The sequence below is a fragment of the Phascolarctos cinereus genome, unplaced genomic scaffold (genome assembly GCF_003287225.1).
Source record: "Phascolarctos cinereus isolate Bilbo 61053 unplaced genomic scaffold, phaCin_HiC Scaffold_1;HRSCAF=81, whole genome shotgun sequence".
NCBI lineage: Eukaryota > Metazoa > Chordata > Mammalia > Diprotodontia > Phascolarctidae > Phascolarctos > Phascolarctos cinereus.
In genome coordinates this window covers 186393384-186463367 of record NW_027555514.1, presented here as the reverse complement: position 1 = coordinate 186463367, position 69984 = coordinate 186393384, and the positions used below count along the sequence as shown (strand labels likewise).

The 69984-nt window shown below is 42.5% G+C and overlaps 4 protein-coding genes and 1 non-coding gene across 10 annotated transcripts in view; 3 read left to right on the top strand and 2 right to left on the bottom strand.

Moving 5' to 3' along the window:
• C1S (complement C1s) overlaps positions 1 to 7023 on the bottom strand; it is a 15383-nt gene extending 8360 nt beyond the window's left edge. Inside the window, exons 1-6 of one of the 3 annotated variants that reach the window (XM_020994286.2) lie at positions 6800 to 7023; positions 5709 to 5851; positions 2858 to 3062; positions 2479 to 2656; positions 1653 to 1778; positions 959 to 1158 (exon numbers count right to left, since the gene is read on the bottom strand). In XM_020994286.2, the coding sequence (XP_020849945.1) occupies positions 959 to 1158; positions 1653 to 1778; positions 2479 to 2656; positions 2858 to 3062; positions 5709 to 5749 (750 nt within the window). In that variant the 5' untranslated portion in view covers positions 5750 to 5851; positions 6800 to 7023. The remainder of the gene's footprint in view (positions 1 to 958; positions 1159 to 1652; positions 1779 to 2478; positions 2657 to 2857; positions 3063 to 5708; positions 5852 to 6799) is intronic. The other 2 variants (XM_020994284.2, XM_020994285.2) reach the window with 2 other exon arrangements.
• Positions 7024 to 19296: 12273 nt separating this feature from the next.
• LPCAT3 (lysophosphatidylcholine acyltransferase 3) lies at positions 19297 to 50648 on the top strand. The gene is made up of 13 exons (XM_020994146.2): positions 19297 to 19550; positions 44739 to 44846; positions 45655 to 45761; positions 46208 to 46301; positions 46500 to 46537; positions 46963 to 47141; positions 47942 to 48050; positions 48743 to 48829; positions 48932 to 49098; positions 49520 to 49667; positions 49750 to 49908; positions 50033 to 50161; positions 50269 to 50648. The coding sequence occupies exons 1-12, from the start codon at positions 19397 to 19399 to the stop codon at positions 50147 to 50149; spliced, it is 1467 nt and encodes a 488-aa protein (XP_020849805.1). The 5' UTR covers positions 19297 to 19396; the 3' UTR covers positions 50150 to 50161; positions 50269 to 50648.
• Positions 46125 to 57511, bottom strand: EMG1 (EMG1 N1-specific pseudouridine methyltransferase). Of its 3 annotated transcripts, none has more exons than XM_078155680.1 (6): positions 57137 to 57511; positions 52356 to 52457; positions 52115 to 52256; positions 51698 to 51756; positions 51441 to 51590; positions 46125 to 46752 (listed from the first exon to the last, which is right to left on the bottom strand). In XM_078155680.1, exons 1-6 carry the CDS (start codon positions 57509 to 57511, stop codon positions 46708 to 46710), a joined length of 873 nt encoding a protein of 290 aa, XP_078011806.1. In that variant the 3' UTR covers positions 46125 to 46707. The 3 variants fall into 3 exon arrangements, with proteins under 3 accessions (XP_078011806.1, XP_020849810.2, XP_020849809.1); XM_020994151.2 differs by lacking the exon at positions 46125 to 46752 and adding an exon at positions 50860 to 51134; XM_020994150.1 differs by lacking the exons at positions 46125 to 46752; positions 57137 to 57511 and adding exons at positions 50860 to 51134; positions 56928 to 57130.
• A 39-nt stretch (positions 57512 to 57550) lies between these two features.
• PHB2 (prohibitin 2) lies at positions 57551 to 63361 on the top strand. Of its 2 annotated transcripts, none has more exons than XR_013487132.1 (9): positions 57551 to 57677; positions 58074 to 58158; positions 58590 to 58669; positions 60926 to 61110; positions 61342 to 61471; positions 61570 to 61673; positions 62110 to 62187; positions 62264 to 62797; positions 63014 to 63361. XR_013487132.1 is itself a non-coding variant. In XM_020994149.2 (9 exons), the coding sequence occupies exons 1-9, from the start codon at positions 57551 to 57553 to the stop codon at positions 63039 to 63041; spliced, it is 894 nt and encodes a 297-aa protein (XP_020849808.1). In that variant the 3' UTR covers positions 63042 to 63361. The 2 variants fall into 2 exon arrangements, 1 of the variants encoding a protein (XP_020849808.1); XM_020994149.2 differs by having other exon boundaries at positions 62264 to 62340.
• Positions 61732 to 62023, top strand: LOC144455224 (small nucleolar RNA U89). Its single transcript, XR_013483939.1, has one exon. It is a non-coding gene; the product is annotated as a small nucleolar RNA U89 (small nucleolar RNA).
• Positions 63362 to 69984: the final 6623 nt, after the last annotated feature.

Genomic DNA, 69984 nt, shown 5'->3' with positions numbered 1-69984 from the left:
GTCTTTTGCCTCTTTTTGTACCCCCAGTGCTTAAGCACCTAATAAATATTTGATTGATTAGATAGTTGGAATCTGGAGATCCTCCAAAAAGTACTAGGGAACAGAGGCTCAGGCTCATTTTTCTCTTAGGCTACATTCTCTTCAGCTGTTCTCCCTTGCTTTGAGTCCTTTGCTGACTGCCCAGTGAGAGAAACTGCTGTGAGGAGAGAGGCTTTGGGCCTTCCTCCCACCCCAGGCCTAGATGTGGCCTCCAACTTTTGCTTTAACATTTATACTTTTCTCTTTTAGATGAGGGAACTGGAGATTCCAGTTTTGTGAGAGGTCATAAAAGGGAATATCCTGGCATTCAGGTTTTGCAGCAAGTCCAGTATCAATGTCCCATGGAGCAAGGTGTAAACTTCAAGAGTGACCTTTAGGACCTAACTTAGCAGTAGTTGAGATGAAAACTAATCTAGCAGCAGTGCCTCTTCCTGATGGGAACTCGGTGGGAATGATGAATATCATGTAGAAAATATGCGTGTGAGTCCACTCTCCCCAGATACCAAGGTGGTATGGGAGACAGTATGTCCCTTCGGGGTAGGGGGAACATACTTATTTGTCCCTCGTCTTTTAAATTAATATCCCTTTCAAAAAGCTGATTAGTGTTAAGTGGTTAAATGGAATTGGGGCTATAGTCATGGGCACTTGAGAATTAGGGGAGACATAACTGGTGAGGGATTGAGCCAATGACAGGGGAGAAGAGGTTCCCCAAATCCCTTTAGGGGACCCTCCAAAGTCCTGAGGAGGACATGTAGCTGGCCTGGCTGGTTTTTCAAGCTGGGAGTACATTTGCTATAATGTAAAAGAGGAAAATAATGAAAGAAAAAGATGCAAGAAAGAAACCGAAGGAAGGAAAGATCTGTTTTCAAGGGGGAAATCCTGCATGGAAAGGAAATAAAAGTAATCATCTACCACGCACAAGCAGGCTGTCTGGACAGTCTCCTTCTGAATCAACTGCTTCCACATCAAAATCTTCTTTCTTAATAGTCACCACCACTTGGTAGCCTTTCTCCAAAAATATCCGATAGTCACAGCGGGAGTTCTCAGGGTATAAACTGGGATAGTTAGGGCTGGTAATCTCCCCAGCTAGATCAGTAAACATATTCCCACTGCAATTCACTTCAAAAGAGAGAAGGAAGAAAGGAGAAAATCAGTGGAATGAAAGGAAATCTTGTCATCTTCTATTATTCCTACTCTTATAAATTGATTACCTTTCATTCCAAACAAATCCATGGTCCTAATTAGGATCTATATCCATTAATTTCTTGATGGCATATCATCAATTAGAGTCACAATCCTCATTAAAGATGCCAAGCCATAAGGAGGTTCCTACTAATCTGCCTATGATAAGGGTAGAATCTTTTGAGGACCTGAACCCACCCCATGTTTGAAGGGTCTCCCTTAACTAATATTCTAACTTTCTCCCTTGGCCTTGTTTACCCTAGGGTGTTTCTTCCCTACAAATGCTTAGAAATTAGAATATATATTCATCAAAATCTAGGTTAACTATGAGGGGTAAGCTGGTGGTGACAAACTTCCTCACTCATGCTTCAGGTAATCCTGCATCCCAGGTGACTATCATTGATGGATGGATGGATGGATGAATAGCTCACCTCCACAATTCCTCATGTCATCATGGAGGAAGTACTCTGGAGGGCAGGAGCAGAAGTAACCACCAATGAAGTTGTTGCAGAAATGACTACAAGGGGCATCTTCAAAGTCTGTGCATTCATTTATATCTGAAAACAGGAGGAAGAGAATGGAAGTTGAGAATGGAGATCTATATAAAAGAATGAGGCTTAACTAAAACCTGTAAGATTAGTGTTAGGGTCTAACCCTGCATAGCAAAAAGAGGTATCTTTTAAACCTTTGCAGAAGTACTTTACATGCTCTTTGATGCTGTCATGGGCTTCTCAGTCTGCATACTACTGCCCCTGTCTTAATTCATACTACCAAGTTTCCTAGGCTAGGAATTAATATAGCACAGGGATGAATAAGTTTACCATGTCTGAGGCCTTTAGGTCTCAAATATCTCTCAGGAAGAAGTACAGAACACTAAAGATGACACCTTAAAGACCCTGTTAAAGTCTGTAGTAGGAAAGTACAATTAGCAGATTTATTAGCTTGATAAAATAATAATTTATTCAATTTAATGAAATTTTTTAAATGTCTCAATGGCGAGTTCCTTATATGAAAATATATTAGAGTTTAACAAGTGTGTTTAAATGTAAAACTTGTGTCTTACAGCAGAAAGCCAAGCTAAGTCAAGACTTTCACATACCAAAAGGAGTAACAGAGGTAGAGCTAGCTAATGATTTTCCTTTATAAAAATTATGAATAGAATCCTGATTCATGAACTTGTTATTAGCCCACTCATAATCCAGACACTAAAGTTGGAGCATTATAACAAGACACTGGAGGGAAGATATTTGGCCATACCCACGGCAACGTAGTAAGCAGCAAATCCTGTGAAACGTTCTTCATTTGAGAAGTCTGACTCAAAGATCACTTGGAGGCTGTTATATGGGACATTGTACTCCTTCACTATTGGAGAACCGGGGTTCTTGCTACTCTTCTGCCCACAGAGTATCCCTTCCACAAGGTCTCCTGATATGATCTATGAAGAGAATTTGAAAGAGGTACAGAATTAGGGAACCAAAGAATAGAAAATGTTCTGAGATATAAGGATTTGAAATAAAGGGAAAGAAGAAGAACCAGATTTCTTCTCCCATAAGTTTCCTCCATTTTACAATCCCTCCCTCCCTCTCCTTCCATGTTCCAAGTCCTTAGTCTCGGTACTTTTGTACCTATACAATACCTTCACTGAATCATACTCGCAGTTGGTTGACCATTCTATGTCTAGATGAGTGAAGTAGAGACGGATGCCATATCCATCAGGAACTGTGATGTTCCAGATCTTCTGTGCATTATTGGGATATACTTGGGGGTAGTTAGGGGACAAAATTTCCCCATACATGGAGGTCTCCTCAGCCCATGCCAGGACTGCAAACAAGACAACACACCTAGAAAAAGGCACAAAGGGGTGACCTATCTGCCCAGGGGTTGGCACTGTGAATTTTATCTTGAGAATAATTAGGAAGCGAGTAATGTCACAGGAAACAGGGAAAAAATAAGGATAGCCAGCCTCATGTTAGAAAGGATAAAATATCAGAAAAAATATGTCATAGTCAAGACCCCTTAAATGTCAAATCTCTAAGCATTTCCATTGATTTGTAGCAATATCAGGCTCTCTCGAGTGGATGAAAAGAGTGAAATTCAGACTCTATAGTCAATTCAACAAACATTTAAATGGTCACTATGCACAAGGCACTGAAAATATAAGTACAAAAACAAAACAGTCTTTGCCCTCCAACATCTTACACTTTACTGGAAAAGTATAACATGTACCCAGGTATCGTAAAATGAGTGGGATGAGCTAGATGGCTACTGTCCTCTCTTACAGCTATATATTTATGTGTGATCTTATGATCCTACGATCCTACGATCTTAGATACAAGTACATATATGGTCATTTGAGAGAGGGAAGGCTGTGGTGACTAGGAGGGATACAGAACCATAAGGGTGCACTATATATATCTGAAGGATAAGGTCACCTAAAGTTAGTGTGGCACAATTAATAGAGGGACAGCCTAGGAGTTGGCATGAAGTGAGGTCAAGTCCTGCCTCTGATATGTGCAGACTGTATGATCTTGGATAAGTCACCTGACCACTCGGTGTCCCCAGGAAACTCTCTAACATTATTAATTTCCTTTTTTTTTTTGGAGGCAACTGGGGTCAAGTGAGTTGCCCAGCTAGTAAGTGTCTGAAGCTGGATTTGAACTTAGGCCCTCCTGGCTGTAGGGCTGCTGCTTTATCCATTGTACCACCTAGCTGCCCTTCTAAGATGATAAATTTCATTACAAGCACCACTCAGCATCAGTGGAGTTTCCTTACCAGGAACCCCCTAGATCAATTAAGTCACAGATCCAGACCCTGTTCCAAAAATAAAAGGTCACATAGGTAATTCCTCTGACTCTAAATGAAATGTATCTATTAAGTACTGCATGGTATTTGTTGTTCAGTCATGTCTGATGCTTTGTGACCTCATTTGGGGTTTTCTTGACAAAAATACTGGAGTGGTTTGCCATTTCCTTCTCCAGCTCATTTTACAGGTGAAGAAACTGAGGCAAACAGGGTTAAGTGACTTGACCAGGGTCACACAGTTAATAAGTATCTGAGGCTGGATTTGAACTCACTAAAAGGAGTCTTCCTGACTCCAGGCCCAGCACTGTGCCCTATGGTAAGTGCTAGGGATACAAATACAAAAGCTCCCCCCACCAAAGGAGCTTACACTCTGATTGGAAAGACAACACATAGAGAGTAGTGATGGACAGAGAAGGGAGTTACAGACTGGGGAGCCACAGGATGGTGAATGGGCATCTATCTACAACAGGACTAACCTTTTCAGATCATAGGATCATAGACTGAGAACCGGAAAGGAAATTTAAAGGTCCTTCACATTTTACAGATGAGGAAAGTGAGGCCCAGTGAGGTTAATTAACTTGCCCAAAGTCATATAAGTAGTAATGATAAGCCAGGTATTTAAACCTGCCATCTTACTCCAAATGCAAGATTTTTCTTTCCTGCAGTTTCTGTGGCACAGTTACTAGAATCTATAAAATACAAACTCCTTGAGAGTAGGGAAAAGACATTCATATCACCAGCATCTAGTACAATGTTTGGCAAGAAGTAGTTACTTAACACATCTTATTGAACTGAGCTATTGCAGAGGTTCCCAAACTTATTTGGCTTCCTGCTCCCTTTTAAAAAAAAAAATTACACAGTGCCCCCCTGGAAATCTACTTTCTTTAACTCTTTAATGTTTTTTTTTAAATTTGTGTCATTTCCAAAAAAATGTATTTTTTAAATGACGCATCTTAAATTTAATAATTTATTGTAAATTTGTGGCTCTTTTCCTGCATTGAAATTTTGATGATGCAAAATTGTATCATGTAACTATATAGTTTAGTAAACAAGTCATTACAAGCGTATATTCCTGCTGTTGTATGCTGGATTTCCTGACAATTTGAGACACGCTTGCCTGCCAATACTTGCTTGTTAAGACCCATTGGCAGACTTGACTGTGGATCAGTTATAACTTGTGTTTTGTGTGTTTACTTGGAAAATAATGTAATCACGACAACTTTAACTCTGTTATAAAACAGATGAAATATACTTTCCATGTGAATGTTTTTCCATTCAAATGGTTTTTCAAAATTTTCTTATCTTCTCTTCTTTCCTCATGCTTCTACCACCCCCTTATTTTTATTCAATGCTCCCCAATTGTACCTGAGGCTACTACCACCCCCCTAGATCATTCCAGCACCCCCAGGAGGCAGTATCAACCACTTTGGGAACCTATGAGGGATCCTGGAAGTGTTCCTTCTCCCAGGAAAGGAGAAGATATGGAGAAAATAAAGAGTTGAGGGGGAGGTGAAGAGTAGGAAGAGAGAAGAGAAAGACAAAGGAGGTAGAGAGAGAAGGGTAGCAAAGACAGGGAGGAGAAGAGGAAGGATAGAGAGGGAGGGAGAAAGACAGACAAACAGAATGTGAGACAGGAAGGACACAAGTAGTGGGAAAAACATCTCTCGGGCTTCTTGGCCACTTACCATATGCCTGTTAATTTGATAGGTCCTGAGAAGCTGGACATCTCTCAGCTACGGTTCTCTCCACCTCTGGACTTTGGGGCTCAGAGAAGCAACAGGTTTCACCGTATTTGAGTGAGCAAACCTGCCTTAGGAGTGAGAGTCACCTGGAGTTCAATTACACTTTCATATTGATACCAACATTCAGGTTCTACCAAGCAGTACTACCCATACTTTACCCACCTTCCACATCTTTCCAGCCTTTAACTTTCTAAACTTTGTCCTTCTGTCACCTTCTGTTTCTCTCTTCTCCCAGCTTGATTGCTAAGATTGAGGTAGCTTTCTCCTAAGCAACATCTGTTAATCAGTTCAGCTCTTCTCCCTTTTCTTCAGCTGCTCTGTTACTCTGACTCAAGTTTTATGAGTTTCCTCATCCTTTATGCCCTCACAGCACACAGTACCCCTACCCAAATAATTTTTTTTAAAAAGACCCTTTATCACAAAGCATCTGGAGCACATTCTCCCTGGACTTTTGATTCCTTGATTCATTTTCTCATATCAGACCATCTCTCTTCACTACATCTAATTATGAAATTCTAATGATATGTATCACTGTTGATTCCTTCAGGATTGAAATAAAGTACACCTTAAAATTTACCCCAGCCCTCTCTGCTAATCTGTTGGTAAAAGGCAGCCAAGTGGGATGGTAGCATTAAACAAACAAACAAAAAACAAAAACCTTGCCCCCCCCCATATATTGGATGGAAACAGAGCTGGAAAGGTAGATAGAGAAAGAAAAATGGCAAAGTAATCAAAAGAAATTATGGAAGAAGGAATGAGAATAGGTTCCTCTCTCATTTCTTGCTTTAAATTTTTAGTCTTTCCCTTCTATCTTAAAGTAACAATCTTCTCATAGTTTGTTCAAAATGCACATCATCCTGTCAACAAGGGTCACTGTGCAATGGAATAGGGTTGGGGTTGACCCAAGACAAATGGCCCCAGGTTGAGAAGGAAGAGAAAGCTCCTATCCCTCTTCTTTGCCTAAAGATCAAATCCATTCTATTGAAGGTATTCTCCATATTGGAGTTCATATCACTTGTTTTTAAGATTTTTACCTTCTGGAGCTGATGGGGAAGAGTTGATCAGTTTCCCTTACTTCTGCAAGTAGTCATCTTAGGAGGCATGTGCAGACAAGTACAGGGGACAACCAGGGAGCTTAGTGCTCCCTTTGCCTCTCCCAGCCAGCTCTCTGTCCTTCTGTGTCCTGTTTCTACCATTCCCCCTCAATGTGCCTATTTCTCAAATTCCCTGAGCTACACAAGGAGGGGCTAGGAGATCATGGAGCAGGAAGAAGAGGACTCAGTTTTAATCTTAGAGCTCCCTCTGCTTTTGGAACAGGCACTCCCCACTTCATCCTTGGCCTGAGTTCCTTTATTGAGGTCTGCATGGAGGACAGAGATTTTTTTTAAAAAGGTCAGGGGGAATTTTGTCATTGTGCAATCCTCTCTTCCTAGCCAAAGGGGGTGTAACAAAATGCATTTGCATGTAGTTTTGGAGAAATCACGTGGTTTGTGGGAAAAGGAGGGGAATAGGAGTCAAGCCCAGCCCATAATAAATAGTTTTCTCTCCCATGGTCCAATTCAGTTACATACTAAAAGAAAGGATATTTACCAAAAACCCAGTTCAGAATTTCTTTTTACTTTAATTAAAGCAAGATGGGTTGCTGGGTATCAGAGGGAACAAAGGCCTCACTCTGAGACTTGTGATTGATCAGAAGCTTCAAGTTAAGCAGAAAACACTACAGTCAAGAGAAAGAAAAAAGGGAACCTATGATAATATTTTCCAGGGCTCTTCCTCCCCTATCAGAGCTGCTTATACATGTCAGAAAAGTTAGAGCCTTTCCCTTCTTTCACCTGTACTCATTCTTTTCGTCAGAATGAAAGCACACTGTTTCTCTCTTCACCTCCAGGTTTGAATGGCACCTATGTACCTGCCATATTTCAGCAAGAAACCAGGCCAAGACTTCTTCTAGCATGAAATAAGAGGAAGGAAGAGAAAGGAATAGGTATTTATATATCACCTACTATCTTCCAGGCACTGTGCTAAGCACTTTATAAGTATCTCATTCAATCCTCACGACAACCCCTAAAGAGAAGTGCTATTATTATTACCATTTTACAGTTGAGGAAACTGAGGCAAAGAGAGGTTAAGTAACTTGCTCAAGATCATACAGCTAGCACATGTATGAGGCTGGATTTTAACTCAGGTCTTCCTGACTTTAGGCCCAGTGTTCTATCCACTGAGCCACTAACTGCCTCATGAGATTTGACACCATTGTAAACATGTACATAAATTAACCTTGGCTGCTGTTAGTTATATCAATGGGAGATGTCATTTACACCCCAGCGGGTCTCCTCCTGGAAAGCAGGCCCCTAATCTGGATTTACACAGACCTGAGGTTCATCCTAGAGGCAATCTGACCCTACAGGGAAAGCTAGGCTTTTCTCATGCTCTCAGGATCATTATTCCTCACTCCAGAGTTCTGCAATGGCAGAGAATGTCCAAAAAAACCCCAAAGATCATATCTAAGGCATTTCTAAAGGTATCAATAGAGTCCATTCTCAGGAAAAGATAATCAATGTACAAAATGGATATCAGGGGTAGGACAGTCATGTCTTCTACCACAAGAGACAAAAACTCAAGACACAAAAGACTACTAAACATGCATTAACAGATTCTGAAATCATAAAAAGACAACCCATCATCATCATTATAATTTCCATCAAAAGATAGAGGCTGATTCTGACAAAGATGGTTGAATAGGAGGAAGCAGTACAGCCTCTCTCCACAAAAATCAAGGAAAACTACCAGTCTAAGTGGTGTTGAAGGAAGAGCTACAGTGGATCATTTTTTTCAAGCCCAGATTGGTACAGGAAGAAAGCCAGGGGCCTATAGGCACCAGGGAGATTTCAGGTAGGAAGGCTGGTACAGAACTATCTAGCATGGGAAACAATATTATTATTATGATTACTAATGATGATGATGATGATAGCTAGCATTTATATAGACATTTATATAGTACCTACTATATGCCATATGGGTTGTAGGGTGTTTTCAAGGAAGACTAGTGCCTCTGGTATAAGGGCTGCTGAGCCCTTTTCAGGGCTGCTTTCCACTGCCAATGTCCACCTGATTCATCCATCTCTTACCTATGGCTCCAAGAAGCTGCAGCATGCACAGCAGCCACACCCCAGTAAATTGTTTCAACAGACTAAACCAGGTTGAGGGTAACTGAGGAGCCTCGAACCCTTCAATGAGGTTGGGGGGTGTCTACACCAAGATGTGAAGACATTCTCCAACAGAATGGGTGGATGAGAACAATTTCTCCCAAATGGTCATGAAGTTGGCTCTAGAGTGCTGAGAACTTGGTTAGACATCGAAGATACCAAGGTCAACCACTGCATCCCAAGCCATCATCAGTCACCTTGACTTTCTCTTGCCATTGGACTTTGATGACTCTGGAAAAGAGAGTGAGGTCAATGACTTCACACAACTCTGCCTCATTTAAATCCAATTTATACACAAATCAAAAGACATCAGCCATACCATACTTATCTCAAAGTCTTATGGCGACAGGCAAATGATGAAGCAGCAGGTGTGGATACACAGAGGTGTAATCACAACCATGCACACAGGTGGCCCAGGCCGTAGGGTTGTCTTCTTACTGGAAGCAGCAGTGAGATTCAGCAGCCCCCTGGGTGTCTGAACAGCCTTTTTTAAGGATCTCACTGCTCATCTCCTGGTAGGGTCTAGAAAAAGTGCCCTAAAAATTGTCTGCTTCACTCAACCCTGGTCTGCTTACCGTGGCAGGTGGGGATCCCACCCTGTGGTCAAAATATAAAAAAAAGTACAAAAACTTTTGCAAAGATGGTTTCACTCACCATCAGTACATGGAACATGCACACACTTATGGACAACATGAAACCCAGTAGTCCTGAACAACTCTTGGTGCAAGAGAATTCAGCAGGTATCACATCCAAATAGCAACCCTGAGTGAAACAAAGCTGGCAAGTGAAGGAAAGTCAGAGCTGGATACACTTTTTTTTTTTCCTGGAGTGGCCACTGTGAAGGGGAGCACTGTAAAGCTGGTATGGGTTTTGTAATCAAAACCAACCTAGTCAACAAGCTTGTATGCCTCCCAAAAGAAGTGAACAATAGACTCATGACAACGCGATTGCCACTTGCAGGACAGCATCACCATCATTGGTGCTTGAGCTTCCACCATGATGAACTTCAGTGAGGTAAAAGAAAAACTTTATGAAGACCCAAGACCCTCAATATGAATGTGCTGAAAGAGGACAAGCTTATATTTCTGGGTGACTTTAATGCTAGAGTAAGCACAGACATGACAAGGAGTCCTTGGAAGGAATGGAGTCAGAAACAGCAACAGTAACAGTCACTCACTATTGAAGACTTGTACATCTCATGACTTCTTCATCACCAACACTATCTTTCATTTACCTAAATGCAATAAAACATCACAGATGCACCCTCAAAGCAAACATTGGCATTTAATAGACTATGTCATTGTAAGGAGAAGAGACTGACAGCACAAGAGAGTGACAAAGGCAATGTGTGGTACAGTGTGCTAGATGGATCATAGATGTATCTTATCCAAATATTCACATTCAACAAAAGCAGCAGCCCCAAGGCAAGACAGCCACCAAAAGATGCAATGTCAACAGATTAAAGAGCTGCTCAGAGGGAGAACAGATTGTTGCTAACTTGGAGGAAAAACTGAGCCAACACACTGTTGGTAATACTGGAGTAGAAAAGGAGTGGGAAGTTTTCAATGATTTAGTGTACAGCACCACAGGTTCTCATTTGGGCCAGAACACTCGCAAATATCGACATTGGTTTGATGAAAATGATGGGGAAATTCAGAAGCTGCTAAACAAAATAACGAGAACTCCAAAGGGTTTACCAGCAAGGATGGTTCATCTGTCTCTAAAAAGGCAGCATTTAACTCTATCAAAAGTGCAAGTGAAGTTTAGAGAGATGCAGGATTCTTGACTCAGTAAGAAGGCAGATGAAAATCACTTTTATACTGATAATAACACCTCAAAGCAATTTTATGATGCCCTGAAGGCTAATTCTTGGCCAAACACCTATGGTGCCTCTAAACTACTTAGTGCTGATGGAGCCACATTGATTAGTGATAAGGACATGATCCTGGAGAGATGGGCTGACCACTTCCCTTGACTGTATACCTCAGGTTGAAGTCAATCCCTCTCTACCCAAATTTCCAAACTGAAGAAGAGGTTTTGAATGCCATTAGACTTCTCTTGTGTGGCAAAGTACCTGGTGTAGATTCTATTCTAGCTGAGATTTACAAGACAGGGGGTCCACTGCTCATACAAAAGCTGACTGAAATTTTCTGGGTTATATGACAAGAGGAGGTTATCCCCAAGAGTTCAAGGATGCCTCCATTGTCCATCAAGGATACAGACCATAGATCTGGGCTGGGGCCTGTTGCTGAGTAACCAGGGAAGGGAGTACCAACTAGGCTGAGCCTACAGTTGTGTCACTCCGAATCTGTCGATCCTTCCTCCCAGTTGACAGGCACTGTCTACTGGATCTCCAGTGAGGGACAAGCCTATAGCAATATTGCCCAGAAGCCTGCAAAGTTCAGACCAGGGAGGCAACAATAAGACTATGTCCCTGATCAGACTGCCTAAGGCTTCTGAAAGTTTGCAGCTCCCTGACCTAAGCCAACACTGAGATCCTTGAAGAACACAGAACTCAGTACCCAGAGAAAACAATAGTGAGAGTCCAGATAAAATAGAGCAAGACCATTCAAAACTCCAAACATTACCTTCAGAAGTGTGAAGCACCTGAGAGTCACAAAAAGTCCCAAGTCAGGAATTCAAGCTGGAGGAATTTAATAAATGATAAAAGACAACAACAATAAAGAGCTCTTATGGAGCCAGACACACACAAAGCCAGAAGAAAAGAGTAACTCTATATCTACAAGCAAAGACTTAAAAAAGGAAAAAAGCAAAAAAAAAAAAGCTTAATCAAAAGAGCAACTAGAATTACTAGAAGAAATAAAAAAGAAGTATTCTTAAATGGCACAAATGAAATGAGAATTCTAGAGCAGCAATGTCAAACTTAAATAGAAAGGGATGTGTGTGGGCCACATATTGACTTAAAAAAACCACAAATTAACATTATCTATATTTTATTGTATTTTTATTTATTTTGCTAAACATTTCCCAATTACATTTTAATTTGGTTTGGGCAGCCCTCCAGAGTTTTGTGACTATGGGCCCTTTGACTTTATCACCCTTGTTCTAAAAGAAAAAATTGGAAAAGAAATGGCAAGAGCTTCTTGAAATCTGCACTAGACTCAATAAAGATCAAGAAATCCAGTGAGAAACAACAATAAATAACTTCTTCTATCTCAGTATTACCTCTTGGTGTCTTTGTGTGCATGTATGTGTCTGTGTGCTTGTATCTATGTTCAATCTTCCCTTGTTTGATTCAGGTAAGAGCGAAGTTCATTAGATGCCCAATTCTCCCGCCTCCACTTTTGTATCCTGTTCTTTTATATCCAATTTACACAAAATAAACTTCTTGCCTTTTTCTTTATTTCTTTTCTAGCATGTTCCCTTTTTCCTCCTTTTTCTTTCCTCTCTTAAAATCAACAAAAAGAACAAAGCCACACTCAGACTCTGTGTTTGTCTTAATTTCTCCCTGTGACCCTTGGTATTCTAAAGGGACAATTGTCTCTTTTTCCCCTAAAAGGATGCAATCACCTCATCATCATTTAACCCCTTCCAATTGCTCAAATTTACCTTCTTAACCTTGAGGCAATACTGCTGCACCCACAAGGGTACTACACTATATCTGCCTCCACTTAGGGGCTTACCACTCAGGATACAGGCATGGGGTAGGACCAGGTTTGTTCCTGAGGGAGCCTGGCCTCTAATGACAGTGGTTTTTTCACATTCTTTCATTTGTTAACCCACCCCACCCCACCCCACCCAAGCACCCTGAGAACAGTTTTACTTAGAGTCTAGGTTCTGGATAACATTTAGGGTTTCCCTCAAAAGAAGAAAGTAAAACAAGGTACTCAACATACAATAAAAATCCGTTACGCAGCAGGTAATTTATTCCTTTTGTTGTTGTTCAGTCACATCAAACTCTTCATGACTCTATTTGGGGTTTTCTTGGCAGAAATACTAGAATGATTTGTCATTTCTTCCTCCAGTTCATTTTATAGATGAGTAAAGTGAAGCAAACAGGGTTAAGTGACTTGCCCAGGGTCACACAGGAAGATGAGTCTTCTTGACTTCAGGCCCAGCACTCTATCCACTGAGTCATCTAGTTGCCCAATTTATTCCTACAAACAAAGAAATACTATACATAAAAGACAGTTCTCATTAACAGAATGACTTAAAATGAGATTCAGAAACTTCTAACTACTACTGCAATCTCTTTTGAGTTTCATACACATCATGGAAACCGAAAGCAGTTTGCAGGACTGCTAATTAGGCTTTTTCATTTCACCTCAGCTCTCCACTGTCCAAACACTGTCCAGTATTAGCCTGCTAATAAAAATAGTCAGGCCTTGGCCAATCCTCTTGTCAATGCCCACCCTCTCCAAAAGCACCATTCATCTATGACTTGATGTGAGCCACTGAGTGACCCAATATGTGACCCATGTTTCATCATACATTCTTTGGAATTGTCTTGGATTGTTTTCTTGATCAGAGTAGCTAAATTGATCATTTTTACAATATTGCTGTTACTTCATAAATTGTTCTCCTGGTTCTGCTCACATCACTTTGCATGAGTTTATATAAATCTTCTCAGGTTTTTCTGAGACCATTCTGCTCATCATTTCTTATCACATAATAACATTCCAAAATAATCATATACTATAAATTGTTTAGCCACTCCCCAATTGATAGGCGTCCTTTTGATTTCTAATTCTTTACCACCACAAAAAGAACTGCTATAAATATTTTTGTACAAATAGGCACCCTTTCCTTTTTCCTTTGATCTCTTTGGGATATAGACCCAGCATCAGTATTGCTGGGCCAAAGGGTATGCACAGTTTTATAGCTCTTTGGGCATAGTTCCAAATTGCTCTCCAGAAAGGTTAGACTAGTTTACAACTCCACCAACAATGCATTAGTGCCTCAATTTTTCACATCCTCTCCAGCATTTGTCATTTTCCCTTTCTGTCACATAGGCCAATCTGATAGGTACAAAGTATTACCTCAGATTTGTTTTAATTTGCATTTCTCTAATTAGCAGTGATTTAAAGGATTTTTTTATGTGGCTTTTTAGAGGATTTAGAGGATTTTTTATGATAGCTTTGATTTCTTCTCCTAAAAACTGCCTGTTCATTTCCTTTACCATTTATCAACTGGGGAATGGTTCTTATTTTTATAAATTTGGCTCAGTTCCCTATACATTTGAGAAATGAGGCCTTTATCAGAGAAACTTGCTGAAAAAATTTTCTCATTTCCTGTTTTCCTTCTACTTTTGGCTGTATTAGTTTTGTCTGTACAAAACCTTTTTAATTTCATGGAATTAAAATAATCTATTTTCCATGACCCTCTCTATCTCTTATTTGGTCACAAACTCTTCCCTAATCCATAGATCTGACAGGTATATTTTTCCTTGCTACCCTAATTTACTTATGATATCACCCTTTATGTCTAAATCATTTATCCATTTTGACCTTATCTTGGTATATAAGATGCTAGTCTATGCCTCATTTCTTCCAAACTGCTTTCCAGTTTTCCCAGCAATTTTTGTCAGATGATGAGTTCTCACCCCCAAAGTTTGGATCTTTGGGTTTATCAAACACCAGATCACTATGGTTATTTACTACTGTATATTGTGTATTTAATCTATTCTGCTGATCCACCACTCTTAGAATCAGATTGTTTTGATGATCATACTTTGTAATACAATTTGAAATCTGATACTAATAGAGCAGGACTTTTAATGTCCTTGGGTAACCAGAAAAACAAGTCAATACTACCTGAGGCTAGAGCTATACATATATATAAACAAAATATATAATTATAATTACATATAACATATGTATATGGCTATAAACACATATACACATGTATATATGTGTACGTATACATATACACATATACATACATAAACATACACACACAGGTATACATTTAGTTTTACAAAGCCTTAACGTTGACATTACACATAGCAAAAACAGTTAATCAGGTAAGGCTGCTCAGCCACTTTCCATTGAAAAGTTGAGAAATATGGACAAGATGGCAGGTGATTGGGGTGGGGTGGGGATGTGTTAACCCAGGGGTTTTAGGAGTTGTGAAAGATCAGGTTTGTTCCAGTAGAATGTTTTCTCTGTAATTAATCTTATCACATCCTGGTAGGGAATCTCTAAGATAGTGTAAGCCTACAACATAGAAATTAGTAAGGCTTTTCCTTTCTAGCCTGAGGATCTGTCTTTGTTTATACTCCCCAGTAGCTCTGTATCTTCGACCTTTACAATTTTTTTTTTCTGAGGAGATGTTTCACCCAAACTCACAGTCTATCTTTTCCACAATTCATTGCTGGATCAAACAGGTGATCCTCAGGGTTGCGCTAGATCACCTGACTTGGTTAGTGCACCTATGGCAGGCTCTGTTACTCCTATCATTGATGGACACATGGTAGCTCTTCCAACATTTTGAGGCACACTATCATAATCTGGTCTGCTCTTTTTCTAGATAATTATTTACTTAAGATCAGGGGGAAAAAAATGAAACAAAACAGAAAAGGAAAAAAAAACCATCAGCTCCTAGTTACATGGTAACTAGGTTGAGAGAGAGTGTGCATCAAAGGGGTTTCCCCCATCCAAAAATCCAGAGTAATATTCAAAAATTGACAGAGAAAGAGTCCTCATCTAATTGTGCCTTTAGTATACACACTCAATTCCAGCTCAACAGTCAATTAAAAGATTTTTCATCCCTACACCATAAGATAATAAGAAACAGTTATATAATTGCACATTCAATTATTGGTGGTCAGAGGCTTCCATTATATTTCCAGAAGAAAGCTCACCAAATCCCACTTGGGTTGGCAGCAAGCACAGCATAGCATGCATGCTCTAAGGACTAAGGTCTTGTTAGAGTTAGAAGGACTCAAGTTTTCACAGGTAGAATAATGCAGAGATTTAAAGAACAAAGGTCCCAGGAGGCGGTACACTGTAGGTGGGCTGGGCTTGACCAATAGGAAGTAAGTGGATTGTTCCAAGAAGACCCCAAAATCAAGATAAGGGTCGAGCCAGCTGAGACCAGTTAGGGTCAACCTGAGGACACCTGAAAAATGTTAGTGCGCCTGCTTAATGAACTTCATTACTATTATCTGACACACCCTGCATAAAATTAGAACCTCATTAAGGAGTCACGGGACTTATGACCAAGGGAGGGGGAACATACTTGAGCATATCAAGGGGAAACATGTAAGGAAAGGTATAACCTGGGAAGGGTTGGACCAATCCCGGCCTGGGAGGTTTCCTGCCGAATTCAACTGCATAAAAGCACACTTTCCCTTGCACTCAGGGCCCACCCCTCCTGAAGAGGGGTGGAGCCTGCTTCTGGCCAGAAACGTCTAAATCCTCTGGACTTTCTTTATAATAAATTTTCTTGATACTAAATTTTTGGTGTCAAGCCTATTTCTAACAGTCTCATAAGCCAGTCTGCCAATTATGTACTTGCCTGTATTTTGGGGAAAACAGGTGGCTTGTGGGAAAAGGAAGGGAACGAGCGTCAAGTTGAGTCCATAACACTTTTCCCACCCATGGTCCAAATGAGTTATATACCAAGAGAGATAATATTTACTAATAACACAGGTTAGAGTTTTTCTGTCTTTTAAGGAAAGTTGAGTTGCTGGGTATAAATTAACAAAAGCCTCATTCTGGTGTCTGTGATACAGAGAGCAGAGGCTTCAGATCATGCAGAATAAATTTCAGTGAAGAGGGAGAAAAGGGAGAATTATGGCTATATTTTTCAGGGTTCGTATCTCTCTTCAGAGCTGTCTATCCATGTCTGAAAGAATAGGGGCCTTTTCCTGCTACCCTCACCTGTCCTCATTCTTATCATCAGACTGAGAACAGACTGTTTCTCTCTCTTTTCCTTTGGCCACTACAGGCTGTGATGGCACCTACTAGCCCTGCTTCAGCAAGAACTCAGGCCAAAACTTGTAGCACGAAAGCCCTATGAGACCTGAAATGGTGTCATTAATACATTGTAAGATTCTGGATGAGCTGTGGGAAAACTGGTATATTGTACACAGGTACACTGTTTGTGGAACTTTGAACTAGTTCAGCCACTCTGGAAAGCAATTTGGAACTATGCCCAAAGAGCTATAAAATTGTATGTACCCTATGACTTAGCACTACCACTACTAGGTCTAGACCCCAGAGAGAGCAAAGAAAAGGAAAGAAAACCTATACATACAAAAGTATTTATAGCAGTTCTTTTTGTGGTGGCAAAGAATTGGAAACTAAGGGGATGCCTATTAATTGGAGAATGGTTGAACAAGTTATGGTATATAAATTTGATGGTATACTATTGTGCTGTAATAAACACAGAAGGGGAGAGTTTCGGAGAAACCTGGGAAGACTTGTATGAACTAAAGCAAAGTGGAGTAGGTAGAACCAATAAAACAATTTATAACAATAACAATATTATAAAGATAATGAACTTTGAAAGACTTAGTAACTCTGACCAACATAATAACTAACCACAATCCCAAAGAACTCAGGATGAATTGTTAGCCACCTTCAGAGAGAGAGCCTGATGGACTTAAAAGTACAAATTGAAACATTTTCTTTTCTTTCTTTTCTGAGACAGTGGATGCAGGAACTTGTTTTGCATGATTATACATACTTACAGTGGGTTTTGTCTTTCTTGTCTTCTCAGTGACTGGCCCAGGGAGGGGGAATGGTGGAGGGAGAGAAGTCAGAACTGAATATAAAATTTAAAAAAAATTTTTTTAGCTTATTGGACATAAAAATAGCTCACATTTCTAGTTGAAGGTTTGTAGAGAATCTGATCTTTGGGTGAACTGGGGTGAAATCTAGATTCTCTTACTGTGTAGATAAAGTAAAATAAAGAGTTGATATTTTGCAGATATTTCTCATTAAAACTATCAAAAGTAAAAAAATTAATACAACTTCAGCACTCATAATGAACACAATGAACCCTAGTTTCTCTGAGTTACACTAAAAAGTGATGTCACCCATGGCCCAGGGTGTGACTCCTCCTAGGAAGCTGAGCTTCATCTCAGGTGCAGCCTGACTTCAAGGACAGGAATCGGGTTTTTCTCTAACTCTCTGGCTCTGCACTACAGTGCCAGGGAAAACCTCTCAAAACAAAGCTTAGGAATGGCTCGTGTCTGGAGTCTCCCAATAGAGGATCAAAATAGGTATCAGGTATGGGGGGGAGAGAGGGTGTCGTCCAACGACCTTATTTTACAAAGGAAGAAACTGAGGCACAGTGGCTAATTGACTTGCCAGTCTTCTTAAACTTTACTCCCTGCTCCACATACTGTTCTTAATTCAGTGACATCTAACTCCTTGCTGTTGCTTGAGTAAGACACTCAATCTCCTGCCTCCTTGGCATTTTCACTGTCCCTCTGACCCCAGGCCAGAAACTCTGTCCTTGCCCATCTCCACCTCCGGCTTTCGAGGCTCCCTACAAATCCTAGCTAAATTCCACCTCCTGCAAGAAGCCTTTTCTGACTGCTCCTTAACGCTGAGATGCTCCCCATTTTATATTTTCTGTATCATTTTTGCCTGTATCATCATTGCTTATATCATATTGGCATACACTTGTTCGCACAGAGTTGCCCTCCTTAAACTGTAAGCTCTGTGAGGGTAGGCATTTGCTCGCCTTCCTTGGTATCTGCAGCGTTAAGCACAGCGCCCAGCACGCGGTAAGAGGGTGCTTGTTGTTTGGGGACCGGCCACGAGGTTGGGGACGTGAGGGTGGGCACTTCCAAATGTAAAATTATTCCGGGGGGCGTTTTTTTTTTTCTGGGTAGGTGTTTCAAAGGAGAGTGAAGCACAGGGTGCCCATTAGGCGTCGCAAGCGAGACGGCAACAACCCTTTTTCCGCCCTCTGGACTAGTGTGCCCCAGTAACCCCCTCACTCAAGCGACCCAGAGTAACCTTCTTTCCCCGGAATCGACAGCCCCTCCCTTCCCCGACTCTCGCCTGCTCGGAAATCAGCCAATTGGAGGACAGAGAATGAGGCGGCCTGTCCCGCCCTTTCCTTGGAACTCCTCCTCGAAGCAGTTGGAACAGAATCGTAAAATCATTTCTCAGCCGGTTTGGGAATCCTCCAATGGAAATTCTAGTTCCCGCTTCTAAGCCCCGCCCTCTTCCCTCTGGCCTACCGCGTTGACGGTCTGGTTGGAGTCACCTTTGCCTTACAAACGGCAAATACCTCCCTCTTCCCTCCGAGCTTCACCAAGCCCCGCCCCCTTGCTCGTATAGACCAATAAGAATTCGCAAGTCTTCCGCTGGGCGGGCTGACAGCCAATGTCCACGCTGTGGGCGGGCTTCAGGCTGGAGTTGAGGTGAAGCTGTTGCGCCTTGCCCACAAGCGTGGCGCGTGGAGTGGGGTGGGGGGCGTCCCACGGGGGCGCCCGGAGTTAAGATGGCGACGGCAGCTGATCAGGACGCAGAAACGTTAGCCAAGCTAGTGGTCGGGGTCCTGCACGTTGCGGTCGAGGAACATTGGCTTAGGAAGTTGGCGGTGTACCTTGGTGCCTCAGAGCAGGCGTTGCGGCTCATTATCTCCATCTTCCTAGGTAAGGGGTCTTCCTGACTGAGAGGGACACACCTTCCCTGTCCTTGTCCTCACTGCCCTTCCTCCGGGGTATTGTCCGGTGGGACACACGAGACTCCCCCGCCCCCCTTCTCCTCCCCTTCGGTCGTCTTCCCTCCCTCCCCGAAATTCACACCAGCCACTTCTGGGGCAAGACTCCCCCCCCCATCCCGCTACACACACAACACACACACACACACACACACACTCACACTTCTCTCTCTCACACTCTGTTGGGTTGGCTGGTTGGTGGTGCCCCTTGACCCTTGCACCTCTGTCTTCGTCTCCTTTTCTTCCTCCTCCATGCTCTCCTTATGTCCTTTGCCACCCCCTGCCTCCATGCCTTGTCCTAACTCACCTGTACCCTGTTCCTAACAAGCCTCCTTATACCCTCGCCTTAACCCTGTTCGGGGCTGTGCCTCTCTACATGTGTGTCTTAGCCGGTCCCGATGGTGCAGCCAGCTCAGGATCCTCCTGACCCCATGTCTTGTAGACTTCGATGTCCTGGTCCCATCCTTTCCATGGGGGTGTGTGCACCGTCCTTGAGTGTTTCACTTCTCTCAATGTCACCTCTTCCTGTTTAGCCCAATTCAACAGGTTAGGTGCCCACAGTGTGCAAGGCATGACCTCCCTGGCTTTCTTCAAGCCCCAAATAATATCCTACCTCCTATGGGAAGCCTTCCTCAACCTCTCTTAATTCCTTCCTTTTAACCCTAATTTTCTACTTATCTTATAGGTAGCTTGCTTTGTGTGTATTTGTTTTGCATGTTGTCTCCATTAGATTATAATTATAGCTCCTTGAAGCAGGGGCTGTCTTTTGCCTCCTTGTATATCCCCAGAAACTGGCATATATAGTAGGTGCTCAGTGGTTGTTGTTCTTCTTTTTTGAAGAGGAACAAAATGACATCACTATGCTAGAGTCAAGTTTTAGGGTGTCCGACTGTGGCTGATCAAACAAATAACGAGCTCAGAATGTTCTACCACAGGTCTGGCACAAATAGTGTGTGTAAACTTTTGGGGTGGGTTCTCAAGTTTTCATATCTTGCGTTTCTCTTGAGCTGTTTCAATTCTGCTTTGCTCTTACAGCACAGCACCTTCACTGATGTGGGCACGCCATGTGTCTCCCATGTCACACAATCAGTTCCAAAGTTCTTAAGAGAGACCTTGAGAGTGTCCTTGTGTCGCTTCTTCTGACCACCACACGAACACTTGCCCTGTGTGAGTTCTCATGAAATGGTCTTTTTGGCAAGCTGCATTTTGCATTTGAACAACATGGTGGGCCCATCCCAGTTGCCCTCTCTGAAGCAGAGTTTGAATGCTTGACAGTTTAGTTCGAGAAAGGACCTCAGTGTCTGGTATCTTATCCTGCTAGGTGACTTTCAGAATCTTCCTAAGACAATTCAAATGGGAGCAATTCAGTTTCCTGGCATGCACTGGTATACTGTCCAGGCATACAACAATGAGGTCAGCACAACGGCTCTGTAGACCTTCAGTTTAGTAGTCAGTCTAATATCTCTTTTCTCCCATACTTTCCTTTGGAGCCTCTCAAACACTGAGCTAGCTCTGGCAATTCATGCATCAGTCTTGTTATCAATGTGTACATCCCTGGAAAGTACACTACCAAGGTAAGTGAACTTATCCATAGCATTCAAAACTTCTCCATTTGCTGTAACCAGTGGTTCCACATACGGATGGTGTGGTGGTGGCTGATGGAGCACCTGTGTTTTCTTGGTATTAACTGTTAGGCCTTTTAATAAATGTCTTTTTAATTGAATTGCTAGCTGCTGGATCAGAGTGGTTAAAGACAGAAAACCACCAGAACCCTTGCCCCCTGTAGCTTCTGTGTATATTCTTCTGTGCAAAGTAAACGTGGTAATTTCAGGAGAAGAGCCTTAACAATTGAAGTGATCAGAACAGTCTTTGCTTAAGAAAAGGGCACCTGAGCTGGTGGACCTTGAAGGAAGCTAGGAATTTGCATAAGTAGACGGTGCCAAGGGTAAACTGCCTTTGCTAAAGCCTGGGGACAGAAGATAGAATCTCAATCCATGAGGAACAGCTAGTATCCAACCAGTTAGGCTTGTGTGTGTAGTACATGCAAGGCTGTCACATGAAATAAGTCTGGGAAAGTGTCTGTTATTTTTATACTATATCTATTTTTATATATCCCTCCCACCTGACACCATAGAACTTGCTGGTATTGGAGGGAAAGGACTGATAGTCTCCTTTAAATAACCTTTAAAGGTTATTCACAGATTTTTGCTGACTGTCTTCTTTTACCATGAACATCAGGTCCTTCTACACAATTACAAAACATTCTTCTCCTTTACATCAGTCTCTTGTCCTTAAGTGTTTTGTTTAAATAGTTGAGGCTGTTGGCTGAAGAACATTTTTACATAGTATACTAGCTTAGCATGTAAAGATGAACCACACCTTAAAGGTCATCTAATCCAAGCCCTTCATATTGAGGATAAAACAGAGACCTAGAGTGATTGGTTAATGACTTGCCTAGATTAATTCAAATCCAGGTCCTTTGACTGAAGTCCAGCACTTTTTTTATTGTACCATGCTATTTGTTAGCATTATTGACTGTTTAAGCAGCATTAAAAATGCCCTGTTTACTGGTGACTATGTGCTAGATGTGTTCGTTCTTACCTCACTTTTTGTGACTCCCGTGGAGCATATCTCACCAATCCTGTCTATGGGTTTTCTCGGTGGTTCCTAGAGTGGTTTGCCATTTCCTTCTCTTGTGGTTTAAGGCTAAACAGGTTAAAAAGTGACTTGCCCCAGGTCATACAGGTAGTGTCAGGTACCAGATTTGAATTCAGGTCTTCCTGACTCCAGTCCTAGCACTCTATCCATTGAGCCGTCTAGCTGCCTCCTACTGTGCTAGGCATGTACTTTAAAAGATCTATGCTTTTTTTTTTGGCTAGGCAATGGGGTTAAGTGACTTGCCCAGGGTCACACAGCTAGTAAGTGTTATGTGTCTGAGGCCGGATTTGAACTCAGGTCCTCCTGAATCCAGGGCTGGTGCTCTATCCACTGTGCCACCTAGCTGCCCCCAAAGATCTCTGCTTTTGTTCATATATGCCCTTTATAAAAGCAGATTGTAGACAATGTTTGAATTGCCTTAGCCAAAACAGAAATCATCCCCCAGTGGTCAGCCCCCTTAGAATTTAACTTAGCTAGGTCAGGGCCTCAGTTGCTCAGTCATTAGTAGCCTTTCTAGCTTGGAAGAAACAGGCACGCCTTGGTCTCTTCTGACATCCTTTTTGGAGAACTTCCATGCCAAGGTGAGGTGTTGGAGTAGCACTTTTAGTGGAAGATTGTGCTAGAGGCTGCGGAAGAGTACAAAATGAGACAGATTCTGTCCTAAACAAGCTTATGGTCTATTTAGTGGAGCAAGATTTATGTTCATGAAACATGTGCATGAAACTAGAGCAAGACATAATTAAATTCTGAATTGTGTGGTATGGGCTCTGCTAGAGAAATTCAGAGAAGAGAGGTAAGGGTTGGATTAACCACTTAAAAAGGTGGGACTTCAACTGGGTTTTGAAGAGTAGGTAAGATTTTGTTTGGCTGAGAGGAATGAGGAGAGGCCAGGCCACTGAATGAATAGTCATGGATTGGAATGGGCTGGTGTGTGGGTGTAAAGAGTGTAGTACGATTGAGGTACAGCCAGATGGTACAAGGCTTTTAATGCCAGCTTGAGGAGTTTGGGCCTAATCTAATAAGAAATAGTACATTACTAATAGATACTGGTGTTGATAGTGTTCTAGCAAAGCATATTTTTCAAAATCTAAATTATAGGTATTACATAAGTTCATTTTTAGGTGACCTTGATTAAAAATTAGTATTATCCTTTAGAATATAACTCAGATAACTAAGATAATACATTTTCCTTTACCTCTGCTGTTGTGTCACTTCTGTCCTTTCACTCTCAGTTATCACCAAAGTATTATTCAGCATGTTTTACACAACAGTGTTCCAGGTTCTTGGCTAGTCATATATTATTACTGTGTGGATTATTTAAAATTAGTTCAATTTTCCTAACATCTAATTGATATTTCTGTGAAGGAAGGGAGAGTTACTTGAATAGGTGCAATGTAATTCTCTTTGAATAATATACTTTGAATATACTAACAGGATATCCTTCCCAACAGGAAGCCCAGGGAGGGCTCCACAGTATTTGGGGCTTTGTACAGCCCTAAGACACCTAAGTATCTTTTGGGGTGAAGAGTATGTGGTAGTACAGGAAGGGAAGGAGAAGAACACCAAGACAAAGTACACCCTGCTACTTAATGCCTGCCTGGTGTACACCAGAGATTCCCAACCTTTACTTGAAGAGTCTAAAGCAGCAGTCCTTGAAGTGTTGTCCAGGAACCCCTAGGAGTCCCTGAAACCCTTTCAGGGGATTTGTGAGCTCAAAACTATTTTCATAATAATACTTAGATGTTTTCATTTCCACAGTAAATATCAATAGATAGAACTCATCTAAACAAAAGCTTTTTTGTGTGTTGGAGGGGTCCTCAATAATTTTTGAGAATATAAAGGGATCCTGAGACCAAAAAGTTTGAGAACCACTGGCATAGCATGACCCTGTTTATCTCAGAGGAGTCACAATTCTCCATGTGAATTGACTTTTAATTCATCATGTGTGTTAAGATACAGTGGGGTGGAGTCAAGAGGACCTGAGTTCAAATGTAGCCTCAGACACCTGACACTCACTGGCTTTGTGACTCTGGGCAAGTCACTTAATCCCAAATGCCTCACCACCACCGCCCCCCCCAAAAAAAAAGATGCAGTGGGGTGAAGAGGAAATAACTTTGGACTTGGAGTCTGCTCTCCAAGCCACACAACTTATTCTCGTTTAAAGTCTTTGAACCTCCATTTCCTCATGTGTGTATTGTGCCTAATAAAACTTATACAAACGTTTAAAGTCCCTTTTTCGGAGAGGTTGAGAGAGGGCAGAGCAGCATTAAGGCCTATGGTTTCATTTCAGCAGGGAGTTCCCAGTAGGGAAAGTCCCTCTCCCACCACAGAAAGATAGGTCACTGCTCTGCAAATGACAGCATGGAGAGCTAACTCCAGCCATTACATGGCAGAGGCTGGACTTGACCCCAGCTCCCCTGGGTTCTGAGGCCAGTTCTCTACCCACTCTACTTGATGCATCTGTGCAATAGAAATAAAAACAGCTCTAATTTCCATAGCCCTTTAAGGTTTGCAGAGCACTTTCCCTCCAGCAACCTTATGAGGTGAGTAGTACAACTATTTTTATACTCATTTTACAAATAAGGAAACTGAGCATCTGAGTGATTTACTTGCTTATGACCACATGGCTAGTAAATGTCCAAGGCAGCCAGATTTGAGCCTACAGAGTCCTAAATCCAAGTCCAGAGCTCTGTATATACAGTCACATAGACATTCTTTTTATAGCACTTTGGAAGTAGGGCTAGTGCTCCAAACAGATTAAAATTCACTCATCTGACACAGTTTTGGTCAGGACTCTTATCAGGGGGTATCTAGAGATAAATGCTTTCTAGAATGTTCTTCCTTAATCTTTCCATTCTTTTGTTGTTATGAAATTAGTATGTGGACACCTCCCCTGCTTCTGAATCAGGGCTCTGGCCAAAATGTAGCAGATGGTCACCTGGTTTAGCACAGTAGTCCTCCTCTAGCACTCTTCTTGGCCTGGAGCTGTGGCTTGGCACAGATAACATATCAGAGACTGCAGTTAGAGCTTCCTGAATTCACATCTAGTGACTTTTAAGATCAGAAGAAGTGATCCGTCCAGCAACTACTTACAATTTTCTTTGGACTGAGATCATGTTAGGCTCCTTAGGAATCAAATCCATACAGTACTTGGTTCATTCCACTCCCCAAACACTACTCTCAGTCTTAGTGGCCTCAATGGGCATCAACCTCTAAATCCCATGATCTCATCCAAATACAGAGAGGGAACCTAATCAAGTCTGCTTCCAAGTTCTTGACTTCTCACTCTTTCCACTGAAATTTCAAGTTCCCAATATTTCATACCTCCTATTAGTAATTCCCTCCTAAACCTTCTCTTAATCCTCACCTTGACTGCCAGTCTCCATTTTTCACTGTTTTCCTGCCCTATCTTCCCTTTCTTTCCTCAAATTCTGGACCCTAGAGCTAATCAGTTTTACACAATATTGGCCTCCACCCTTTGTCTCTTTGTCCTGCTATTCAGGCCCTGCTAATCTTCAACCCTAGGTTACACCCTATATGCCCTGCCTTCTCAGAACTACTTAATGCTACTAGAGGGAAGTATTTAATATATGAGGACTAGGTCCACTAGAAATTAATGTTCTCTAATATCTGCTTTCTCTGCCCTATTTCAGGCTCTCTTATCACTTTTAGTCTGGACTCCTCTAATAGCTGCCAGATGCCAATCTCTCCCTTTTGTAAAGCATTCTCTTTTTAAAATTTTTTATTCATTTTACTTCCCAGTAATTATTCCCACCATAGTGCCCTCCCTCATAACAAAAGCAACGGTTAAGCAAAAATGACCACTACTGTGATTTGAGAGTCTACTCTTTCTTCTGACTTTCTGCTTTAATGGTCTTCCACCTCTTTTCTGAAAGAAAGGTGGATGTTCCAACATCAGTCATCTGATCAAACAATATTCATCATTGTATGTGACTTGAATTCTATTTGGAATGGGTTACTTTCACTTACATTATTATAGTTATCATGTGTTCTTTAAAAGGGTTCTGCTCTTTTTATTCCTCATCAGTTAAATTTTTCACGTTCTTCATTTCTTGTGGAACAATAATCAGTCATGCTAATACACCACCATTTGTTCAGACATACCTGCAATTCATTCTTCACACAGCTAACCAAAATAATCTTCCTGAAACTCAGCTATGACCACATCACCTCCCTGCTTCCCCCAGAGAAAATACCAACTCCATAATTTGCTATAAAAGGCCCCCAACAATCTACCTCTAGCTTAAACTCCAAGCTTCATTTTTTATTATTCCTCTTTATACATCCTGTGCTCCAGCCAAACCGGACAGACTCCTTTCCACCTCAGCCTTGGTAATATGACATCACCTGCAGGCCTTCCCCCAAGCCTTGAATGTATACTCTCCCTCCTGACTTTCAAAGTCCTCATCTTCTTCCCAGGCTCAGCTCTCAGGACCCAAGCCTCTCCTGATTTCTCACCACATAGCCCCATTGAAAGTGTTCTCTCCTTTCTTGTATAGTTTTTAGCATACTTTTTCTAGATGTCCTTTACTACTTTCCATCACTTTATCTTGTTTTATTATACTTGGTCTGTCTCTAGGATCCCACGTACACAATCCCCACCTTCCAGAGGTCTTTTCAGCTGCTTTTGCACCAATTCTTTATTGGTTTCTGCCACCTTAGCTGCATTGCCAGGGCTGTGTCCCTCCCTGAAAGGTTTTTGTGCTGCTTGGCCCTCTCTAGGTCTCTGGGCCATCCCCATCCTAATTACCCCAGTACAATTAACTATCTTACCTTCAAGGCCTGTGGCCTTGAGGCCAGGGGTGGGGAACCTCAAGGCTGCAGGTTCCCCACCCCCCCACCTTGACCCAGCGTTGCCTCTGGAGTATGTGTCTCCAGGTTCCTTTTCTGTTTTTTGTCTGCCCTTTCTCCTCCAAATGCTGCCTTGGCAGCTGTCCTTATTGCTGCTTCATGAACTTACACTTGCCTCTAACTCCTTTACCCGATTCCCACTTGGAACCAACTTGGACTACTGACTGCTCCACTGCCTGCTTTTTTTTCCTCAGTACTTATCCCATTGGAGGGGTTGGTCAGTGGCCTCAAAAGTCTCTAGCTGGCCACCTTCCTGTCACACAGGACTTGGAGGATCCAAAGATATGTCACATGGAGAGACAGCATGATATAATGGAAAGAACATGAACCAGAAAAAACCTCTTAGTGGCCGTGGGATATGAGCCCTTTCCTCCTGATTCTGTCCCTGTCTTTTCCTTGAACCCCACTCCATTCTAGTGCCCTCTCCCTAAAAAAAAAAATCATCTTATATCTATTTGTGTATATATACACCTTATAACATGTTTCCCTCTAACAGAATGTAAGGTCCTTGAGGGCTGGATCTCTTTTGATTTTACCAGTTTATCCCTAGCACCTAGCAGTTCCTGGTACATAATTGGCACTTAATAAGTGCATATTGATTGATTATGTTTTTTATTTATCCCTGTCCTCTGCTCTTCTCTTCACCATCACCCCCCTCATCTTCCTCGTAAGTTCATGAGAGCAAAGACTATAATTTTATTTTATCTTTGTATTCAAAGCATCTTGCACATGGTAGATGCTTAATAAATGAGGGGATTGTTATGTGGTACCCAAAGGTTTTTTAGAGCAATTAAAAAAAAATGGCTAGGCCCACCTAACAGTAGTTAAACATTAAGTAAATAAGTGGGATTTCTGACTTGTTATATAGCAAGCATCTGAGCAGGTTCTGCTGCTGGGGTGCAAACTTCTACATTTCTTAATCTTTCCTCTGCATTCACAGCCACAAGTTTCTTCAGTCTCTGAAACTTCCTGTTTAAGCATTGTTTTTCCAGCCACTCCTTTTTCTCTCTACTCTGCATATTATAAAATCCACAGCAACAGAACTTTAAAAATCTTAAAGTCATTTCATTGAATAGCCCTGTACTAAAAAAGTCCCTTAAAAATAAATCAGAAAGTGGTTTGGAAAAAAATGCACATCTACTTGACTGATACAAAGTTTTCCTCTAATGCTTCCTCATGACTTGGAGGGGAGTCTGATTTCTCAAAGGCTATGTCAACGCGGTATAAGCTCTAGCAGGTCCTACCGTACTGGAAACACTATAATCCTGGCGCCAGACTATCTGCTCTCTGAGGCTAGCATGGCCAAGTACAGAGAGGCTTCTCAGTGGGTTTCCCACTTGGTAATGAGTTCTGTGACCAAATGGAACAATGAAAAATACAAAATGGTCCATGATCCTGTGATTCCCTTTGGTTTTGCAGTGATACTAGCAGAATGGAAGAAAGGGGGTCAGAGAGTACCAACAGTCAAGCAGTTCTTAGACAATGTATAAAACTTAACCTGGCTATTAGTACTCTTTGTTTGAGATCCTTAACTGGTAAACAAGTGGTTATACTGCTATAGCAACTGGGTCTTATCAGTCTTGAAATTCTTGCTATAAATGAAACCAGAAACCACAGGAAAATTACAGCCAAGTGGAAGTCTAATACAGCTTTCTTTTTTTTAAATTAATTTATTTTGACTTATCAACAATCACTTCCATAAGCTTTTGAGTTTTAAATTTTTCTCCCTCTCCCTCTTTGCCTCCCTCCCCAATCTGATATAAGCTTTACATATTAAACATATTTTCACATTAGTGATGTTGTAAGGAAGAATTAGAACCAATAGGAGGAACCACAAGAAGGAGAAAACAAGACAAAACAGAAGAAAAAAATAGCAAACAGTATGCTTCAATCTGCATTCAAACTCCATAATTCTTTCTTTGGATGTGGATAGTATTTTCCATCATGAGGCCTTTGGAGATGTCTTAGATCTTGTATTGCTGAGAAGGGTCAAGTCTATCAATGTTAGTCATCGCACAACGTGGCTGTTAACTGCCTTCTGATTCTGCTCATTTCACTCAGCATCAGGGCATACAAGTCCTTTCAGGTTTTTCAGAAGTCAGCTTGTTCATCATTTCTTATAGCACAATAGATAGTGTTCCATTACATTCATATACCACAACTTGTTCAGCCATTCCCCAGCTGATGGGCATCCTTTCATTTTCCAGTTCTTTGCCACCACAAAAAGAGCTGCTCTAAATATTTTTGTACATGTGGGTGTCATATTCATTTCTTCAGCTATCCCTTCACCTTCACTCGTCCAGTGATCTCATAATAAAGATATTTAAAGAGAGGGAAGGTATTGATCAGTTTTGCTGATGTTTTTTTTTTCTCTTCCTCTTTTTCTTTGTCCTTTAAAAAAAATATCTCTTGTTCTATGGGATGGTTCTCTGAGCGGTAGAGGAAGAGATACAGGAGGAAACTGAAACAATGTAAAAACAAAAGGTATCAATAAAAAGTGTTTCTTAAAAAAAAATGAGAGAGAAGGGGGGAAAGCAGTTTAGCAAAACTAACCAACACATCACTAGAGTTTGGTGGTTCAGGCAACAGTTTACTTCTGAGGAAGGAGGAGTAAGCCATCTTTTTTTTTTTTAATCTAATTGGGTCTCTGGAGAGATAAGAGAAGAATATTCAGAGCTAACATTTATTTGGTGCTTTCAGGTTTACAGTGTCTCCATTAGTCAGCTTTGTGTGTGTGTGTGTGTGTGTGTGTGTGTGGTGTGTGTGCGCGCGCACCTGTGCATGTTTAGTGTAGGAGACAGACAAGTGCAAAATAAACTGACTCCTTGAGTTTTTGACCCAGGAGGGAGTTTGGGGTTTTGTTGGGTTTTTTTAACATGTGAGTACTGAGTCATCCCGTTCTCCACAGTCTACATTTATATCAGTCAGTCAATAATTATCTTTTGAACTCATAGCATGAGGTTTTGTGTTTTGATCTTACGGAATACTAAAAAGCTTGCAGTCTACTTTTGGAGCTAAAATACACATTTGAAAAATTGTAATAAGTTATCGAATTAGAATAGTAAGTGCTTTAGGAGTTCAATCAATAAGCATTTATTGAGTGCTTGCTGTTCTTGAACAGGACCTTGTTGATACAAACGTGAAAATGACATAATCAGTTTCAGGTGGTATGGTCAATAGAGGCTTCCCAGAAGAACTGGAGATGAGATTTGGGTAAACCAAGGGTAGATGTGAAGGCAGGACAGTGCGAGGGGAGCACCCAATTCAACAAATTCTTAAGTGCCTGCTAGACATCCATCCAGATGTCCTATTGGTATCTCCAACTCAACATGTCCAAGATAGAACTTGTTTTCTTTCATCCTAAATTCTTCCCCTCATCTTCAAACATTCCCTATTTCTGTGGAGAATACCACCATCCACAACTTAAGTTGTCCTAATAATTCCCTCTCCCTCATAGCCCCTCCACTAATATCCAGTCAGTTGCCAGATCTTAGCAATTCTATCTCCATGATATCTCTAACATCTGTCCCCTTTCTCTTTCTTTTTTTACTCATAGCCACCACCCTAAATCACCTCTACCATCTCTCAGCTGGACTACTGCAATAGTTTAGTCTCCCTGTTGAATCCATCCCGCATACAACTGTCAAATTAATATTCCTAAGAAATAGATCTGACCACATCACTCCCTTCTTCAAAAAACATGGGTGCACTCCTCTATTCCCACCATAATAGGGATGTTTAACTTGGGTCCATGGATTTCAGGCATGTCTATGAACATGGATGGGAATAAATTACCTCTTTATTTCAATATAATTCTTTTCTTTTGTAATCCTATGTGTTTTTGTGCATTTAAAATTATTCTGAAAAGAGAGAAAACATTCTTTTGCATCACTCCACATTGTTTTCGAGAACACAGCTCTCGCCAGACTTTGTGCCCATGACACCGAAAAAGGGCAAGAGCCCAAGTTCTGAAATAAAATACAAACAGCTTGGCATTTTAAAAAAATATTCAGTTTTGTTGATGCCTTTTGTTTTTCATATTGCAGTAATTTCTATACCATATATAACTCCATGCTCTGAAAAGCAGAACTATAAAGCAAAAACAAGCAATCTGTTGGCTACTTCTAGCAGGGAATGCTACATCCTGCCTTTGTAGTCTCCACCTCTTGGGTGACAGCAGGGCTGTAGCTCACATCATTTGTTCTGTTTTTCAGTGATTCAGAGTTTAGCTTCCTTTCCGTGTCCATTTAATTTATGTCATTGTGATTACTGTGTACATTCTTCTGGTTCTGCTTATTAACTCTATATCAGTTCATATAAATCTCATGTTTTGCTGAACTCCTCATACTATTTTTCTGCTTCATTATAATCTATTACCCTCATAAAATCATAGATCAAGAGCTAGAAGTTATCTCAGAACCATCTGGTCCACCATTTTACAGATAAGGACAGTGAAGTCCAGGGAGGTTGAGATTTGCGTGAGGTCTCACAGGCAGCACACATTGGAAATAGGATTCAAACCCAGATCCATTGTCCTCTTCCCACTGGCAGCAGGCTGCCTCCCACTGTTCAGCCATTTCTCAGTAAATGGGCATCTACTTGTTTCCAGTTCTTTACTACCACCAAAAAATGCTGCTGTGAACATTGGGACATATATGGGACCTTTCTTTTTAGCTTTGACTTCCTTGAATTACCTAGATTAGAGGGTATGAACAGTTCAGACACTTCTCTTGCACCATTCCACACTGGTCTCCAGAATGGTCAGGCCAGTTCATAGCTTTGTTGTGACAGTGGATTAGTGTTCCTGTCTTCCTGTTGCTGTCACTTGAACAGTGACTTTGCTGGGCGTGAGGTAAAACCTCAGTTATTTTAATATGCCTTCCTCTTATTTGTAGTGATGTGGCGCATATCTTCATGTGGCACTGATAGTTTGCTTTCTTTAGAAAACTGTTCCTATCCGTTAATCTCTTCAGGACATTTACATTAATTTTGTTTATGCAGAGTTTTAAATTTATATGTAATAAAAAAAATTTTTAAATAATGAAACATTTACAATTTTGCCTGCCTTCCTTTACGCCATGGCTTTGTTCATCTTTTCTGTACATTCCAGTTTTGAATCCAGCAAAAGATAATCTGTACACGCTCTGGAAGAAAGCACTTAGCCTTCAAGATTTGACTCCCGCCTGTTTTCAGACTTATTTCCCATTGGGATGATGAGAGCTAAGATTCATATCCCTTTCGAGTTTGTGATGTGCTCCATATCTCATCTTAGCTCTTAGCCTTACTGTAATACTGAGAGGTAGATGCTATAGATAGGTATTTTTATCTTCGTTTTACAGATAAGGAAATTGAGGCTCTTAGAAATTAAGTGACTTGCTTGTGATCATACTGCTAGTAGTTGGTGTAGCAGGATTGGAGCTCAGGATTTCTGCTCCAAGTCTAGCCCTCTCCTATGCCATGCTGCTTCTCTCAAATCATAGGATTTTCGAGTTGGAAGGAGCCTTACACATCATCTTCTCCAAACCTCTCATTTTGCATCTTCCTCCATGTCATCTACATACTGTCATGAGTAGCCACAGAAGCTTGAGGTAGATTACATAGGGTCTTATTGAAGACATATTTTGGGGAAAGTGATTAGAGCAGTTTGACTTAAGCCAAGGCATTGTGTATTCTCTCATTTGACAAGCATGTACCTACTGTATGCATTTCAGAACACTGATAGGTAAGCACTGGAAAAGATAACAAGTTTAGGATAGTCACCGTGCGAGTGTTAGTAAGAAAAGGAAGGACACTATTGCATAGGACTGAGTCTATTGTGCATATTTTGTTGTTTCACGGGATACTGTGACCAAGAATTCATGACCTGGTGATGAGCTTGCTAATGTCGAGCCTCTCCATACTGAGTTAAGCAGACAGTGATTGAGACCGTACTTGAAAGCCTTGCCAACCTGAAAAAGCCTGTCCTAGCAGAAAGAAGGATGACCCCTTGTCAAGTATGATGCAGCTAGAATTGTTGTGTGAGTTTGGGTTGGACTAGATGGTCTCAAGGGTTCCTTCCAACCCAGTGAAGTTAATCGTAAACATTTCAGTAGCAAATCATTACGGTCAAGACCAGGTATGAGAAACTAGAGGGAGAGATGGATTAAAGAAAAGGCCCAAGGAACCAAAAGTTAAAATAAAAATGAAGAGTAGGTTTAGTGAGTGGGAGAGGTGGAAGGATAGAGAGGTCAGAGTGTAGAATTGTAAAGTTTCAGCTTTTAGAAGTCATGCAGTTTGTTGAGAGAGTATGTGGGACCTCAGTATTCTTCTAGTTCAACACTTAGCTAAGAGTTCCCCTTTACAACATACCAAACAAATGGTCATCCAGCCTCAGCTTGAGGAGGAACCCTCTACTTCCCAAGACAACCCATTCACTTGGGGATATTCTGACTGTTAGCAAGTTTTTTCTTTTCCACAAGCTTACATCTGCCTTTAAAATTTCTTCCCACTGTTCCCAGTTCTGTTCTCAGTGGTCAAGCAGAATAAATCTAGTCGTTTTTCAAAATGGTAGCCCTTCATATATATAAAGATAGCTACCTTTCCCAAGTCTTCTCATCACTAGGTCACGCATCCCCATTTTCTTTATTACTATTAACTCCAATATTGAGCATACAGTCCACTCAGTCCTCTAGAAGTTTTTCAGATGTTCGACCATGCCTGACCCATCTTGGACTTGGGAAGCTGATTTTAACTTGCTTGTAGGAATTTAAATATATTCCTACTGAATTTAATCTCACTAATGAATTCAATCCAAGTACTCCTGGCTGAAAATACGTTTTTTGCATCTTGAATGTGACATCCAGTATTTTAGTTAACCTTTCCAATTTTATGTCATCTGCAAATATAAGTATGCTCTTTATCCAGATCATTTATAAAAATGTTGAACAGCACAGTGCCAAGAACACATCCCTGTAGCACTCCACAGAAAACCTCCTTTCAAGTTAATGTTAAGGACCAGACTCCAGCCATTCAACCAGTTCTAAATCTTACCTAATTTTGCTATCGTCTAATCCACATTTCTTTGTCTTTTCCACTAAAAGACTTTGTATCAAATGTATTGCTGAAATCTATGGCTGGCATAGATTCTCCTAAGTTTAGAATGCTGTCAGAAAAGGCTAGAGCTATCTTTTCTAGATTTTTAGTCATCGTACCTTTAAATAATATGTTCTAGAATTTTTTCAGGAATTGAAGTTGTTAGATTCATTAGCTTACAATTTATAGACCCAGTCTTCCCTTTGTTTTGAAAATCTGATTAGGTCCTGCCAGCTTAGGTAACAGAGGAGTAAGTGGGGCTTGTTCTGCTGGGGCTGCACTATCAAGATAGCATGCAGGTGAGATCAGAGGGGAAGTAAATGCATTTTAATTCGTGAAAGATAATATGGGAAAAACAGTTCCCATAAGTCTTCATAGATGGCTTGTAAATTACCTACCTGTGTCTTTTGGGGTTAATTATATTTTTTCTGTGTGTGGCTTTCCATTTATTTTTCTTTTAAGTAGTTTATACAGATGGCAGTGTCCTTAGGAAAGAAGAATGTATAGAATATTGAAGGAATCTTTTCTCTGTTTCTTTTTTTGCTGACTTAATGAGGGGGGGAAATGGCAGAAACCCACTAGGCAGTTCTCTATGTGCAAAGTCCTAAAAAAGAGGTAAGTCCTTAAAAGGGTATGAAAATGAATGAGAAGACAGGAGCTTTCCATCTGGGCAGGGATATACAATGAATACCCAGTCAGATAATTGTAATACAGAGTTGAATGTGGCTGAATAAAAAAAGGGGGGAAAAAAGCACAGCATGCTCTTAAAAATTCTAAGGAGGGAGGGACCACTTCTTCCTCTTGCTTCCTCCTCTGTTGAGCACAAAAGAATCCTATCCATGGCATAGAGGAGTTGGATTTGGTAGTTCTGCAGAAATGAGAGATTTATTTCCCTTCTACCCCCCAAATGATTTTTTTTAAAGGAAACTTTTGTAACGGATAAGTTAAGCAAATTCCTGCATTGCCCACATCCAAAAAATATATATCTCCATCTACAATCTATGGCTTTCTGTTAGGCCTGTTCACTGAATGGGCATTACCTCAGTCAAAGTGAGAACCTGAAAAGACCTTAGCTTAAAAGGGCCAGGGTCTTCCATTGCATCCTGAACCATTTTCATTATTACTGATGAATATCTGGCCACTAGATCCAAATGGCTCTGGAGGAGAAAGTGAGGCTGGTGACCTTGCACAGCCCTCCATCACTCAAAGTCATGTCATTATCTCCCTGATGTCATGGTCCTCTTTGAGAACGAAGGACAAACACAATGCAACAATGGCTATCTCTTAGGAGGTAGGGAATGTGCTTTATGTTTGATCCTGGAATCATGGCTAGTCATTTCACTTACCAGTTTTCAGGTGTTTCGAAGTTGGTTTTGTGGTGCTCACTTCATTCTACTTTATTTCATAGAGGTCTTCCTAGTTTCTCTAAAACCATCTTTTTCACTATTTCAAATAGGGGAAGAGAAGGGAATACCCATTTATTGGGGAATGACCGAACAAGTTTATGATAAGTGGAAGTGATAGAATGCTAGTGCTGTAAATCATTGAAGGGGATAGTTTCAGAGGAAGCTGGAAAGACTTCCATGAACTGATGCAAAATGAAGTGAACAGAACCAGAACAGTTTATATAAGAACAGCTATACTGTAAAGGCAAACAACTTTAAAAGATTTAGAAACTTTGATCAACACAGTGATCAACTGCAATTCCAGAGGACTCCTGCTAAAACATGGATTCAGAGTGCAAATTGAGTAATGTATGTTTTGGTTTTGATTTTTCCATGGTTAATGCAGGAATTTGTTTTGCTTAACTATATGCATCTGTAATGGGTTTTTTAATTTCCTTTCTCGGTGAGTAAGGAAAGGGGAGGTAGAAGAGAGAGAATTCAGGACTGAAAATAAGATTGAATTAAAAAAAATTATTTGGAGCAGTCTTTCATATGGTGTTAATAGTTTGCAGTTCTTTTGAGGAACTGCTTATTCATATCCATTTACCCTTTGGAACACCTGTGTCTTTTGAGGGGCAGCTAGGTGTCACAGTGGATAGAGCACCGGCCCAGAGTCAGGAGGACCTGAGTTCAAATCCATCCTCAGACAGTGGACACCCACTAGCTGTGTGACCCTGGGCAAGTTGCTTAACCCCATTGCCTAGCCCTCCACTTCTCCCCCCCCAAAAAAAAACCACAATTAATATCCTATAATAATTTCATATCTTCAGTTCCTTAAGTGGATCCATTGGCCATTTTCTTTTGTCCCAAGAAAATTCAGGTTTTGTTTCCGGTGCTTTTGTTGTTTATGTTGGGTTCTTTCTAATGGTATTTCTGCCTTTTCTTTTAAGCCTTTTTTTTTAATATTATATTTCAACTCTACTTTTCATTTTTGAAATGTGGCTTTTTCTAAAAATAATTTTCTCTTGAAGGTTTCTGGTACTTTTGCATCTTTTTGGCTTTTTTGTTGCTGTTTTTGAGAGGCTATCAAAGAGCTAGGCTTGCTGGCAACAAGCCTCTTATTTTTCCACCTCTGTAAGAAGTCTCCTGGTGCTGTTATCTATGTTCATTTGTGGTTTTATGCTGTTTGTCTTATGCAGTGAAATAGAGGTGCTCCAAAAGGAATGACAGATATGAAGAATTCTTATCTGACAAAAATGAGAGGGCTCATTTGAAGTGATAGCAGAAAGGCCAAAAGAACAACAGTTTAAGTAAAGAAATGCTAAGAGGCAACAAATTCATATCCAGTACAGCAGGCAGTGTGAATAGCAGACTGTCACTCAAAGCACATCTCCTTTTCCATTATTCCAACAATGAACCTACAAGCGTACAAAGTAATAATTCTGCTGTTAGGTGGCTTTACTGTTTTTAGGCATTCTGCTTTGTAAAGGAGTTTGGGTGTAGAGAAGCCTATGTCAAAACAATGTAGCAATTTTGGAGGGAAAAAAACAGCAATAGAGAGAAGAATAAAACTTGTGCACTATACCAGTGTTCAACCAGAGGCCATGATAATGATTTTTTTTTTAAAGTTAATGATAAATTTTGTTTAGACTACTCATAAAAATCCCCAGCGTACTCCCAACTGAAACTCCATATTATAAGATTCCCAAAAATAGTTACATAGACAACATATTAGAGTAATTGTAGGTATTTATATAGTACATGCAACCTTAGACCTTAATCGTTTTTCATTTGTTTAAATTTTTTAAAAAAAGATTTATACATGCCTTACAAACTAGAAAAACTGGACAGTGTTAGTACTGCGTTTTGTATCCATTTAAAGTTGCCTTTTATATAATTTTGGTATTTGTGTATCTGCATTACTTTAACAATCAGTAAAAATATTTTAAGTACTTATATTTGCCAGGTACTGTCTTCATACAAGTTTTCCCCCATTTCTTTGAATTGTTAATATTTTTATTCCGTATGTAGCAGTAATTGATTCATATACCATAATCCAGACCATTACCCAGCATTTTTGTTACAATTGCATGTGTCATTAATTCTCATTGAAGGTATAGTAGGATTGCTAGGTCAAGGGTTTTGAACAGTTTCCTAATTTTTATTGCTTAATTCCTAATCATTTTCCAGAGTGTTTGGAGTAGTTCACAGATCCACCAGTAGTGAATGTATTAGTGTGCCGGTTTTCTTGAATCCCTATGATCTAATATTGAATTTTTCCATTTTTGACATTTCAGTGGGTGAGGTGATACCTCAAACTTGTTTTAACTTGTGTTTCTTTATTAGCAAATTTGAGCACTTTTAAAGACAGTTGTTGATAGATTGCTTTTCCATCACCCTTCCCATAGAGTAGGTGACCTGGAAGAGCAACATCCCTTTTCACACCACTTGGATAATCTGGGAGTCATGAACTACCAGCCTTCCTGCCACTGAAATAAGAGTATCATCAGGGTTTATACTCCACCCCGTTACTAACATCTTAAGTTCTCTAAGCTTTACCATTTGCCGTAAAGCTTTGCTTTCTGGAGCCCTGGGAATTGTATTGTCATATAATCTGCTGACGTACCGTAAGGATTTTTGGACCTTTCCATGTGCCTCATTTAGGACTTCCAAATCTTTCCATCTGCCCTGCAGCTAACCTCCTTTATATGGGTTGTCTCCCCCAATTAGTTTGTGAGCTCCTTGAGAGTCTCATTTTTTTCTGTTTATATCCCCAGCACTTAGTAACACAGTGGTTGGTAAGAGCTTAATAAATGCTTTTTACATCATTTACTTATCTTGAGAACTGTTCATACCTTTGGCCACTTGATGAGGAATGGCTCTTAATATTATGGATATGTATTAATTCATATTAGCTTTTAGATATCAAGTTTTTATTTTAGTTGTTTCATGCATTGTACATGCTTTCTTATTTTTGCTGCATTTTTTTTAGCACAAAAACTTTTTTTAAAGTATTTGATGTTTTATAATCTGTGTTGTAGCTGGTTACAAATTTGTTCCCTATGTACAGCTATGAAAGATGTAACCTCTTAACTTTTAATAGCGGAACTTTTTTTATATTTAGTTTGAGTATTCATTTGGAATTTACTGTGGTATGTAGTGACTGCTAGCCTGTTTTTCTTCTTGAATCTAATTCTTGTTTATCAAAATCTATTCCAGTGATCAGCTTTTCTAATTTTTTTAACTAAATACCAAATAGCTTTGGTAATTACTGTTTTGTTTTTGTTTTTGTTTGTTTGTTTTTGTTTTTTTAATTTATTTATTTTGGTGAGGCAGTTGGGGTTAAGTGACTTGCCCAGAGTCACACAGCTAGTGAATGTTACGTGTCTGAGATTAGATTTGAACTCAGGTCCTCCTGAATCCAGGGCAGGTGCTCTATCCACTGCGCCATCTAGCTGCCCCTGGTAATTACTGTTTATGATATAATTTGAGATTTAATTATGTCAACCCTATTTTATTCCTACTTTTCCCCTAGAGATTCTTGACTTTTCCTCCATGGAATTTTTTGTTATTATTTTCTCACATTCTATAAGGTATAACGCAAGACCTCCCTGGAAGTATAGGAATATGAGTGTGGAACACTGCGTTTATTTTCAGACTAGACTGATGTATTGGTTAGTTTTGCTGAAGTGCTGTATATTTTATTTTTTGTTAGCAGGGATGACTTGCTGGATATAGGACGGGGAGGAATATATTTGGAGTGAAGGTGAGGTCTAAAAAAGATAACTAAATTTTTAAGTCTACTGCTAAGTACTTCTGTTAATTTGAGTAGCATTATTTTTACTATATTAGTGTGAAATCCTGCATATCTTAGTAGTTAACTCATTGATATTTCATGATTTTAAATTATTTTAATGGTATTTTTTCTTGCTCCTCTCCTAGTTTTTGTTAATAATATATCAAAATTGTCATTTTTTTAAAATTTCTTTTGTATTCTGCTACTTTGCTGAAGCAATTGTCTCAACTTTTTTTTATTGACTCAGGATTTCTATGTAAACCATCATATAATTTAGAAAGATAAGTTTATCTTCTCTTTCTAAAAGAACACTGGCTTGGGAGTCTGAAGATATAAGTTTAAATTCTGCCTCTGGTTACTATTTGTGTGACTTTGGGAAAGTCACTTAGCCTATCTAGGCCTCAGTTTCCTCAACTATAAAATGAAGAAGTTGAACCAGATAAATCTGTCAGCTCCCTTCCAACTCTAGAGTTATGAGCCTATGATCCAGTGCATATTTAACTCCCTTTTCTTTATTGCAACAGTTGGCATAGGCAACCTTGTTTCATGCCTTTTTATAAAGCTTCTGTTACTTCTCTGTTAAAAATAACGTATACTTTTGAGCATATTAGTGAAAACAACCTCTAGGCTGATTTGTCAGTAAATGTTGTAACAACAAAAGAATTCCTATGCTACTAATTTCCAAAGTAGGAGAGGATAAAAATGAAGAAAGCACATTATAAACCCAAATCATTAATGAACATTGAGGCAAAAGAAAAAAGAAATACCAGCAAAGAGATTGTGGCACTATATTTTTAAAAACATTTTCATATGACCTTTCATATTTAGGCCACATATTATCTATTTGGGGCTTACTGTTGGTTTGTAGTATAAAATGTTGGTCTAAATATAATTTCTGCCTGACTACTGACACGTTTTTGTCATTAGGAAATCCTTATGAAACACTAGACCACTATTCAGTTTCTTTTGCTTGACTAACCTAGTTAGTCTCTCTCAGTTACCAGCTTTTCTGTTTTTTGAAATAGTTTTGATTGCTGCCTTATGGTATAACTTGAGATCTAGTGATGCTACATCTCTTTCATTGCTATATTTTTCTTTGTTTCCCATGAGATTCTTCACCTTTTGCCTCCAGATGAATTTAAGTGCAGCCCATTCATGAACAATGAAGAACTTTCTGATTTTTAACGTAGGGGAGACCAAGGTCGGCAAATCTCTTGAGCTTAGCAGTTCAGAGCTTCAGTTGGCTGGGCCAGTCAGTTGTCCACACCAAATCTCAATTGAACTTGTTTGGGAATTTTTTTTTTGGGGGGGGGGCTAGGCAATGGGGTCAAGTGACTTGCCCAGGGTCACACAGCTAGTTAAGTGTTAATGTATCTGAGGCTGGATTTGAACTCAGGTCCTACTGAATCCAGGACCGGTGCTCTATGCACTGCACCACCTAGCTGCCCCTGTTTGGGAATTATTAATCTGTTTTCCATTAGGATATTAATGGGGTTTTTGTTGGTTTTTTGTGATGTTACTCAGGGTTTATTGTGATTCTGTGCTGGGCACCTTCCCACACTCTTCTGAACAAAAAAAGTATTTGCTATCTAGATGTAAGATTTCTGTCTTATCCATAAGCCTCTTCCACATGTCCATATTTGTAATGAAGTCCGTGAGTATTAAAGTATATTGACTTACCTCTTTTGAGTAGGGAAGTGAAGAATTAAGAGTGTGTCATGTTGTCTACACTGTCAAATACAAAAAACCCTGATTATATCTTGACAGACAGGAAACAACTGGTTATTGATAGAGGGGTAAAGAAAAAGTTGACTGAAACAAAAGACAGATATCAAGACACAAATTATAGGTGACTGTGAAGTTACCTGTCAACTTGACAAATTCAACAATCCCTTAATGTCCTAATTGGTGAGTGTGTTGCATGGCCAGCTAGAAGGCCCTAGCCATGCTTCCTTTTCTACCCTGGCCATTTTCTTGCCATCTTCCCTGCCTGCTGTACCCTGAGCTTCACCTCACTTTCCAGATCTGGACTGTAATAAATTCAGTACTACTATCTTTACTGGAATGAAATGTCAACCAGTTCCCACATAGATCTACTCATCATTGTTTCCTAACCAAATTCCCTAACCAAAATATCCCACCCTGGCAGCCACTGCCCTGTGTATGTTGTGTACCCTATTAGAATACAAACTTAAGTGTAGGATTCCTTTTTTGTATTTGCATCCTCAGTACTTAACTACAGTGAGCTTGGGAGAAGATGAGTGATTACTAGTGCTCCTTCATTCATTTATTCATTTAAAAGATATTAAGACTGCTAAATGGGATTCTTAGAGAAAATACCTATTTTAAAGCTTCCATGGAACTTAAGAAAAACTGATCATGTATTAAAGACAAAAGTAATCAAATCCAGAAAGACAGAATCATAAACAGACCACAAAACATTAAAAATTATGATCAGTAGAAGAAATATGAACAAAAGATGAGGACCTAAAACAACACCCTAAATAAAGATTAAGTCAAAGGCTGAACCAAATAATAAAAACAGATTGCAGAGTAGTTTTGCTTAACTGTTACTCTTTGTAACAAGAGGATTCAATGTTGGGAAGGTGGTTTATATTGGAAAGTGACTGTGCTGTAAAAGGAATCACCAACAAAACTTAAACATTAAATATATGTTCATTTAACTTGGAAGATCTTAGTTCTTCGTAGAATTTCTCTATCTCCTCATCCTCTGCACCTGTACAGAAGCTTCATTTATTTTTTCTAGTGGTCTCTTTACAAATTCTTCTCATGAATAACTGCAATACAAGATGACCAAGTATCCAATGAAATGGTGTTTCTTGTTGCCTTTGTACACATAATAAACCCAACTGACTCTGAGGAAGGTCATTCCACTTAGCTGCAACATCTTTCTAGTAGCGTTGTAGAGAGTGTCAATATTGATGTGAATCAGTTCAGAAGTATGTCTACCACATGGTCACTGGAGTAGAATCTCACCCTTAAAATATCTAAGTTAACATTTGTAGATAGTCTAAAAACTAGACAGTTCTTAGCACTCTCAAACCCCCTTTCTCCAAGAGGACTGCCCAGGACCACAGCCATCTCTTATTTTTGTTTCATGGGTTGTCATACTCAAGAGGAATTCATCGCCTAATGATAATACCAACCTACTGATAATAAGCTGCTCCATACACAGTCAGGTGGGTCCTTAGAAAGTAGACGTAGCCTGTTGCCGAAACCATATTTGAAACCTTTCCAGCCTGGGTAGGACGTGCCAAAGCATGCAGTCTGCTTACATAACCTTTGAGAAGCTAGGGCATCCTTGTGCCACAGTGAGTCATCAGACTTTATAGGGAGCTAGAAATCCTTAAGGAGCCTATGAAAGAGCTGCTGAAAGCTCTTTCATAGAGTCCTGAGCTACCTTTAAATGATGTGGTATCCTGATATAAACCTCAGTTCCTATAATCTTACTTTTGCTTACCTATTGAGTATGCCTGTGATTTGACCCAGATCTAACTTTATTGTAGATCCACTTGAGCATCTTAAGGTTGTGTTTTTCCCCAAATGGTGGAATGAGTCAAAACTCCCAAAAGTGTACCATAAATGTTATTTTTAAATATATATATATATACATACACATATTTACATATATAAATTTATCTTGCATTATCACACCCTGTGCTGTACCTGTAGTATAAGCATACAGTCGGTGTGCCTAAGCTGGTATGTACTGCTGCTGCTACCTGAATTTGTCCAAGTCTACCTAATTATCTGTTCACCAAAATGGCCTTAGGCTCTGCTTGGCATGGATGGTCTGAAGGTATCTATATTATAGAGCTGGCAGTCAGTTATCTTGATTTCTCTTTTCTACTCCATCACTAATTTACATTTATCTGTTCTCTTCTGATTTGCCATATACGTAAATGACAAAGATTGCCGTATCATCTGGCTGCCTAGGCCTTGGTGAAATAATGGATAGTTTCAGTGGATTATCCAAATGTCCTAGAGCTTAGGACCAGGATCTTTAATAATTCCTTAAATATTCACCCTTAAAACAAACTCAGCCTCTACCTACTGTCTCCAGAGGACAGTTGCTTCATGGCACAAAATGAGTGTTATAGCTGAGCTGCATATTGGCTCCATATGCCTTGGCCTTCATATTTTTATACACATTGTAGATAGTATCTCTATGTGTTATTCATTTGATCAGTAAACATTAAGCACTGACTATGTTTTAGCCAAGTGTTGGGTATATAAAGAAAGGCAAAAGACAGTTTCCTGCCCTCAAGGAGCTCACAGTCTAATGGGGGAAACAACACATAAAAAGCTCAAAAGTGGGGAGGGGAGGAAGGAATGGGGTGAATAATGAAGCTAGGTAGGAAATAATTAGATGAATGCCCTGGGAGCCCTCCCTAAATGGAGAATCTGGGAGAAGTGGAATGACCTTCCTCAGAGTCAGTCGGGTTTATTATGTGTACAAAGGCAACAAGAAACACCATTTCATTGGATACTTGATCATCTTGTATTGCAGTTATTCATGAGAAGCACTTGTAAAGAGACTACTCGAGTCGGGGCGGGGGGGGGAGGGAAAGGGTCTCAGGGGCAGAGATTATTAACAAATGTGACTTTCAGGATTGATGTGATTTGTAGGATGTTGGGTTTCTGGAGACCACCAGGATTGCAGGGGCAGGGATGGTTTGTTCCTTAAAACAACAACAAAAAAAGTTTCCTTTCTATTATATGTATAATCATCAGTGCCAAGAGATGGGTTTTTCCCACACACACATTTAACTAGTATGACTTGTACCACCATGATATATGAAACTCTGCTGTAAGGTGTAATAATGTAGGATAAAGTTTGTGAAAAAAATTAAAGAAGCAACCTTAAGATACTCAAATGGATATACATGAAACCTTTCTCAAGGTTGATAACACTCTGAAATTAACTCTTCTCTGCTAAAACTTTTTATAGAAAAAAATTTGTTTCTGGGGTCTTGTTTCTTTTATTTTCCTTTCTCTCTGTCTCTCTCTCTTTCTCTCTCTCTCTCTGGCTAGGCAGTGGGGTTAAGTGACTTGCCCAGGATCACACAGCTAGTGTCATGTCTTGAGGCCAAATTTGAACTCAGGTCCATCCTCCTGACTCTAGGGCCAGTGTTCTATCCACTGCACCACATAGCTGTCCCTGGGGTCTTGTTTCTGACCTCATCATCAATATATGCATAATACTAGTTTTTCTTTTGTGCTAGTTGTATCATGCCAGAGAAGCTTACCTAGCAAAACTTTGGGATAGTCACTGGATAGCTGGGGTGGTAATCTTTTCATCTCTTCTTCTCTCCAGGATACCCCTTTGCCTTGTTTTATCGACAGTTCCTTTTCTACAAGGATTGCTACCTCATCCATCTCTTCCACATTGTTACGGGCCTCTCAATTGCCTATTTTAACTTTGGTAAGTGTCCTTATTTGTAAAATACTCCCTCATAATAGGAATTTAGGAAATGAAAGAGGGATATAAACACAGTCACTTTAAAGAGGCTCTGGTGGATGAGGAAATATTTTCTTGAGAAGCGGGTTTGTGTAGAGGGGAATACTGATTCCTCTTTTTGCCTCAAAATGGCTAACCATCCCGTTTTTTTTCCCTCCAGTGTTTCCCAGAAAAGAATGCTGAGTGGTTTGTTTCCCTCAGCTTTACCCCATCAACAGAAATAGAAGTTTGATCCCCCTTTGGCCCTAAAGAAACCTGTGACTGGGAGACTCAGCTCTGAATCCCCGTCAGAGTTCTTCCTTTAATACAGCCAGCTTTCAGTTTTTACCTCAAAACTGAGGCCAGAGATCATTCCATCTGTGTGAGCAGACTAAAATCAGGTCCTCTGGTCCCAAACCTTTTTTCCAGTTGGCAAGTAGAGTCAAAAGAAGCGAACTTGGAATTGTATAACTAACATCAGAAAGAAGCAACCCAAGCTTGACCATGGGACCTTCCTTAAAGTGGTCATCTACACTACAGGCCAGATCCTCAGCGGCTCCGTTCTCAGTAACTAACAAATGACCTCACTGAGCTGCCAGTCTTTTACAGAAATAATGTTCTAGCTAACCCAAATCCCTCATGAGGCCAAAGGGAAATCAAAAATAACACTCTGAAACTGAATCCAGTATCAGAATGATTTTGTTCCCTAATAGCTTCTCAGATTCAGATTTTCAGGATGGGTATGAAACCTGCAGAATCATTCCAGAATTCATGTTTTCTTACCTCCATTTAGGAAACCAGCTCTACCACTCTCTGATATGTGTGGTGCTACAGTTCCTCATTCTTCGGCTGATGGGCCGCACTGTTACTGCTGTCTTGACCACCTTCTTCTTCCAGATGGTAATTAAGTTTCCCTTTTCATTCCACAGCTCTCACTTAATGGGCTCCCAGGAAAGAGGGTGTGGTGGTACATTGCACTAGGAAGGAAAGACCTGGATTCCTCTTTCTGCCTATATTAGGTGTTACTTTGAACAAGTCACTTCACCTCTGTGATATTCAGATGTAAAGAGGGAAGATAATACTGCATTTCCCTGAAGGCAGGGAAACTATGTTTCCTGGAGTCCCCTTGGAACTTTACATAGAATTCTGTAACTGGATCAGTTACAGGAAAGAAACACATTCTTGCTCTCGATCGGAGAGTAGGGGAAAATGGGACAGCAGAAGCTAAAGATCTGAGCTTTGATTAAAATCCAGTCATTGGCTTATTAGGCTTCAGTTTTCCTATTTATTACACAACAGATAAATTCAACGTGGTAGTGATAATGAATTACCGTTCCCTTTGGCAGGTCTACCTTCTTGCTGGTTACTTTTACACAGCCACCGACACTTATGACATCAAATGGACAATGCCACACTGCGTCCTGACCTTGAAATTGATTGGTAAGTGATAATGGCTTCAGTTCTTTTTGTCCATTTCCTGCACCTGTATTAGGCTCCTTCCCTATCAGCCAACAGGATTCTCCTATTTTCTCCCCCACCTTAGGATTATGCAGTTCCCATCCACACTCAGTCCCTGAGCTACACACCCAGTGCTTCCCCCTCCCCCTCCGCTTTACCCCACCTTCTTTCTCCGCCCAGGTCTGGCTGTTGACTACTATGATGGAGGGAAAGATTGGGTAAGTAAACATACATTCCACAGGGAGATTGAGGAAACAACCATCGGGAGGGGAAAAGGCTGACGTCACCAAGATGTGTACCCCAAGCCCCAGGAGCAGGATATCCTCCTCAGCCTGGGTTATCACCCTGCTCCAGATAGCAGGCATCAGCAGATCTTATTTGCTAAGGTTCAAGGTCTTGACAGAAGTCCAGAGATCACTTGACAACAGGGCACCTGGGAGAGAAAAAAAGAGCTAGCTATTTCTAAGCTCTCCCCAAACATGCTTACACACATACAAAGTGACTTGCACTAGGATCTCTCCCTGTTGAAGTGGATGCTTTGGAATCCTAGAGAAATGGGACTCAGAAGGGAGATCAGTCAAACCGTTTTGTGGGGAGAGTCACAAGGCTATTCCTGAAACACCCATTCTTTCCTTTGGCACAGAATTCCCTGTCCATTGAGCAGCAAAAATATGCCATTTTGAGAGTCCCTTCCCTGATGGAAATCGCTGGTTTCTCCTACTTTTATGGGGGCTTTTTGGTGGGGCCCCAGTTCTCCATGAACAACTACATGAAGCTGGTGCAGGGACAGATGACTGATATACCAGGGAAGAAATCTAACAGGTAATCATATCTCTAGAGATCTTGGCCAAGAAATCTATCTTACCCTTCTAGGATTGCAGCCACTTCTGTTATGGGGACCCTCCTAATGGAGAGCACTGGAAAACATGGCCCTGTATCACCCAACCCCTAGACTGTCAAAACAGGCCATCAATAAAGATGTGCCCCAAGGTGTTCCACTTGGCTTGTGTAGCTTGTGGTGATCCAGTGAATCAAATGCAAATGTTTTTCATACACCTTGTACGAACTTGAAGTTGGTCCTTCTCACAAAGGTCTGCACCTCATGCCCCGGTTTTTCTTTAAACAAACATTCCTTGAACTAGCAGATTGAGTATAATTAGAAATGTCCCATTGCTGACAGCTTGGACAATTAAGCCAACATTTGAAGCTTTTCACTTGTATAAGGATTGCTGAGGTTAATCAGCTAATATTTGAGTGTCTCTAGTGGGTTCTTAAAGCTATGTCTTCTCCTGTTGAGTCTTTTAGATATCAGTAGTATCCCTGAAGGAAGAGAAATCAATTGGGAAGATGTATCTATAAGTACCTGTGTACGTATAAGTACCTATAATGAGCCAAGCACTTTGCTTTAACATCTCAAAGGCTCTGCTCCCTCTAACGCCTGTAGGTTCAGTGTCTCTTATGTTCATCCAAATCTTGTATGGAAAACATATTTCTCACAACTGAGCACTTTGGGAAGCATCTTACCTATTCCAGCTGGGTGGTTAAGGCTCTAGATAACCTCTCCACATTTTAAATTAGAAGGGTGAAGATATATATAATCTGACTTAATTTCTCCCCTTCAGTATTCTACCTGCTCTCAAGCGTCTGAGTTTGGGCCTCTTCTACCTGGTGGGCTATACTCTGCTCAGTCCCTATATCACAGACGAGTATCTCCTCTCCCAGGACTATGAAGTGAGTAGTTACCGAAACTAAGTGTCTCTGGTGTCTGATTAGCCAGCCAGGCCTTATTTTGTTTCTCAGCCAACACTGAAGACCCAGCAGGTACAGAGCATTTCCCATGGGTGCTATGTGGCCTTCTTGGCGCACCTTACCTCGTTCTGGGACAATGAGTGGCTTATGTCAGGGCCAAGCTGTCCTTGGAACTTTCTGTCCACATCCAGGTCATGGTTCAAAGCTCAGCTACTTACTTCCGGGGAAGTCCTCTTTCTGTGCTTTGATGGTTGTCTAATGTGGGGCTTCTGTGGAGGTCAGATGGCAGTCCATCTAACCTTCCAGAAAACCTGAGCATGTTCTTTTTTCCTTCTTTCTGATAAGTGCTCAGAAGCACACAGGGAACTAATAATTACTTGACAAGTGTGAGAGACTTGACTGACTGAGACAGGTTAGAGTCCAATGCTAATAATCCCCAGGATTTCCAAGGAGGAAGTGGAAGATAAAAGTTCTGGTCTCCTCTCTACCTTCCTATTAATGAGGGAATAAAGCTATATTGAACTGTCAACTGAGAAACTAGGGGGAAAAAAAATCACCAAGTTTGAGGGGAAGACAGGCAGGTCAGTCAAGAGCACAAGCATTAGGTGTTTACCCGGGGGGTTGCCCAGACTCGGTGGTGTCCTTAATTCCCTGTTTTCTTTCTCTCCTCAAAGAACCGCCCCTTCTGGTTCCGCTGCCTGTACATGCTAGTTTGGGGCAAGTTTGTGCTCTACAAATACGTCACTTGTTGGCTGGTCACGGTGAGTAGAAGAGAGGCAAAGGGAAGAAACCCTACCTGGGAGTAAGTTAGAAGCTCTTTGTACCTGTAGTTGTACCCCTGACTCAGTTCTTCCTTCCTTCAGGAAGGAGTGTGCATTCTGACTGGGCTGGGCTTCAATGGATTGGACGAGAAGGGACATCCACTGTGGAATGCTTGTGCCAATATGAAAATATGGCTATTTGAGACCAATCCCCGATTCACTGGCACCATTGCCTCCTTCAACATCAACACCAATGCCTGGGTGGCCCAGTAAGCAACTGGAAGTATTAGCACAGAAGCGCCTTTTCTCATTACCCGGGATGTGGAGGCAGGGGCATATCCAATGTCACCACTTATCATCTCCTTTTGGGCAGACTCAGAACCTTACTAGGCCTTGCCTGAAAACTGAGCTATATCTCTATTTGTGTGACCCTGGAGGGTGATGTCAGAGGCAGTATGACTTCCTGCAGTGAGTTCCAGTCTGGAGGTCACAGTTGGCTTCGTGCTCAGCTCTGGAACAAACTAGTGATGTGGCCCCCACCCCCGTTCCTTCTGTCCCTTACCAGCATCGATCAAAAGAGCTAGCAGCCAGCCCAGTTCTTCCTGGGAAATGAGGGAGGACAGAGCAGAGGGTGCAGGGAGAAAAGTCCTAGTTTGCCTAGGACTCATGCATTTCCCTTCCTATCTCCAGCTACGTCTTCAAGAGGCTCAAGTTCCTTGGGAATAAAGTGGTGTCCCAGGGCCTGTCCCTGCTTTTCTTGGCCCTGTGGCATGGGCTGCACTCAGGCTACCTGATCTGCTTCCAGATGGAGTTCCTGATCGTTATTGTGGAGAGACAGGTGGGGAACACAACTGTTCCTGGAAGAGTGAGTAGCAGTGAGGGCCAGGTGCTGATTACGCATCCCTGTCTGTCCCTTCCAGGCTGCCAGCCTAATTACAGAGAGCCCAGTCTTGAGCAAGCTGGCATCCATCACTGTCCTGAAGCCCGTCTTCTACCTAGTGCAGCAAACCATTCACTGGCTATTCATGGGTTATTCTATGACTGCCTTTTGCCTTTTTACATGGGATAAATGGCTCAAAGTAAGTTGTAAGGTGGATTAAGGGGGACTGTCTGTTGGGATTGAGAGAATAACTAAAAACCAGGACATGGAACCTCAAGGATTATATCATACCCTCAGCCTCAATGATCTGCATCTCCCCACAGGTCTACAAGTCTATCTATTTTCTTGGCCATGTCTTCTTCCTGAGCCTCCTATTCATATTGCCTTATGTTCACAAAATAATGGTGCCAAGGAAAGAAAAATTAAAGAAAGCAGAGTAACCTGCTTCCGTGGTAAGTGAGCCTGAGGCTACATGTTTGGCAGGGATGACTAGAGGAGAGCTTGGGCGGTAGGGATTGGCGGATGGTTCTGGTCAGCCCTCTTTTCTCTTCTCTTGCAGGTGGCCTACAATGGGACTGGTACAGGAGCTATTGCCTCCCTTTTTATGGGACTCCTTTGCCCTGAGAACATGCAGAAGATAGAAGCAAGGACTGTGAAGGCACGTCAGCTCCAACAGATCTCCTTTGCCAGCTAAAGGGAAAGAAACCCTGGGGGAATGTGGAGGGACCCATCTCACTTGGGCTCCCCCACATACACTGCCTTATCTCTCCCCTTCCAGCTGGGAATCTGTTTTCTTTTCTGCTGATTTACTATGATTATACATGTGCCGATACCACAACCGCCTCCCAATGGAAGGGAAGGGACACTGGTTCTACCTGCTTCATTTTTCTACCTTGGAATTGTACCAGATAAAACCACTTCTGTTTGTTCAGTTTTTCATCTAGTGCACCTGGCTGCCTTTCTTTTTTCCCCCAGTCAAGAGCTTTCCTAAGAACATTCTACTATGTCCTTTCCATCTCCCATTTACCATATTGTCCCAGGGGTTCTAGGACTAAGTATCCCATGGATTCATCCTCTCTTTGCAGTTTAAATAGGGTACAAAAGATTGGGACTGCCAGGTAAGTGTAAGAATTCTCCTTGAACAATCCTGTTTGTTTAAAAAAAATTTATATGGAAAATTTATATATGAAAAAGAACAGTCTAAATGGCCCTCCGTACAGTAGGATCCTGTAAACAGGACTGTCCAGCAGTCAGTTCCATGGCTTTCAAGATGTGATGTCTTGAAATGTAAGGGAGCTAGGTCTTCCACTGTTAAATGACACCCCACGCTTCCTCAAAGGCTGTGGTAAGTTTGGCACAGGTAAGGGCAGCAGAAAGGGGATAGTTGCTGATGGATACCATCTTCTCTGTGTAATCTACGTTGATCTAGGCAATGGGGAAAAAAAAAGTGTTATACAGAAAAGAGAACTATATCCTGCCAGGAAGGGAGTAACTGGAGTCAGTTAGTATTTCAGGACAGAGTTGCTGACGAGGAAAGGATAAACTTATGTTACTCAAAATATCTTGGGTTAAAAAGCAGCATCCAAGCTTGGTCTATTCTATAATTCTTGGTCAATTCCATAACTGCAAAAAAGCATAGAAACAATACTTTCTTTCATATTGTATATCAAACTACACCCCAAAAAGAAAGATACTGTGCCATTTAATGCCAGTCCCCAAAGCACCTCTTACCGAACCATGGGCAAAGGCCCCCACAACAAAGACGATAGGGTCACTACTGGGAACCAGCTCTTTAATATCACTGACAACAGGGACAGAAAAGGAGGTGCCAATCTTCATACAGCCCGCAGGAAAATGGTCCGACACAGGATTCTTGATCACCTAAGGAGAAGAGATGATGAATTCAGTCTAAGAAACAAGTCCATGGATTCCCCCAGACTTCCCTTCCTTCTCCTCTCCCCTTAAACCACTAATGATCAAGTCCTTACCTTCAACAGCTTCTGGGGGCCATCAGCTGCTCGAACGCTGAGTTTGTGCAGGAGCTGAACTATTAGAAGAAAGGAGAGTTCAAAGCCAGAACAAGGGTTTGCTTCCTCATCTTAGTAGTTTCAACCCCTGAGCCCCCTGCGCACCACTCTGTAACCAAGAGCACCAGACCTTACTTTCCAACAAGTGCTAGTCAGACTCTGAAAGGCTCTGTTCCTGTCTGTCGTGCAATCAAGTCTGTAACTGAATAAACAGAGCCTAGAAGGGAAAGCACTTTGTTTCTGCTCACATGGAATGGTGCGGTGATTACTATACCCATTGTTTTCACCAGGTCCCAAACTATCACACCAGCTCTTCTCTTAACCCCTGCTAAGTTCCTCTTGAATTGTCTCAAAGAGGACAAATGGCTTGACTCTCACCCATAAGACCACAGAAGCGATCAAAGGTCCGAGGAATCCGAGTCTGGGGGTTCACTTCAATCAGGACATTTTTTTGAGTATGGATATAAACCTGGAGCAAGCCAGCACGATTCAAGGGACTGTCCATCAGCATCAACAAGCTCTGGGGAAAATAGGAATCAAGACCGGTGAGGACAGAGAGAAGTAGCTTCATTTGCCATGTAAAGTCTCGAAGCATGTACAGGCCTCTCCCTGAAGCTACCTGGTGAGCTATGTCAGGTCTCACTTCTCCAGGGTCCCGTCCATTTTTCAAGAGTATAGATTTGTGTTTGTCACAGTTGAGCAGCTCATAGGTTTTCCCTACCTGGGAAGAAAAAAGAGAAAGCAGTAAAGTTTGCATTTTTTTTTTCAAAAAGGATGGAGCACCTACTGTGTGTACAAAGATAGCTCTAAATCTAATTATTTGAATTTGGCCCTATGTATATTTGGGGTAGGCTATCTAGAAATCTACAGAGTAACTGAGTTCATGCATTCCAAGCTTTTTTCCCTAGTTCAAACATCTACAACTGAAAAATTCACTCACTAAAACTGTAGATAAATAGGGTTTTGAGAAATCTGACAAATTATTTTAAGTAATTGCACATGTGAAGTGAAACACTACATGAAACACTACTGGAGCAAAAATCCCCAAAGTGGAGAGCACAATTGCTGTTTTCAGTGTGAGGATATAGTTTTATAACAGACATGAGTAATATAATTATGAATAATTACAACAGAAAGGAGTGAAGATGAACATGAATTTTAAAAAGAAGTGTGCTGACTAGGTAAAGGTTACTGGAATAGGAAATAAGGGTAATAGGAGTAATGGGAGACGGAGTAGAAAAAGTGGGAATGAAAGCAACTGAGGATGAAGGGCCTTGTTATAAAATGCTAATAAAAGAACATAAAGACTTAGTTGGAGAGGAGCACGCTAAATGTTGTGGCAGGTATGTAGCAGACAACTGAAAACAAACAAACTGTGCGGAAGTTTCTATAATCTTGGGAGGCAGTGTGATACAATGGAAAATATCCCAGTTCTGCCACTCTGTATTACATGTCCTTGGGCATGTCATTCTAGGCCTCAGTTTCCTCATCTGTAAAATAAGGGGGTTGGACACTCCCAGGTCCTATGATAGGGGTAGACATCAAGGTCACTGGGAAAACTAAAAAGAAGGGATGAGTCAGTAACAGAAAAAGAATTCAATAAAACAAAGTAGCAAGTATTGGAAGCAGAGGATCAGAGGTTCCCAACCTGGATTGCCAGGTAACAGACGTTTGGACTGTTGAGTAAAAAGGGAACTGACCTGAGATTCAGAAGACTGAGAGTTCGTCCCAGCCTCAGAGAAGCTCCCTTGCCCTTCTAGAATTGTCTAGATTCTAGATTGCCTAGTTCGTGTCCTCATTTTACAGATGAGGAAATATCTCAAAATCACAGTCTTAGAAATGGAAGGCACCTATGGCAAATTTGGCACATTCACTTGGGTATTTTGTATTATTCGGGAATGTTGTACAAAGATTATGAGCTAGACTTAAGGGAATCATTTGTGCATAGACATTGGATGAAACTGTAAGAGGGAAAATTTCCTGAAGACCAAGATAGTATAGGAAAAAGGTAGCTCTGAGAAAGATTTTTTTTTTAATGTTGTTAGAGGATCCATTAGCAGCACTGTCAAGAAGGTAGTCTCAGCAGCAGTGAAAGGAATTAATAAGTTGAAGAGGATCTGGGTCTGCTTTCAACTGAGTCTGACTAAAACACCAACAATCTAAAGACAAGGCACACTTGGCTATCAGATTTGTAGTATTAAATACACCAGTAAAAAAGGAGGGAGAGAGCTGATTTTTAAAAACTAATAGCACCAAGAGTTTAGGTGATTTACAATTTAGTCACTAGCTTTTCCTTCTCCCTCCTTGCCCCACAAACTAATGCAGTCTAAGAGTGTAGGAGGTCCCGAATCCCCTTGTTAGAAATGCAAAGGGCAGCTAGATGGCACAGTGGATAGAGCACCAACCCTGCAGTCAGGAGGACCCGAGTTCAAATTCAGCCTCAAACACATGATACTCACTAGCTGTGTGACCTTGGGCAAGTCACTTAACCCCAACAGCCTTGCCAAAAAAAAAAACCTGGAATATGAGAGTTCTAAATAACGCATTTTAAAGAGGAGCTATATAAAGAAAACAGGAAACTCACTGAATTTTTGTTTTTTAAAAAGACAGCAAAAAAGGAAGCTTATGTCTTTGCATAGACAGGTTTGCAATGAGTGATAATTCAATACTTAAGAATCAGTATTTTCATCATTATAGGTGTCCCATCCACCAATGCTGATCACAGCTATGGTCTTCTAGAGATACTGTGGCTGATTCACCTGGTGCAGCTATCCTGGTCTTTAGGCAACAGAAATACCTGGACATATTCTGAGCTCTTATCTGAAATAACTTGCAGTTTGTTAGAAAAGCCTTAGAAAGCCCACTGTTCTTTCCATGCCACAATGAAATATGAGAATAGAACAAAGGTATGTTGGAACCAAAAAAAAATCAAGATTTGTGGGTAGATCAGACATAGAGAAGATGGATCTATTCAACCCTATCAATAAACAACCTGGATTAAGGCTTGGGTGGTAGCACATTAATCAGATCTGCAGACAGAAAAATCCTAGGAGTAGTTAATATGTTAGATGACATACTGAAGCCATAAAATTTAAAAGAGATACGTGTAAAGTCCTTTACTGGGATTTAAATAATCATGTACAGGACAGAAAAGGAACCTGTAGAAAGAGGTAATGAGAGTAATGAGAAGGGATCAGGTGGGAGAAATGTGGATGTAGAAACGGCAGGGATTTGGAACAAGATATATGAGGTGAGGTCCTGAATCTGAAAGACCAAAAAGCTGATGCCTTCAACAGAAATAAGGACATTTTGAAGAAAAGTAGGTTTGGGGAGAAAGCTAATGAGTTCAGTTACATGTCTTTGGGACATCCAATTTAAACGGCTAAGCCATGTTCAAAGTAAAGGAGAAAGTACAGTATGCATCTGAATCATAGTTGAATAATTCTGCCCTCTCTATGTCTGATCTCCCCACAAATCATGGTCCTTTCTTGTTTTTGATCTTCTTGGTTCCAACATACATTTTTTTTTAAAGTCCTTTGCTCTTTTATTCTGATGTTTCATTATGGCATAGAGGACAATGGGCTTACAGGCCATTGCAATGTTGTATCAGTTAAGAGCCTCTGGGTATGTTTCTGAAGACCACAGTTGTGATCAGTCATGCAAATAAAGAAGGATAATTAAATTCCTGGAAGGTAGTTGACATCACAAAGAGAAAGAGACAAGAAAAGGGAACCCAGAACATACCTTAGGAAACACCCACAGCTAGGGAGGTGTGATATAGATAATAAAATAGCCAAGGAGACTGAGAAGCAGTGAGAGGGTAGTCCTGTCCTGAAAACCCATAGAGGTACACTCAGAAGAATGTTGCTCAATGAAAACTGAGAAAAGACATCATTTGGTGACTTGGGTGAAAGTAAAATTTACCATAAGTTATGTAGAGAATTCTGCCAGGATGAGACAGAGTGGATAGCTTATTTTTTAAGAATCTTAGAAAAGTGGTACAAATGGTAGGTAAATAAGAAACAGCTAAGGAGATTAAGTATAGTCTACACTTGTATACTATAGCCTTTTCACAGTATTCAAAACCTTCGCATGAATTATTTAATCCTCACAAAAGTTCTATTTTAAAGATAAAAGAAAATGAAGCTTAATTTACCCAAGATCATAAGTCTGAGTTGGAAAGGACCTCTGTAATAATACTGATGGAGAATGACCCTTGAAAGAAATTGAATGACTTGCCCACAGTCACACAGATATTAAATAGTGGGGCCAGAAATTGAGCCCTGTTCCTCCAAATCCAATTTTTCCATTATATGCTAGGTAATGGAACTACCTAGTCCAAAGTTCTTTTCACTAAATCATTTATTCAAATTATAAAAAAGAGCAGTAGTTAGGGGGAAGGGAATGGACAGGGATTCAAAGTAACTTAAAGATGGAAGACTAGCAAATGTTTGCAGTCAGAAGGCAAGAGGTTAAGGCATCTAAAGGATAAATATGCCCAGTTTATAGATAAAAAAGGAGGGAGGGAGGACTCGACTCTCCTCTCACCACCAGTCACCTCCATCAGCACAGACGTTAGATTTGGGGAAAAGACGAGGGAGAATAAATGGTATGGGGAGGAGTGGCCAGTTTTAGGAATAGTAATCTTTTTCTGAAGAATTGGCAGAAGGCTTTCATCCCTCTCCACCACTGTTTTTTTTTGGGGGGGGGCGCCTCTGATTTCATTGACGGAGGAAACTTCCTCTGCCAACACAAACCTGCCCCGCCCCGGCCGTCTCTCAATCTCAGAGACTTGCCGGTGGCACTAAGAGTTCCCGCTACATGTCCCAGAATCACGTAGCCAGTAAGTTTCCGCAGCAGGATTTGAACCGAGGTCTTTCCAACTCCAAGGCTATGTAACTTTATGGGGTCTGGGGGGCGGGGCTGGAGTCACCCTAAAGGCTTAGATCCCATAGAAGATCCACGTACAAGTTCCATGACAGCGTGACCCAACCCCACGCGTTAGCTGGGGGGCTCGGAGGGAGGTAAACGGGCCTCCACAACTCGAGGGGAGCGGGCCAGGGAAGCAGAGGAAAACGAGCCGCCACCCCCACTCCATGAGTGTTTTTGTTGTCTTCCCCCACAAAAAACTGCGAGTCCCTGCTCCAAGGCTGGGTTCCCGGGCTCTACCCCGCCCCGAGTCCGCTTATACCTTGACGGTCTCCAGGCTGGCCCCTTCCAGCACCACCACGAGCCGCCGGCCCCCGCTTTTGTTCCCCGCTCCGAGGCGGGGTCGTTTGGGCTCCGCGGCATCCCAACCTCGCTCCGGCTCCCGAATGCGCCGTTCACGTGCCGGGAAACCATCACTGGGCGCCGCCATCGTGCAACCGGGCACAGGGTGGGGAATGGCGCAAACCTTACCCAGGATGCCTCTCCAGGAACGGGCGCGGGGAAGCAACGACTTCCGCCCGGACTCCGTGACTTCCGGTTTCCATCTTTGAAGAGGGCACGTGAACCGAGAGAACGATGCCAGGGCTGAGGCGCCATCCCGGGAGACTGGGCCACGGGAAAGAGGGGAGGCAACTTCCGATCACGTGAAGGCGGTCCCCGAAGTTGGTGTCCTCTCCGGAAATAGGGGGAGAGTTTAGGAGGGAGCGCTCTTCCGGTGCCCTTTCTCCTGGGAGGAGCCGAGCAGGTAGCGGAGCCTCGTGTGAGAGGTGCGGATCCCGGGAGAGGCAGCACCGGCCAGGGCCAGGGCCGGGGATTGGGAAGGGCAAGGGGAGGATCAGTCGGCATTCCCGGCCTAGTTCCCCGCCTCGGCGCCAGGGAGCAGACATGGCCCAGAACCTGAAGGACTTCGCGGGGCGGCTGCCCGCCGGGCCCCGAGGCATGGGCACAGCGCTGAAGCTGCTGCTCGGGGCCGGGGCCGTGGCCTACGGAGTCCGGGAGTCCGTGTTCACTGGTGAGAGAGGCGGGAAGGGGCCCCCCACGTGGACGCGTGCCCCGCCCCCCCTGCGCCCCTGATCCCTCCGTCCGAGAGCTTTGACCTGTCCTTGAGGTCCCAGCGCCCCTCCCACCCGTTCCCCCTTAGTCACGTCCCCCAACCCACCCTCCGCTTCCTCGTCCCTAAGTGCCCCCCTCCCATTTTGTATTCTCCCCACTCCCCCCAAACGCACCCACACATTCGCCGCCCCCCCGCCCCCTCACCCCCTTCTCCGGGCCAGGATCCTCCAGTCACCAACTCTCCTGTGAACACCCCCCCCCCCCCCGCCCCAGTCATCCTTCCATCTCTACCGCTGACCGGCCACCCTGGGCTTTTCTTTATTGATGTCTTTCAACCCTCTCCTTCCCCTTGTAGTGGAAGGTGGGCAAAGAGCCATTTTCTTTAACCGAATTGGGGGTGTGCAGCAGGACACTATCCTCGCAGAAGGACTGCATTTCAGGTAAATTGTGGGAACAAGAATACACAATGTAGGATACCTGGATTTTGTTCTTAACCCTGGGCAAAACCACCTGCATTCCATGTTTTCTCTCTCCTTTCTTCCTCTACCCCATCCCCTGAAAAGGATCACACAAGACGTCAGTTACTGTGGCATCTGCATTATCTTATGGATGTTGCCAAGGGGTCCCCCAGGATTTCCCCATTGGACCTTGTTCCTATTTAAGTGCTTATTCAGAGGGCCTGAGGGATTTGAAAACTTCTGTGAAAGGGTTCTGTAGGGATAACGGAGAGGTGTTCATCTCCTTAACCTCCTTTCTGTAGTTCGAGGGGAAAAGATGAGTGGGATTCAGGTGGCTAGAATGGGTGAGGGATGACAGGACCCTCCATGAGCCCCCCATGACCTAGCTTCTTCCCATCACTCCTCACCCCCAGGATCCCCTGGTTCCAGTACCCCATCATCTATGACATTCGTGCCCGGCCCCGCAAGATCTCTTCTCCCACAGGCTCCAAAGGTGGGTCTAAGCACCCGGAGGCAGGGAGGGGAAGGAGGCGGGACCACGAGAGGTTAAAGTGTATGACTTGTACAGGAGAGACCACAGCACAGAAGGTTTCTACACTTTGGACATGAAGGTGGGAGACCTCTTGCATCACACATAAACAATGTAGCACCTGCTGTTAGGCTCTTCCTTCAGTTGCTCAGCCAGCTGACATCTGCCTCCTCATCTCTGCTCTCAGTCACACTTGTTGCCAATCACTAACCCATGCTTCAGGCTCTTTCCGTTCTTTCAGGACTTTGATACCTCTCACCTGGATTGTTATTTTCATAACAAATTTAGAGGTAGACTGATTAACTCATCTTCCCTGTTTCCAGTGTCCTCCCCTTCTTTTAGAGGACACTTCTCTTTTCAGAAACTTTTGTTGGCTCCTGCTTGTCCACAGAATAAACTTTATACTCCCAACCCTAAGGTGAGTGGGTATACCCACTCTGCCTTTCCATTGTGAGTCCTGGACTAGTGGAATTGTAAAGGACCTTAGAAATTACCTAGTACAACCCCTCATTTCAAAAAAACTGAGTGAGGCCCAGGTCATGACATTTGAACTGGGGTCTTCTGATTCCCAGGCCAGTACTCTACTCTAGCATATACTGCTCTCCTTCCCTTCATGTTCTCCAAGCTCTAGACAAAGCTCAAACCATCTACAGGACTCCTCTTCAGATCAGGTTAATTATTAAATTCCAGGAGATCTTTCGCTTCTCTTCTATTCTGTTCTCTTTTCATAGTATCTAGAGGTCTTCTAGTCTAGGCCTGCCTGGACTGATAGCTTTCAAACAAGCCTTCTGCTTCACTTTTCTTCTCAAAGAGGGAAACTCTGGGCTGCTGCTAGAATAACCTTCTGTTGATATAGATCTAGTCGTGCCATTCTTTCCCTCAAGATCGAAGATGCTTCCTAAGAAAGTAGCAAGGCATTGTGGAAACAATACTGGACCTCGACAGATTTAGGTAGGAATGCTTTCTCAGACCCTTAGCTAGTGGAGTGATGCTGGGCCAGTTAGTTACCCCTCTGAACCTCAGTTTCCTCATCCATCAAATGAAGGTAATACTAGCCCCTGCTTTACAAGGTTGTTTTGAGGGTCAAACATTTAAAGTGCTTTGCAAACCTTAAAGCACAATATAAACACTAGCTTTTATTACTCAGTAATAATAAATTCCATTTACAGCCTGCCATAATCTGGCCCCACTAAATCCTTCTAGCCCTTTTTCAGACCCGTATATTATGACATTTCCCACTTCCATAGGTTTGCCTAGACGGGACTCTGAGTCAGCAATGATTTCCCCCCTCGCTTTTCCATTGGAGTTCTAGTCATTCAAAGGCCAGCTCCTTCATCGAGTCATCACTTATATTGTACAGTAATTTTAAAATTTGCAAAGCACTTTCATGTACAAGGCAACTAAGAAACTTAACCAAAGTCATGCAGGTAGTAAGTTTCTAAAGTGAGATTTGGGACCAGTGCTTGAGTTCAAGTCTGTCTGCCTTTCCATTCAGCCTTTTACTCTTTCCTCCTGTCCTCAGTTTTGAAACTATCAGTTTTCTGTGCATAGTAGGTGCTTACTGCTTACTGACTAGAACTGCTTAAGCCATTGCGTGCATTGATTTAGTTTAGTACAGTCAGCATCAACCCTGTGTGAAGTGGTCTGAGGCTTGGAGTGACCTCCCCCATTTCTGCCTGGTGAGATCCTGCACTGTGCTACACAGCAACAGTATGGCCTGTTATGGGTTACTTACATTTGTATCCACATCTTATTTCCTGCCAAGTATTGATAATGGGTGAAAGACCTTGCCTCGGGTGCTGAATGTCTCTCTGTGGAATGAGTAAGGAGGTACTTTCTCCCTTCCCGCCACCCTTTACACTTGCCCACCTTCCAAACTTGGCTTAGAATTCCTTGCATTGAGTTTCACTCCCTAGGTACTTGGGTAATTGGCCACTAGAGCTGAGCTTGTCTGCATATTCTTTAATGCAACTCTCAGGTCTCCTCTGTATATTTAGGGGAAGGAAGGATTCTGTCTCCTCTCTTGATCAAGTAGCTATTACGTTTGATTCAGCAAATGGTTATGAAGTACCTGGGACCAAGTACGAAGCTAGGTGCTGAGAGATTTTGTGCTTCAGGTCCCCAGCATTGCGAGGCACTAAGAGAATACTCGGGGCAGCGTGTTTGAATGAGGAGAGGGGGATCCTCGAGTCCTAACACTTTCTCTTGTTCTCTGCCAAGACCTTCAGATGGTAAACATCTCCCTTCGAGTGCTCTCCCGACCCAATGCCCTGGAGCTCCCCAGCATGTACCAGCGCCTAGGTTTGGACTATGAGGAGCGTGTGTTGCCCTCTATCGTGAATGAGGTGCTCAAGAGTGTCGTGGCCAAGTTTAACGCCTCACAGCTTATTACGCAGCGGGCCCAGGTCTGACCCCTTCTACTTCTGCTTGCCTAAGCTCATCGGTGTTCGTGTTAGGAAAGAGTTGTGGCCAGATTCTTGGTTTTTATACAGAGGCAACTTGGAAACTTCTGAAGCCTTTGGGCAAGTGGGTGGGTTTTCAGTCCCTCTCTGGAAATCGAGGTTTTAGGTTGTTACTGCAATGACCTCTTCTCTTTGTTATCCCTGCTCTACCATTCCTGGGCCTCCCCACCCCAGGTGTCCTTGTTGATCCGGCGGGAGCTGACAGAACGGGCCAAGGACTTTAGCCTCATTCTGGACGATGTGGCCATCACAGAGCTGAGCTTCAGCAGAGAGTACACAGCTGCAGTAGAGGCCAAGCAAGTGGGTGAGTCACATGGGTGAGAGAAGGGGGAATCGGGAGGGGCTGCCCGGTGTGGGGAAGAAGGGCCAGTGATGCCTCTTGTCTGTGGCCCCCCACCGCAGCTCAGCAGGAAGCCCAGAGGGCTCAGTTTCTGGTGGAAAAGGCAAAACAAGAGCAGCGGCAGAAGATCGTACAAGCTGAGGGGGAAGCTGAGGCTGCCAAGATGATATCCCTGCATGTGTTGTGTCCCTAGAGGACCAGTGAGCATCCTCCTCCCTGGCTGGCTGGGTGATGACTCCAAGGCGAATGCGACCTCCGTGCCTTCTGACTCCTGGCTTCCACAGAGGGAGGGGGAGGGAGAGAAGGATTACAGTGAATGGGGGTCTGGAATCTTGGTAGGGGCGCCAGAGGCATGGACCCCTGCTGTAAAGCCAGATCAACAGAATTGCTCAGGCCCTTGGCTCCCCGTGGCTGCCTCTAGGCCCTGGCAGCTACACTGAGCAGGGGCCCACAGGTGGGGTCAGGGCAAAAGCAGAGGCACTGGCTGCGTCTGAGCGCAAACCCCTAGATCTGACAGCTCCAGAGAGGGAGGAACATGAGGCAGGATCGGGACAGTGATGGCAGGCCTGTCTGTTTCTATGGCTCCTTAACTGCCTGTTTACCTCGGGGAAGCTCTGAGCAAGAACCCTGGCTACATCAAACTTCGTAAGATCCGGGCTGCCCAGAACATCTCCAAAACTGTAAGTGTGGAGAGCAGGGGAGGGCAGAGAAAGCTGTGACCTTGGTGAGTGACTCATGCCTTTCCCTTGTCTCCAGATCGCGACGTCTCAGAACCGCATCTATCTCACCGCTGACAACCTTGTGCTGAACTTGCAGGATGAAAGCTTCACTCGGTGAGAGATGCATGCACTTATGCCTAAGCACATCCATCCAGGAACCCTGGAAGGCCGAGTATCAGCATATCCTCATTTCTAATCCTTACTAAGCTCTGGGACCTTGAGCAGAATCCCAACCTTGGTGTCTCATTTAGTGGGAAAATTGGGGTTCCAATCATGATGTGCTTAAAAGTAAGGGGGTGGGGGCCGTCTGGGACAGTGATATCAGATCAACTTTCCCCCAGCAAGATTTGGATCACTGACTTTGGGAGAGGTGACAGGTTAAGACGTTGGGTCCAGGAACTCATGGGTTTCAGTTTCAGGGTCAAGCCTTATGTCTGATCAGCTGTCCTTCACTTTGTTAGGGGAAAGCTGCTGGGTGTGGGGTGGAACATAGTCTGTTTGAGCCTAAAATATGTTAAATTATGTCTTTCTTTATGTTTGCCTCCTCTGTACATGCTACCTTCAGGGGAAGGTAAGTTGTGGCTGTGAATGGGTCTTGTGGGTAAAGGTTCTTTGTGGAAATGGGGATGCAGTGAGAATTGCCTTATAGCTAAAGCTTGTGTACTAAGACTCCAGCATCCCCAGTTTGGGTATGTCCTGAGATTAGCATTACTTCTGCCTTTTTGTGGAAACTGAGTGAGAGGTGTCTTACTGCTCCATGTCTCTGACCATTCTGCCTTCTCTATAGTGACAGCCTTGTCAAGGGCAAGAAATAGAGACCTCCTCCTGACCTCAAGAGAAAGCTGATCTCTTCCTCCATGAGTTAGTCTTGGATGAACCGGCAGATGGGTCCACCTCCCTTGCCCCACCATCATGTGACTTTCCTCCACCACCTGTTCCCCAACTCATTGGATAAATGAAGACTGACAGATGTTCCTTTCCCTAATCCCCCTCCCCATATTTTTGCTGGGGGTCTGGGGTATAAGGACTGTGTGATTTCTCAGTGATTTCCTCTCTAGCTGGTTTTCTTCCAAGGCCGGGAGGAGATAGCAGCTATCCCAGGAATTCTCAATAAATTTTTATTACTAAAGTGGAATCTGGCACAGTTCAGGATCTTCTTGGCTCTCCCCCCACCCCACCCCCTTGCTGGGAGCAGGGCTGGTCAGATGCACATCTTCTGGTTCACCAGCAGGGGGTGCAAAGAGTTCAGCCCAGGCTTAGTGATGTGGCAAGGTGGGGACCCCGGCCCGGCTAAGGGCAGCTGAAGTCAGCACCAGGAGTAAAAGGGGGCTAGGTGTGAGGGTAAGGCCTGAGCACAGAGGAGCATTAGCCCAGCTCCTGGTTTGGGAGCTCTAACCAGCAGCTATTCCACAGCTTTCTTAAGACATGAGCAGCTGCAGCTTTGCTGAACCCCGCCAGTTCAGCCATATCATTTGCCGGCTATTGTCCTAATCTCCACATGTTACCTGAAACCTATATGGTTCAATGGGGAGAAGGCCAGGCACACTGCCTGCCTAAGACTGGTCACAAAGTTATTTCTCTGAGCCCATTTCCTAATCCGTGAGATTTGGAGATAAAATATGTTGGCTTCATTAGAATTATGTGGATTAAATGAAATATATATATAGAAAATGATAAAAACTTGTACTTTGGGAAATGGCACTTATCCTAAAATAATTGCCCACACATCTCTGCTGAGCCCAGCTAAAGCACAATGTATGGTTTCTGCCTTCCTTGGCACTTTAGGACAAATCAAAGATTTGCAAACCTTTTCCTCATGGTGGCCCCACAGAGTAGCAGAAGTATCCTTTCCATTTTGCAGCTGAAGAAATGGGCTCTGCCTAGCACATGGTAGATAATAAATACCTGATTTTTAAGAGGGGAAAAGCCATTTATGTGAAATTAAAATGGGGCATTAATGCTTAAAACCGAGGTATCTGCCTGAGCCTGGGGTTCCGCTACACTAGGTGGTTGGTGTGCTACTTTTCCTTAAAGTGCAGGAACTTTTGAGCCCAAGCATTTATCCAAGTACTTTGTGGAGTCCTTGGCTCTTTTAAAAGCTATAAGGAATGTCTCTGCTTGGTTACACAGTTTTGAGTTCTTTCCCCATGGATACAAGACTTCATATTCAGAAGGGACATATATCATCCCTCTTCAAATGTTGTTCAAACATAGATCTGGCCTCAATTATTGTTTACCTTTAGCATAGTATTGGCATTCGCTGACCTGGTCCTCCGCATACCCGTCCAAGCTTCCAGAAAGTACAATAACTCATCTTGGGCAACAGCCTTATATTGTTTATATCTCAGTGTTTGAATTCATCTAGTTAACCTGAACTAGTCCCTGCCAATTTAAGATTTTTGTGGCCTTTTGGGGAATGTCCTCTACAACCTAACTGTTGATGTCCAGTGAATCTGATTGAGTCTCGCCTTCAAGGACTGGTTACCTGTATTTCTTGAGAGAAAATACTTGCAAAAATGAAGCTAGATATTCTAGAGAAATTAAAATTGGCACAGTTAATTTCTAAATACTACAAAGAACCCCAACCTTAGACATTTACTGCCCGTATCCCATTGTCCCGCTTTTGCCTTTTTTTTTTTTTAATTCTTTACCCCCACAAAGCATGGAGGATCCTTTGATTAAAGGGACACATACAGGGGAGGGCTGCATGAATTCTAACCGAAGATGGAGGCAAAGTCCTGCCCCACCCTCTGAGCAGCCATCTTGTCTCTTTTCCAAGGCTGGTCCAAACAGCCCCACAGTCAGTCGAGACCTGGAGCAGTACCCCAACCCCTATCTATCTCCTAATACTCTGCTGAAGGATGAAAGGTCAGAGCTTACGAATAGGGACCTCAGTGGATACCAGACCTCCCTGAAGATCACCAGGGTCAAAAGTCATCGAAGGGAGAACCAACCCGGAGGGCATCTTTACCAGACAGTGTTAGAAGCTTCATGATCACACGATCCAACACTGCACTGGAAGATGGCCCCAGAGCTGGCCAGCTGGGCACATCCAGGGCCAGAGCTGACCAATCACACAGGGATCTCTAATCACTCTGTAGTTAGTTAGGGGTGTCCAGGAAGAAGACCTAAAGCAAATCACAAACACCAAGCCTAGAGAGTTCCTGGTCAGTCGTGGGTTGTAGAGTCAGGTCTACCAATCACAGACTTCAGAGGGAAAGCTGACCAATCAGAAGAGGGCAGTAGAAGCGTTGCTGTCCCACTGTGTCACCTCTATAACCAGCCAATCTTCCCTTCAGATCAGAAACCAAAAGGAAAAACCTGTGCCCATATTGGGGTTGTGGAAAGAGGGTGTTGACATCCTGTTCCTAGGCTTAGGGCCTGTGGCAATGGCTATTTGGAGGCGTCATTAGGAAAGGACCTCCATCATTACCCGGCAGTATTAGAGACTCCCAACCAGCACCCAAACACTGCTGGGTAAGACGGGGCACCAGTCCCAGCCTGCCCAAGATGAGGGACAGTTACTATGAAGGTGGGGCCACCAGTCCTGGGTAAGAGACAGTTACGGTTAAGCGTGGGCAGCAAGATAGAGGAAGAAGGCCCGTGACCCAAAGCTGTGCTGGCATCCAGCAGCCCTTCTAAATACCCCCTGCTGGAAAGAGGCCAAGGAACAGCCTTCTCTTAAAATTAACACACCATTTGGGGCACCCGGGGGGTACTCACTGGGCTCAGTTAATGCCTAGTAGGATCTTCCCCCCAACCCCACTCAGCACCCTCCAAGATGTAGGAAAAGCTGAACTGCTGAAGGCCCAGGCGGGAGTCAGAGGAGTCACTTAACATCCTCTTCCACCATCCACAAACCCCAGTCCTGTCCCACAATCTTTTCTACTTCTTCCCCAAGGCCTGAGGCCTGTTCCCACTGTAAGCTCCATTCTCCTCACCCACCATTTTCAGACCTCCATCAGCCTGCCCTTCCTCTTCGGCCAGTCAGTACTCTGCACTGCCCCTCCTTTACCTACCTGCCTCCGGACCCCTGATTGCCCTGACTTCAGGGGTCAAGATGGGATGGTAGAGGACGACTGGTGCTCCTGTGTCCATAGGCCTAACACCAGGGCCTCTACCTTGCCTCCTCCCTCCCCCTTCCCCCCCATCTCACCTGGGCCACGCCTGCAAAGGGTTGCCACACAGGTGTGTCCTCCTGCCATAGGCTGGCTCTCCCCACCCGCACCGCCACTCTCTTAACCCTTTCCCTTCCCAGTTTCCTTTTCTCCCTCCCCTTTCTTTTATTCTCCGCCCCACCTCCCACTTAGCTTCCCCCAGCTCATTTCCCAAACACTTTAAAAGGACCAGAGTCTGGTTTTTACCTGCCTTATTGATATAGGCCCTCACCATCTCATATCTGTACTATTGCATTGGCCTTCTGGTCAGTCTCCCTGACTAAAATCTCTCCCCACTCCCATCCGTCAGCCACTGAAGCGATCTTCCTAAAACATAGGTCGTGCCACCCCCGATTCATCAGATTCCAGTGGTTCCCTATTACCGCCAAGATCAAATATAAAATCTCACACACACATACACACACACACACACACACGTATATATATAAAATCAAATATAAAATTTTGAAGTCCTTCACAACCTCTCCTTCCTACTTTCAAATCTTCTTAGACTTTGCTGTCCTCCATGCCCTAGTGATGACTGGCTTACTGTTCTACACACAGGACACTTTGTCGCCTGACTCCGTGATTTTCAGTGACAGTCCCCCATGCCTAAACTGTTCTCCTTCCTTGTCTCTGCCTCCTGGCTTCCTTCAACATTCAGCTCAAATCCCACCTTCCACAAGAGGTCTTGCTCAGTCTTCCTCTCCCCCACCAGCCATCCTCCCCTCTGAGATTACCTTCAATTTCCCCTGTACAGATCTTGTAAGTACCTAATTGTTTACCTGTTGTCTCAAATATTAGAATATAAGCCCCTTTGTTTCCCTGGCACATAGTAAGAGCTAAATACATGTTTGTTGACTATTTTGTACACAGTATTCCTTCCAAGGCTGTTGAATGAATAAGTGGACAGGATCAGGTCAATGCTGCTGGCAACCATGAGGCCACAATGTTGGGTTTAACCCAGCCATTTGCAGATGCTTAACATTAGGCTGGACACTTGGGACACAGATAATAATATTCCCTGCACTCTAATAGTTGTATTCTAGTTGAGGTTCCATGGCCCTATATGCACAGGTAGGTATACAGATGTGTGTTTTTGCCTGCCTCTGTTTCCTCCTCAGGCTCTCTGGATGTGTCCATCTGCACAAATCTTCTTCCTCACGTCCCCCAAATATATACTCCATTTCAGTCACAGTTCTGAGCTAAAAACAAAAACCAAACTGGTTCCTTCTTGCATTTGTTATTGGGAGGAGGGGTGGAAAAGAAGGCAAATGAAGATGGAAGCTAAGAAAGGTATCAATCGATTAATAAACATTTATTAAGTGCCAGGCCATGCTCAATAATGGGGATACAAAAAGAGACAAAAGACATCCCCTGCCCTCAAGGAGCTAACAATCTAAAGGGAGAGACAATATGCATATGAATGTATGCAAAGCAAGCTATATGCAGGATAAATAGGAAGTAATTAACACAAAGAAGGCCCTAGAATTTTGAGGGGTTGGGGAAAAGTAAAAATAAGGGATTTTATTTGTGACTTAAAGGAAGCAAGGAGACTAGTAGGTAAAGTTTTTTTGAAGGTAGAAGTTTATGGGGAAACCCTATTACATACACAATTAATTCTTCAATATGGACTTTTCTTCTTTGTGGGAACCCAGAGCCCCAGAAGTTTGGAATATGACAGAACAGAATTTATGGGATATCCCACCCAAAGCAAGACTACTCCGATACACAGTCTCTCTCTCTCTCTCTCTCTCTCTCTCTCTCTCTCTCTCTCTCTCTCTCTCTCTCTCTCTCTCTCTCCCCCTCCTTTCTGATACCTCTCCCTCTCCCTCTCTTTCTCCCTCTCCTGCTCTCTGTCTCCCTCTCCCTCCCTCTCCCCCCTCTTCTTCCTCTCTCCACCTCCCTCCCCATTTCCCCTCCCCTCTCCCCCCCCCCCCGAAAGAACTGCAGAGACTGTCCTGCCCTAAGTGCCCACTGGGACAGAAAACAATATGATAAATGGAGGTGGACAAGAACTACACTCTGACATCCAGAGATGTCTTCTTGCTTCAGTTGACCTTGGATTTGGACTCCCAAGCTTCCATGAGGAAGCGGATGGTGGTCAGGACATTCAGCATGAGTGACTAGAAAGACCAGCATTACGGATGAGATTTTTTTTTTTTTGAGATGAGGTCTCCCTACTTCTCAGTTGAGCTGGAAGTGTAGCTGACAGAGTATAAGCCCTGGAAATCCTTCCCCCTCCCCCAACTTTCCCTGGACTCTCCCACTTGGCCCCAGAGTTCAACTGAGGCTCTCTAACCCAGCCTAACCCCTCTAACCCTCATTGTCTGGACCTGGCCCCACTCTAGACCACCACTCCTTGATTCCATCTAGACCCCTTCCTAGTGGCTCAGGTCCCGGGCATTTGCCTGGGGCACCTGGCCCTTTTTTCTCTGTTACCTCCTATTCACCATAGCCTACTGGCCACTTCTAGATCACATCCAGATCTTCCCATAGTCTTTCTGTATAGGTGTCCCTCTTGCCCCCATTAAATCGTTCAGATTCCTTAAGAGTTTGGCCCAGTTGTATTCTCATTACAAAGGCTCAGATTCTTAAAATCTAATCAATATTGCAGATTCTTAAAATCTGGCCCACCCCAACCAGTGTGTTCTAATAAACCTTGTCTTTGGCTGAAAGAAGGCTTGGGTCAAATTCGTTGGAGGCAGGACCCGCGTCGCTTACCCTTGAATTTCGGGGTCTGAGCACCCCTAGACCTCAACATCAGCCACTCATAAAGCCCAATCTCACTGCAGGCAGATAAGCAGAGAAGCTTTGATCTACTCCATTTCTGACCTGGGAAGTTTTGTCCCTCATTAAGTAGCCTCTGTGGCTCCCTGCTCCTGGGAACTTGCTGTATTTGTGCCAGATTTAGTAACAATACTCCCTTGGCTTTAGCCCTACTGTACCTCAGAACTCCTGAGTCCAAGCAATCTGCCAGTAGCAGGGATTATAGGTATTAATAATCATTTAAGATCAATTGAGCCTCAATAAGGGCCAAATACCTGAATTAATCTTTTCTGAGTGAACTAAAAATGTCCTTTCCTGTGTCAGCAACTACAGGACCAGATGGAACTGACCAGCATTCTTCCTGTTTGTGATCACTAAGGACAGGATACCTGGGACCAGACATTTCTCTTGAAGAGTGGGACTTTTTTTTATCTTGGTATCCGGTGGACATATGTAGGAGAAACACAGATATCCTGGATCTATAATTTCAATCGACCCTTTGACATTCTCCTATTTTGTTGTATTTACAACCTATTCAACTAAGAAACTTCCTTTCCCATGCTATATGTTAAAAAACATATGGAGGCTGTATTTTTTTTTAAGTAACACAGACATCCTGAGTCAAGGTTTAGATGTCCTCCTAAAATTGCTTGAGTCAGTCAGAGTTAAAGTTCTGCCTCCATGTAACATGTTACATGCTGCTAACAAGGGAATAAAACAAAATGAATTTACTTATCACCTGGCTTGTTGTCTCTTTAACCAACTTTCGGGTCGACAGTAAGTACCACCATGGCTAGCTAAGGGTGAGATTCTGATCCTGGAGCAGGGACAG

Bases quoted from the DNA above. Each gene is read 5' to 3' on its own strand.
- LPCAT3 (XM_020994146.2), top strand. From the start codon at position 19,397: ATGGCGACGGCAGCTGATCAGGACGCAGAAACGTTAGCCAAGCTAGTG. The intron at 19,551-44,738 runs GTAAGGGGTCTT...TCTTCTCTCCAG, and splicing joins CATTATCTCCATCTTCCTAG to GATACCCCTTTGCCTTGTTT. The intron at 49,668-49,749 runs GTGGGGAACACA...TGTCCCTTCCAG, and splicing joins TCGTTATTGTGGAGAGACAG to GCTGCCAGCCTAATTACAGA.
- EMG1 (XM_020994151.2), bottom strand. From the start codon at position 57,511: ATGCCGACTGATCCTCCCCTTGCCCTTCCCAATCCCCGGCCCTGGCCC. The intron at 52,458-57,136 runs GTAAGGTTTGCG...TTTTCTTCCCAG, and splicing joins TTCCTGGAGAGGCATCCTGG to GTAGGGAAAACCTATGAGCT. The intron at 51,135-51,440 runs GTAAGAGGTGCT...CCCATTGCCTAG, and splicing joins GGGCCTTTGCCCATGGTTCG to ATCAACGTAGATTACACAGA.
- PHB2 (XM_020994149.2), top strand. From the start codon at position 57,551: ATGGCCCAGAACCTGAAGGACTTCGCGGGGCGGCTGCCCGCCGGGCCC. The intron at 62,188-62,263 runs GTAAGTGTGGAG...CCTTGTCTCCAG, and splicing joins CCCAGAACATCTCCAAAACT to ATCGCGACGTCTCAGAACCG. The intron at 62,341-63,013 runs GTGAGAGATGCA...CCTTCTCTATAG, and splicing joins CAGGATGAAAGCTTCACTCG to TGACAGCCTTGTCAAGGGCA.